Source organism: Rutidosis leptorrhynchoides, chromosome 7 (genome assembly GCF_046630445.1).
Source record: "Rutidosis leptorrhynchoides isolate AG116_Rl617_1_P2 chromosome 7, CSIRO_AGI_Rlap_v1, whole genome shotgun sequence".
In the NCBI taxonomy this organism is placed as follows: Eukaryota; Viridiplantae; Streptophyta; class Magnoliopsida; order Asterales; family Asteraceae; genus Rutidosis; species Rutidosis leptorrhynchoides.
The window spans coordinates 279,607,726-279,679,814 of NC_092339.1; the positions used below are offsets into that span (position 1 = coordinate 279,607,726).

At 33.7% G+C, this 72,089-nt stretch overlaps 1 protein-coding gene and 1 long non-coding RNA gene across 14 annotated transcripts; both read right to left on the minus strand.

Annotated features, from left to right (window-relative positions):
* Positions 1-27,092: 27,092 nt before the first annotated feature.
* LOC139857237 (uncharacterized) lies at positions 27,093-45,097 on the minus strand. 11 transcript variants are annotated; one of them, XR_011762409.1, is made up of 9 exons: positions 44,765-45,091; positions 44,520-44,676; positions 43,809-43,885; positions 43,220-43,481; positions 42,580-42,735; positions 27,968-28,025; positions 27,707-27,778; positions 27,500-27,596; positions 27,093-27,343 (listed from the first exon to the last, which is right to left on the minus strand). XR_011762409.1 is itself a non-coding variant. In XM_071845977.1 (8 exons), exons 4-8 carry the CDS (start codon positions 43,277-43,279, stop codon positions 27,325-27,327), a joined length of 390 nt encoding a protein of 129 aa, XP_071702078.1. In that variant the 5' UTR covers positions 43,280-43,481; positions 43,809-43,885; positions 44,520-44,676; positions 44,765-45,091; the 3' UTR covers positions 27,093-27,324. The 11 variants fall into 11 exon arrangements, 6 of the variants coding, with proteins under 6 accessions (XP_071702078.1, XP_071702075.1, XP_071702074.1 ...); XM_071845977.1 differs by lacking the exon at positions 27,707-27,778; XM_071845974.1 differs by lacking the exons at positions 27,093-27,343; positions 27,707-27,778 and having other exon boundaries at positions 27,350-27,596; positions 44,765-44,965; positions 45,037-45,097.
* Positions 45,098-45,762: 665 nt separating this feature from the next.
* Positions 45,763-47,784, minus strand: LOC139857239 (uncharacterized). Of its 3 annotated transcripts, none has more exons than XR_011762415.1 (5): positions 47,458-47,784; positions 47,253-47,309; positions 46,949-46,993; positions 46,419-46,510; positions 45,763-45,793 (listed from the first exon to the last, which is right to left on the minus strand). It is a non-coding gene; the product is annotated as an uncharacterized lncRNA (long non-coding RNA). The 3 variants fall into 3 exon arrangements; XR_011762416.1 differs by having other exon boundaries at positions 47,422-47,784; XR_011762414.1 differs by having other exon boundaries at positions 47,253-47,784.
* Between the last annotated feature and the right edge of the window lie 24,305 nt (positions 47,785-72,089).

Consider the following 72,089-nt stretch of genomic DNA (forward strand, 5'->3'; position numbering starts at 1 on the left):
TTAATACAAGCAATTTTTACATATATCATAAAGCATAAGAACACTATATTACATATATTACACCACACGAATACAACTATCTTATTCCGACTCGCTCGTTTCTTCTTCTTCGGTTTTGGTTCGTTTTGCCAAGTTTCTAGGGATATATGATGTTCCCCTAATACGAGCCGTCGTTGTCCACATTGGTTTAGAAAAACCTGGTGGTTTAGAGGTTCCCGGGTCATTGTTACAACTTAAGGACTTCGGGGGTTGACGATACATATAAAGTTCATCGGGGTTGGAATTAGATTTCTCTATTTTTATGCCCTTTCCCTTATTATTTTCTTTAGCCTTTTTAAATTCAGTTGGGGTAATTTCTATAACATCATCGGAATTCTCGTCGGAATCCGATTCATCGGAGAATTGGTAATCCTCCCAATATTTTGCTTCCTTGGCGGAAACACCATTGACCATAATTAACTTTGGTCGGTTGGTTGAGGATTTTCTTTTACTTAACCGTTTTATTATTTCCCCCACCGGTTCTATTTCTTCATCCGGTTCCGATTCTTCTTCCGGTTCCGATTCTTCTTCCGGTTCCGACTCTTCTTCCGGTTCCTCTTCGGGAACTTGTGAATCAGTCCACAAATCATTCCAATTTACATTTGACTCTTCATTATTATTAGGTGAGTCAATGGGACTTGTTCTAGAGGTAGACATCTATCACATAATATCAAACACGTTAAGAGATTAATATATCACATAATATTCATATGTTAAAAATATATAATTTCCAACAAAAATGTTAAGCAATCATTTTTAAAGAAAACACGGTCGAAGTCCAGACTCACTAATGCATCCTAACAAACTCGATAAGACACACTAATGCAAATTTTCTGGTTCTCTAAGACCAACGCTCTGATACCAACTGAAATGTCCCGTTCTTATTGATTAAAAACGTTCCATATTAATTGATTTCGTTGCGAGGTTTTGACCTCTATATGAGACGTTTTTCAAAGACTGCATTCATTTTTAAAACAAACCATAACCTTTATTTCATAAATAAAGGTTTAAAAAGCTTTACGTAGATTATCAAATAATGATAATCTAAAATATCCTGTTTACACACGACCATTACATAATGGTTTACAATACAAATATGTTACATCGAAATTAGTTTCTTGAATGCAGTTTTTACACAATATCATACAAACATGGACTCCAAATCTTGTCCTTATTTTAGTATGCAACAGCGGAAGCTCTTAATATTCACCTGAGAATAAACATGCTTTAAACGTCAACAAAAATGTTGGTGAGTTATAGGTTTAACCTATATATATCAAATCGTAACAATAGACCACAAGATTTCATATTTCAATACACATCCCATACATAGAGATAAAAATCATTCATATGGTGAACACCTGGTAACCGACAATAACAAGATGCATATATAAGAATATCCCCATCATTCCGGGACACCCTTCGGATATGATATAAATTTCGAAGTACTAAAGCATCCGGTACTTTGGATGGGGTTTGTTAGGCCCAATAGATCTATCTTTAGGATTCGCGTCAATTAGGGTGTCTGTTCCCTAATTCTTAGATTACCAGACTTAATAAAAAGGGGCATATTCGATTTCGATAATTCAACCATAGAATGTAGTTTCACGTACTTGTGTCTATTTTGTAAATCATTTATAAAACCTGCATGTATTCTCATCCCAAAAATATTAGATTTTAAAAGTGGGACTATAACTCACTTTCACAGATTTTTACTTCGTCGGGAAGTAAGACTTGGCCACTGTTGATTCACGAACCTATAACAATATATACATATATATTAAAGTATGTTCAAAATATATTTACAACACTTTTAATATATTTTGATGTTTTAAGTTTATTAAGTCAGCTGTCCTCGTTAGTAACCTATAACTAGTTGTCAACAGTTAGATGTACAGAAATAAATCGATAAATATTATCTTGAATCAATCCACGACCCAGTGTATACGTATCTCAGTATTGATCACAACTCAAACTATATATATTTTGGAATCAACCTCAACCCTGTATAGCTAACTCCAACATTCACATATAGAGTGTCTATGGTTGTTCCGAAATATATATAGATGTGTCGACATGATAGGTCGAAACATTGTATACGTGTCTATGGTATCTCAAGATTACATAATATACAATACAAGTTGATTAAGTTATGGTTGGAATAGATTTGTTACCAATTTTCACGTAGCTAAAATGAGAAAAATTATCCAATCTTGTTTTACCCATAACTTCTTCATTTTAAATCCGTTTTGAGTGAATCAAATTGCTATGGTTTCATATTGAACTCTATTTTATGAATCTAAACAGAAAAAGTATAGGTTTATAGTCGGAAAAATAAGTTACAAGTCGTTTTTGTAAAGGTAGTCATTTCAGTCGAAAGAACGACGTCTAGATGACCATTTTAGAAAACATACTTCCACTTTGAGTTTAACCATAATTTTTGGATATAGTTTCATGTTCATAATAAAAATCATTTTCTCAGAATAACAACTTTTAAATCAAAGTTTATCATAGTTTTTAATTAACTAACCCAAAACAGCCCGCGGTGTTACTACGACGGCGTAAATCCGGTTTTACGGTGTTTTTCGTGTTTCCAGGTTTTAAATCATTAAGTTAGCATATCATATAGATATAGAACATGTGTTTAGTTGATTTTAAAAGTCAAGTTAGAAGGATTAACTTTTGTTTGCGAACAAGTTTAGAATTAACTAAACTATGTTCTAGTGATTACAAGTTTAAACCTTCGAATAAGATAGCTTTATATGTATGAATCGAATGATGTTATGAACATCATTACTACCTTAATTTCCTTGGATAAACCTACTGGAAAAGAGAAAAATGGATCTAGCTTCAATGGATCCTTGGATGGCTCGAAGTTCTTGAAGCAGAATCATGACACGAAAACAAGTTCAAGTAAGATCATCACTTGAAATAAGATTGTTATAGTTATAGAAATTGAACCAAAGTTTGAATATGATTATTACCTTGTATTAGAATGATAACCTACTGTAAGAAACAAAGATTTCTTGAGGTTGGATGATCACCTTACAAGATTGGAAGTGAGCTAGCAAACTTGAAAGTATTCTTGATTTTATGAAACTAGAACTTTTGGAATTTATGAAGAACACTTAGAACTTGAAGATAGAACTTGAGAGAGATCAATTAGATGAAGAAAATTGAAGAATGAAAGTGTTTGTAGGTGTTTTTGGTCGTTGGTGTATGGATTAGATATAAAGGATATGTAATTTTGTTTTCATGTAAATAAGTCATGAATGATTACTCATATTTTTGTAATTTTATGAGATATTTCATGCTAGTTGCCAAATGATGGTTCCCACATGTGTTAGGTGACTCACATGGGCTGCTAAGAGCTGATCATTGGAGTGTATATACCAATAGTACATACATCTAAAAGCTGTGTATTGTACGAGTACGAATACGGGTGCATACGAGTAGAATTGTTGATGAAACTGAACGAGGATGTAATTGTAAGCATTTTTGTTAAGTAGAAGTATTTTGATAAGTGTATTGAAGTCTTTCAAAAGTGTATAAATACATATTAAAACACTACATGTATATACATTTTAACTGAGTCGTTAAGTCATCGTTAGTCGTTACATGTAAGTGTTGTTTTGAAACCTTTAGGTTAACGATCTTGTTAAATGTTGTTAACCCAATGTTTATAATATCAAATGAGATTTTAAATTATTATATTATCATGATATTATCATGTATGAATATCTCTTAATATGATATATATATACATTAAATGTCTTTACAACGATAATCGTTACATATATGTCTCGTTTAAAAATCATTAAGTTAGTAGTCTTGTTTTTACATATGTAGTTCATTGTTAATATACTTCATGATATGTTTTCTTATCATAGTATCATGTTAACTATATATATATATCCATATATATGTCATCATATAGTTTTTACAAGTTTTAACGTTCGTGAATCACCGATCAACTTGGGTGGTCAATTGTCTATATGAAACATATTTCAATTAATCAAGTCTTAACAAGTTTGATTGCTTAACATGTTGGAAACATTTAATCATGTAAATATCAATCTCAATTAATATATATAAACATGGAAAAGTTCGGGTCACTACAAATGGTACTTGGGGAAGCGCATAAAACGAGATATTCAATACATCCCGGAGCGGGGAAGATGTACAAAATCTCAAGAAATACTTTTGGTGGCCGGGTATGAAAGCCGATATTGCTACATACGTAGGATAATGTTTGACTTGTTCTAAAGTCAAAGCTGAACATCAGAAACTATCAGGTCTACTTCAGCAACCTGAAATCCCGGAATGGAAATAGGAAAACATTACCATGGATTTCATTACTAAATTGCCAAGGACTGCAAGTGGTTATGATACTATTTGGGTAATAGTCGATCGTCTCACCAAATCAGCACACTTTCTGCCAATGAGAGAAGATAATAAAATGGAGAAGTTGGCGCGATTATATTTTAAAGAAGTTGTCTCTAGACATGGAATACCAATCTCTATTATCTCTGATAGAGATGGCAGATTTGTTTTAAGGTTTTGGCAGACATTACAGCAAGCATTGGGAACTCGTCTAGACATGAGTACTGCCTATCATCCACAAACCGATGGGCAGAGTGAAAGGACGATACAGACTCTTGAAGACATGCTACAAGCATGTGTTATTGATTTTGGAAACAGTTGGGATCGACATCTACCATTAGCAGAATTTTCCTACAACAACAGTTACCACTCGAGTATCGAAATGGCACCGTTCGAAGCCCTTTATGGTAGAAAGTGCAGATCTCCAATTTGTTGGAATGAATTGGGGGATAGACAGATTACGGGTCCGGAGATAATCCAAGAAACTACCGAGAAAATCATCCAAATTCAACAACGGTTGAAAACCGCTCAGAGTCGACAAAAGAGCTACGCGGACCTTAAAAGGAAAGATATAGAATTTTAAATTGGAGAGATGGTCATGCTTAAGGTTTCGCCTTGGAAAGGCGTTGTTCGATTTGGTAAACGTGGGAAACTAAATCCAAGATATATTGGACCATTCAAGATTTTAGATCGTGTCGGACCAGTAGCCTACCGACTTGAATTACCTCAACAACTCGCCAATGTACATAATACCTTTCACGTCTCGAATTTGAAGAAGTTCTTAGCTAAAGAAGATCTCACTATTCCTTTAGACGAAATTAAAATCAACGAAAAACTACAGTTCGTTGAAGAACTCGTCGAGATAATGGATCGTGAGGTTAAAAGGCTCAAGCAAAATAAGATACCAATCATCAAGGTTCGATGGAATGCTCGTAGGGGACCCGAGTTCACCTGGGAGCGTGAAGATCAAATGAAGCTGAAATACCCGCACCTATTTCTAGAAGATGCGTCAACACCTCCAACTGCTTAAAAATTTCGGGACGAAATTTATTTAACGGGTAGGTACTGTAGTGACCCGAACTTTTCCATGATTAAATATATTAAATGAAAACTATTCTTTTGCATAATTGAATGTTTCCAACATGTTAAGCAATCAAACTTGTTAAGACTTGATTAATTGAAATAGGTTTCATATAGACAATTGACCACCCAAATTGACCGGCGATTCACGAACGTTACAAATTCGTAAAAACTACATGATGTTATATATATAGACATATATATGGTTAACATGAAATTATGATAAGTAAGTATATCACTAGGTATATTAACAATGAGTGATATACATAAAAATGAGTTTATTGAATTAAGAAACTCGAAACGATATATATAACGATTATCGTTATAACAACGTCTTACTAAATACATATGAATCATATTAAGATATTTATACACTATGTTTAAATATGATAAATGATAAGTAAACATATCATTAAGTGTATTAACAATGACCTACATATGTAAGAACAAGACTACTAACTTAAGGATTTCGAAACGAGACATATATGTAACGATTATCGTTGTAACGACATTTAAATGTATATATATCATATTAAGATATATTAATAGATCATAATATTATGATAATATAATAATTTAACATCTCATTAGATATAATAAACAATGGGTTAACAACATTTAACAAGATCGTTAACTTAAAGGTTTCAAAACAATACTTACATGTAACGACTAACGATGACTTAACGACTCAGTTAAAATGTATATACATGTAGTGTTTTAATATGTATTCATACACTTTTGAAAGACTTCAAGACACTTATCAAAGTACTTCTACTTAACAAAAATGCTTACAATTACATCCTCAATCATTTTCATCAACAATTCTACTCGTATACAACCGTATTCGTACTCGTACAATACACAGCTTCTAAATGTACATACTATTGGTATATACACTCCAATAATCAGCTCTTAGCAACCCTAACACATGTGAGAACCATCATTTGGCAACTAGCATGAAATATCTAACAAAACAACAAACTAATGGTGCCTATATTGACTCCATACATTCACGTGAAAGAGCAACCACAAACACACTTTCATTTTCAATTTTCATGCATCAAACTCATCTCTCTCAAGTGTTCTTCCTTTGTTCTAAGTGTTCTTCATCATATTCAACAAAATCTAGCTCAATATAACTCAATCTAGCTAACCAAGTTCAACTTACAAAACAACTACTCAAGAGCACACCAACAACACTTCCAAGTTTGCTAGTTTACTTTCAATCTTGCAAATTCATTTTAAGTAATCATCCAACCTCAAGAAATCTTTCTTATTTACAGTAAGATATCTCTCTAATTCAAGGTAATACTCATACTCAAACTTTGATTCAATTTCTATAACTATAACAATCTTATTTCGAGTGAAAATCTTACTTGAACTTGTTTTCGTGTCATGATTCTACTTCAAGAACTTTCAAGCCATCCAAGAATCCTTTGAAGCTAGATCAATTTTTGTCACTTCCAGTAGGTTTATCCACAAAACTTGAGGTAGTAATTATGTTCATAACATCATTCGATTCATACATATAAAACTATCTTATTCGAAGATTTAAACTTGTAATCACTAGAACATAGTTTAGTTAATTCTAAACTTGTTCGCAAACAAAGTTAATCCTTCTAACTTGACTTTTAAAATCAACTAAACACATGTTCTATATCTATATTATATGCTAACTTAATGATTTAAAACCTGGAAACACGAAAAACACCGTAAAACCGGACATACGCCGTTGTAGTAACACCGCGGGCTGTTTTGGGTTAGTTAATTAAAAACTATGATAAACTTTGAATTAAAAGTTGTTCTTCTGGGAAAATGATTTTTCTTATGAACATGAAACTATATCCAAAAATCATGGTTAAACTCAAAGTGGAAGTATGTTTTTCAAAATGGTCATCAAGACGTCGTTCTTTCGACTGAAATGACTACCTCTTAGAATATTGACTTGTAACCTGTATTTTCGACTATAAACTTATACTTTTTCTGTTTAGTTTCATAAATTTCAGTTCATTATGAAACCATAGCAACTTAAATCACTTAAAACGGAGAAATTATGGGTAAAACAAGATTGGATAATTTTGCTTGTTGTAGCTACGTGAAATTTGTAACAAATCTATACAAATCATAACTTCACTAACTTATATTGTATTATACCTGTATTCTAACATATATTATGTAATTCTGGGATACCATAGACACGAATACAATGTTTTGACATATCATATCGACCCATCTATATATATATATATATATATATATATATATATATATATATATATATATATATATATATATATATATATATATATATATATTTCGGAACAACCATAGACACTTTATATGTAGTAATGTTTGAGTTAGCTATACATGGTTGAGGTTGATTCCAAAATAATATGTATACTTTGAGTTGTGATCTAGCCTGAGACTTATATACACGGGGTCGTGGATTGATTCGAGATAATATATATTGCTTTATTTTTGTACGTCTAACTGTGGACAACTAGTTGTAGGTTACTAACGAGGACTGCTGACTTAACAAACTCAAATCATTAAAACGTAATAAAAATATTGTAATTATATTTTGATCATACTTTGATATATATGTACATATTTGTTATAGGTACGTGAATCGACCAGTGGCTAAGTCTTACTTCCCGACGAATTAAAAAATCTGTGAAAGTGAGATATAGTCCCAATTTTTAAAAATCTAATATTTTTGGGATGAGAATACATGCAAATTTATAAATGTTTTACAAAATAGACATAAGTACATGAAACTACTTTCTATGGTTGAATGATCGAAGCCGAATATGCCCCTTTTTGCTTGGTAACCTAAGAATTAGTAAACCAGTCTACTAATTGACGCGAATCCTAAAGATAGATCTATTGGGCCCAACAAACCCCATCCGTTGTAGCGGATGCTTTAGTACTTCGAGTTTTTATATCATGTCTGATGGATGTCCCGGAATGATGGTGATATTCTTATATGCAGCTTGTTAATTTCGGTTACCAGGTGTTCACCATATGAATTATTTTTATCTCTATGTATGGGATGATGTTTACGAAAAATGAAAATATGAAATCTTGTGGTCTATTATTACGATTGATAAATATATAGGTTAAACCTATAACTCACTAATATTTTTGTTGACGTTTTAAGCATGTTTATTCTCAGGTAATTGTTAAGAGCTTCCGCTGTTGCATACTAAATTAAGGACAAGATTTGGAGTCCATGCTTGTATAATATTGTTTGAAAACTGCATTCGAAGACATATATTGTTGTGTAATATTATTATAAACTATTATGTAATGGTCATGTGAAAACGCTATATTTTTTATTATCATTATTTGATAATCGTCGTAATATTTTTAAACCTTTATCGATAAAATAAAGGTTATGGTTTGTTTTAAAATCGAATACAGTCTTTGAAAAACGTCTCATATAGAGGTCAAAACCTCACAACGAAATCAATTAATATGAAACGTTTATAATCAATATGAACGGGACATTTCAGTAAAGCCCATTTTTTTACTCTTTTTGCGTGAGAGCTCAAAAAATAAAAAAAATTACCAATTTTCCCTCGCAAGGAGCAAGGTGTCTTGCTCCCTTGCGCCTTGCGTCCTTGGGACCTTGGTTTCACATGGGAGCAAGGAGCAAGCCTTGCTTCCACCTGGAGCAAGGACGCAAGGTGCCTCTTGCTCCCTTGTTTTCACCTGAGAGCAAGGTGCCTTTTGCTCCCTTGCTTCCACCTGAGAGCAACGACGCAAGGTGCTTCTTGCTCCCTTGCTTCCACCTGGGAGCAAGAGGCACATTGCGTCCTTGCTCCCAGGTGGAAGCAAGGGAGCAAGAGGCACCTTGCGTCTTTGCTCCCAGGTGGAAGCAATGGAGCAACATGCACCTTGCGTCCTTGCTTCCACCTGGGAGCAAGGAGCAAGATGTCTTGCTCCTTGCTCCCAAATGGAAGCAAGGACGCAAGGCTCAAGGAAGCAAGGCACCTTGCTCCTTGCGAGGGCAAATTGGTAATATTTATTTTTTTTGGGCTCTCACGCAAGAAAGGTCAAAAAGATGGGCTTTGATGTGGAGCGAGGTGTATATAAAATAGTTATTATTTTACTAGGAAAATACTATTAAATACGATACAATTTTACACAAGATATTTATTTATTTATAGAATGGATATACTTAAACCTTGCTACAACACTTATAGGCAGTGTACCTAATCGTACAGTAGTGTAGTTTTTAGTAAGTCCGGTTCGTTCCACAGGGAAATCTTTAAACAAAGCTCAATGCTATATTAGTTTACTTTTATAAAAATACAAATATATATATAAGTAATATTATTATTATAAGGGGGGGTTTTTACCGTTTAATGACCGGTTTGTCGATTTTAAGACTTTAGTCGCAGTTAAAACCTAATGTAAAATATAAAATAAATACAAGACTTAAATTAAAGCGTAAAGTAAATAACGATAATGAAATTGCGAATAATAAAAGTGCGATAAAATAAACTTGCAATAATTAAAAAGTACGATAATTAAAAGTGCGATAAAATAAAATAACAATTAATAAAATGCGATAATTAGAAGTGCAATTAAATATAAAATAAAGGAAATTAAATATGATATAAAAGAATTATGCTTATTTAAACTTCCGTAATCATGATGTTTGACGTGTTGATTTTAGTTTTATGCCCATGGGTTAATTGTCCTTTGTCCTGGATTATTCAATATGTCCGTCTGGTTTTTGTCCATAACAGTCCATCAGTCATAAATATAAATTGCAAGTGTCCTTGTCAAATTATTATTATACCCGAAGTTAAATATTCCAACTAATTGGGGATTCGAATTGTAACAAGGTTTTAATACTTTGTTTAATGAATACACCAGGTTATCGACTGCGTGTAAACCAAGGTTTTATCACTTTGTTAACAATTACACCAATTACCCTTGAATGTAATTTCACCCCTGTTTTAATTATTCTAGTGGCTATTAATCAATTCCCGTGTCCGGTTAAATGAACGATTATTCGTACATATAAATACCCCGCCCATCGTGTCCGATCGAGTGTATATGGTAATTTATAGGGACGCCCAATTGTAAATCTTTATATTAACATTAACAAACTTTCATTTAGTTAAACAAATATAAAGCCCATTAATAGCCCATAGTCTAGTTTCCACAAGTGTCGTTCTTTTGTTCAAACCCCAATTATGGTACAAAGCCCAATTACCCAATTTTAGTAATTAGCCCAACATCATGATTACTTCGTTTTAAATAAGCATAATAATAACTTAGCTACGAGACATTAATATAAAAAGGTTGAACATAACTTACAATGATTAAAAATAGCGTAGCGTTACACGGACAGAATTTCGACTTACACCCTTACAACATTCGCTAACATACCCTTATTATTAGAATTATAATTAAAATTAAAATATAAATTATAAATATAAATATATTTACGTATGAAGAGGAAGAGAAAAAAGATGATATGAAATTTGATCAGAATTCGGTTTGCTTTATAGCCAGACTTGATTTTTGGGGCTCCGCGACTCGCGGCAAAATGCCCTTAAAACTCCGCGAGTCGCGGAGAGGTATTTACAGCTCACACCCTTGGAGTTTCTTGCTGCCGACGGTTTTTATTATATATATATAATATATATATAATTAATATAATTAATTATATATTATATTATATTTATATACATAGTTAACTTGTAATTTTTAGTCCGTTGCGTTGAGCGTTAAGAGTTAACTCTGGTCCCGGTTCCGGATTTTCGAACGTCCTTGCGTACAATTTTATATTTTGTACTTTGCGTTTTGAATCTTGTACTTCTGTAATTTCGAGACGTTTCTTATCAATAATTGGAACCTTTTTGATTGTCTTTTGTTCTTTTGAGCTTTTTGGTCGTTTGCGTCTTCAATTCGTCGAATCTGTCTTTTGTCTTCACCTTTTATTATTTAAACGAATATCACTTGTAAATAGAACAATTGCAACTAAAAGCTTGTCTTTCTTGAGGAATAATGCTATGAAATATATGTTCGTTTTTAGCATTATCAAATATTCCCACACTTGAGCGTTGCTTGTCCTCAAGCAATATTGTCTTGAAATACTAGAATCACTTCTTTATTCTTCACACTTTGTACATCAGTGATTTCTATACGGCGGTATAAACAATGGTAGTAACGATATGGTTTACAGTCCCACATGACTATAAAAATTTAGATCCATTAAGGAAATTGGATCTTTATGAAAACATTTGATCTTTTGAAAATTAAATCTAGTTTTTACCCTAGATAAGTTTTCCGGAATAACCCTTTACCGGTGTTTGCAAAATATTTTTGTGGGTTTGGTGGGTTTCAGATTTGAAAATTTTAGCTCAAAACTTGCGGTTTTGTGTCACCCACTTGCTAACCTTGTATTTGGAAAGCAACACGTCCAGTTTACTTGTTCCGTATATTACCTTTCGGCAAACTACCGTCCGGTTGTAAAGGAAAGCGTTGAACAAGCAACTGTTAAGGCAATGTCCCGTGACATGCTTTTGATTATGGTCTATAACGTGTCGGACGCAATTACTATCCTTGGTAGGAGCAATAGTAAAGCTCACCCTTATAATTTGTCGGTCTGGCACAAGGTCCTGTCTTTGACCATGCTATGCAACCACCGTTCTTACGGTTGACACCCGATTTAGTTCAGGTGACCTAATGAATTCCAGGTGAATTCCTAGGATTTTACGTTCAATCGTAATGAACGTATTGAAAATAGGGTTTTCAGAAAACAAATCAGTTTGTAATTTTGATCAAAATATTTTCTCGTTTAAGCTCGAGTTTAGATATCATTGAATTCCATGAGTTTGTAATTCTCAATCTTTAAGGTCAATCTCTAGGATTGAGTAATATCAGTCTTAAAAGCTGATTTTTAATCTTTAAGGAGATTATCCTTTCTGGGGATCTGATTCATTAGTCTTATCAAGCTAATTTGCACGGTGCCCCCCCATTGTACGAGATAAATCCTTCTCATGGTTAGGATAAATCTGACCACTTGGCGACCCTGTTTAATGCTGAGGTCCGTGGATTTCCTGCTGATTTTAGTGATGACTTTTCTAGATTTTTCGTCAACCTACAGCTGGTCTGAACGACAACTTCATGACCTAAATCAAGAAGCGCGTGTCTTTTTCGGAAGACTTTACTTCCTTTTAATGATGGAATTGATTCATCGTGTAGATCCATCTCTTCTTTTCTTTCATCGGGTAAAACAGTTTAGTTTAGTCCAAAGCAAAAGTATTTTCAGTTATTTGTTACAGATATATGTGACATATGTTTAAAATAATTTGGTAAATTTTCCCACACTTGGCTTTTATTTTCCTTTTTATCGTCCTCTATTCCATTTTAAATGAATTTTAACATTTTAGTTTGTTTCTCAATTTATGTCCTTTCCGAGGTAACAATAATTTCGGTGTTAAAACCTAGTTTTATCGTTCATAAATATGTATAAACATGATTTGAATTCATTTAATTGAAAATTTTTACTAGAATTGGGTAGTCAGTATATAAGACTAGGGCTGTTCTTTTTTATCAGAGAGCACTAGATTCTAATACAACTACTGCTTTACTAGTATTTTTAATGGTAACCAAGTGTTTAATATAAAAATTTTAAAATCCGAAAGAATTTAACCCCTTCCCACACTTAAGATCTTGCAATGCCCTCATTTGCAAGAAATCAGTAACAATTTAAATTATTGAGGGTGATTTGTGTGAAAATGATTAAATTTTTACCAAAGTTTCCAAATATATTGGCGTTTGTTTGCTGAATGATAAATGGTGCACATCATTTGTTCATTCCGTCTTGTTGTTATTTCACATATATTTTGCATCTTGTCGTCAAAATTAATTGCTTTTGCTGAACTTAATGCCAGTCTTTGAAAATGCGTTGTTTTACCCTGTTGTGTACATAAGATAAACTGCAAACATATATACATATTTTTGAAGTTTGGTTTATTACCCCACATTCAAAAATTATTAAAATCTAAGAATAAAAGTTAGATAATTATAAAAATGATTACAATATTAACAAAAATATTAAATGCATCAATAATTACAATTTACAAAATAATAAAAAAAAATATAAAGTAAACTAAGGATGATATTGGTACCAATAGGGGTTCCACGCATAACCATAAGTGCTATAGAATGCTTCGGCAGGGTCATACGTAGGATATGGTGGCTGCATCTCTATCGACCAAGGAGGGAAGACGGGTTTCGGTGTAGGAATATAGTTTCTACCTATATGTTGGCAATGCGCTATGATCTGGTTCTGATGAACTTGCCAATCTTCAAATGCTCTCTGTCTAGCATTTTCGTATTCCTGAGAAGCTATAAGCCTATGCATTTCTTGCATCTCATTCCCCCCTCCTACATTACCTTGTTCCTGGTTTCTCTCTACCTGTGGATGTCTACCATTGTATCGTACTGCGGCGTTATTTCGCCGCTTCAAAACTTTCGCACCATGGTATACATTTAAACCTATAGTGTCGCGGGGTTCCGGCTCTTCTACTAATAATCCCCCCCGACTTATATCCACACCGAGATATTCACCAATCAAAGTAATAAAAATACCACCTCCTATTATGCTATGTGGACGCATCCCCCGAACCATAGCTGATAAATAATAACCCACACAATATGGTATACTTACAGCGCTGTGTGGGTCTCGAATACACATATGGTAAAACAAATCTTGTTCATTTACCTTTTCTTTGTTTTTACCCCTTTGTGTAATCGAATTAGCTAAAAACCTATGTATTACTCTTAATTCGGCTCTATCTATATCCAAATAAGAGTAGTTTCCCCCTTTGAAACGGTGATGGCTTGTCATTTGACTCCACACACCGTGTGTATCAAAATTCTCATCTATCTTTCTACCGTTTAGTATCAATCCTCTACAATCGGCAGACGCTAACTCCTCAGGCGTATATATACGTAAAGCCTGAGCCATGTCCAGTAAAGACATGTGGCGCATCGAACCGCCTAACAAAAATCTAATAAAAGAACGATCGGTTAAACTAGCTACCCGATCATTCAACTCTATACTACATAACAACTCTTCACACCATACTTTATATACAGGTCTGCGTATGGTGAATAAACATATCCAGTCATTAAAAGAAGAATTACCATACCTCTGTACCAGTAATTCCCTAATTGGCCCGGCCAATTCTACAGCTTCCAAGGGTCCCCATTCTATGACCCTCGGTACCTCAACAACCTTGGAATGAAGAGTATGCAAACCCCGTTGATATTTTGGATAATCTATCCAAAGTCTGTCAAATCGCAGGTTCGGGTGCAACTGTTCCAAGTGCATATCTGAAAAGGTCATGACTGGATGAGGTACATCCTGCTTGTAGTAGTTATCTACCTCCTGTTGTTCCAAGTTCTCAGCAGGAGCATGGCGGGCTTGGGATGAAGATTCACCCCTTTCATTCTGCAAAACACATCAAACACAAATTTTGTGCATCCAAATATGCATTAGTGTCAGCAAAATCATCAATCAAAATAATTACAATGACATTATCAATTTATATCAAACTTAAGCTTATTTTCACATTTTTATCAAATCTACACTTTTTCAAATAAGCATATACGAAAATTTTCGCCAAGTTCATAAGCATTCAACTCAAATAACATGTCAAAATAATCATTACTAGCAAATAAACAAGTCTCAAATGGCATTATCTTTCAAAAATCAAGTTCATGAATTTTGGACTTGAAAAAGTCCACTTTAATTCTCAAAATCATGTTTAGGCTCAAAGTTTGGATCATTTAACTACCTAGACATGTTATACTACTCAATTTAGCAACAATTCATGACAAAAATCGGCCATAACCTGTTTATATCAAAAAGCCCCAAATTGCTCAAGAACACAAACCCTAGATTATTCAAAATTTGAAGTTTACGGCTTCTAATCATGTTAAACAGCATCAATCTAGGTTATACAAGCATAATACATAAACAATTTAAGTCTAATTACACTAAAAAGCATCAAAATCAAATTGGGGAAAAAAATAGCTCAAGAACACTAAAATTCGAATTAAATGGTGTTTAGGTGTAGAAATTTACCGTTTTTCTTGAGTAGTTCTTAGATATCATCCTTCTCAACATGATTTTAGCAAAAAATTTGGTGATTAACGGTTAAAAATTGAGATTTTTGGGGGTGATTTTCGGTGGTTTTCGTGGGTTTTTCGCAGTATTTTTCGGGTTGTTTTTGTGTTGTTGAGTGTACTGATCGAGCAGCTCTTTTATTTTTTTTTCCTGGGTTTTGGACCCTCCGCGAGTCGCGGAGGTTTTGCACTGCAAACTCCGCGAGTCGCGGAGTTTACTCTCTTTTTTTTTTTTTTTTTTTTTTTATAATCTTTAACTTATAAAACAATTAAGAAATTAATTTTAAAATTTTGTTTCCCTTGTTATTTAGGACGAGGTCGTTTCGGATCGATGTCCTAGTCCGTCCTTCGACAAAATTTTAAAATTTGTCTTTTTGTAGCGATTGTTTTAAAAGCTAAGATTTTTGGGTTTTTTAATGTTTTTGGCATACTTTAAATCAATAAGATTAAAAATAATGATAATAAAAGTTCTCGTCCCTCCCTCGGGTAAAGCAATTTCGGTTCAAAGACCTAGTCTTCAACTTACGACGAATTTTAAAAATCATATTCTTAACTTAATGAGATAAAGTAAATTTTTGTTTTTAAATTCACACAACTTAAATATAAAATTCAAAATTAATAAAAAAAAAAAAAAAAAAAAAATAATCACACCAAACTTAAAATTTGAAATGCATAAAGTTAAAATTTCATATTTTAAAAATTAAAAATTCACACCAAACTTAATTTAAAAATTCATAAATTCATATCAAACTTATATTAATTTTTCAAATATTTATAATTTTAAATATATTGTTTTTACAAAGTTTACAATATTAATTTAAGATTTAAATATTAATTTTAAAAACATGGTAAAAAAAATTAAAAATCTTTTTGTCTTTTTATCCCACTTTAATCAATCAAATATTATCAAAAATATGCGCCCCTCTTTTCGGTAAAGTAATTTCGGTTCCAAGACCTAATTTAACTCATGACGAATTTTTGAAATATTTTGGGTTGATTGATTAAAGATATTTATACCTTAAGAATAAACGTTAAATTTCGCAGTGATGTAATAAATTTTTGAACGATATCAATAATTTCGGTCGCCAAACCTAATTTTATTTAATACCAATTTAATACTTTTTAGCGAACAAATTAGCGTTTATTATCAAAAGGTTAAAAATAAAAATAAAAATAAAAACTGTACAGACATACCTGTGAAATAGATTTCTTAGTTATATGATCTATTATATTCATAAGATAGTCGGTTTAATTGGTTTTCCATGGCTGCATAGGCGTAACCTCGAGCATTCATTGTCTTTTCTTCTAAACATATGAACGGTCCGTCTCTGCATAAAGTAACAAATTCGGTATTTGAATAGGTTTGATTATTTGAACATTTACCTCCATGTGACCATTTTCCGCATTTGTGACATCGTTCTAGGTGTCGTGCTCTTCTTTTCGCTGCGGATTTTGATTTTCCTTTACCAAATTGTAACTTATTATCTTCGCATCTGGATCCTTTTCTAACTCCGTCCATTCTTTCTCTGATTACTGATACTAATTCACTCGGTAGTATGTCATTATTACGTTTAGTGATCAAAGCGTGTAGCATTAGACCATGGTTTAATTCACAGGCAGTCTTCATTTCGTAAAAACCTAAAAAAAATAAAAATTCAGAATGGGGGGAGAAGACTAGTTCTTTAGGGTCTGCTAGGGAAAGACCATTCGGGTTCCATTTTCGAAAACTACACGAAAACAGACAATCTAACTCTAACAGAAATACATATTATCCTTTAAAGACTTGATTCTCCCCACACTTAGTTAGCTGTGGTATCGAAATTGTGATTAACTTCGTTGTCGACTTCCATCGGACCATGTATGTAATGTTTAACTCTGTGACCATTAACTTTAAATTCAATCCCATTTGAATTTATTAATTCTATCGTTCCGTATGGGAAAACTCTTTTGACTATGAATGGTCCAGACCATCTTGATTTCAATTTTCCAGGAAATAGCTTGAATCGTGAATTGAAAAGAAGAACTCTGTCTCCTTCTTTAAATTCTTTTAAACTTCTGATTCTTTTATCATGCCATTTCTTCGTTCTTTCTTTATAGATTAACGAATTATCGTATGCTTCATGTCTTAATTCTTCTAATTCGTTTAGTTGACTTAATCGTAGACGTCCGGCTTCATGTAAATCAAGATTACATGTCTTCAAAGCCCAAAATGCTTTGTGTTCAATTTCTACTGGAAGATGACATGCTTTTCCATAAACAAGTCTAAAAGGTGTGGTTCCAATTGGAGTTTTGTAGGCTGTTCTAAAAGCCCAGAGTGCATCCTCCAATTTAATGGACCATTCCTTCGGATTTGATCCTACGGTTTTCTCTAGAATACGTTTTAAAGCTCGGTTGGTATTTTCAACTTGTCCACTTGTTTGTGGATGATATGCGGTGGAGATTTTATGAGTTACTCCATATCTTTTAAGAACTTTCTCAAGTTGATTATTACAGAAATGAGTACCCCGATCACTTATTAAAGCTTTCGGTGTTCCAAACCTTGCAAAAAGACGTTTTAAAAAGTTGACTACAACTCGTGCATCGTTAGTTGGGAGAGCTTGTGCTTCCGCCCATTTAGATACATAATCAATGGCTACGAGTATATATAGATTATTATGAGATTTTGGAAATGGACCCATAAAGTCAATACCCCAAATGTCAAATACTTCACATACTTGGATGACATTTTGTGGCATTTCATCACGTTGACTTATTTTTCCGGCACTTTGACATGCATCACAGGATTTGCAAAGAAGGTGTGCGTCTTTGTAAATTGTAGGCCAATAGAATCCAGCTTCATAAACTTTTCTTGCTGTTAGTTGAGGCCCATAATGCCCTCCTGTTGGTCCTGTGTGACAATGGTTTAAAATTTTACTAGCTTCATCTCCAAATACGCATCGGCGTATTATTCCATCGGGACAACTTTTAAACAGATGTGGATCTTCCCAGAAATAGTGTTTTATATCACTGAAGAATTTCTTTCGTCTTTGGTACGATAATCCTTTTTCAAGGAATCCACAAACTAAGTAGTTTGCATAGTCTGCAAACCATGGGATTTCTTTATAATCTATCTTCAATAGATATTCATCAGGAAAGTTGTCTTTTATGGCCGATTCATTCAGAACTTCTAATTCGGGATTTTCAAGACGAGAAAGATGATCAGCGGCGAGATTTTCTGCTCCTCTTTTATCTCGGATTTCAATATCAAACTCTTGTAAGAGTAAGATCCAACGGATTAATCTTGGTTTAGCATCTTGTTTTGAAAATAGGTATCTAAGAGCAGAATGGTCGGTATAGACCACCGTTTTTGCTAGAACTAGATATGATCGAAATTTGTCAAAAGCAAAGACAATAGCAAGGAGTTCTTTTTCAGTAGTTGTATAGTTCGTTTGTGCTCCTTGTAACGTCTTACTAGCATAATATATAGGTTGAAATCGTTTTTCAATCCTTTGTCCTAAAACGGCTCCCATTGCAAAATCACTTGCATCGCACATTAGTTCAAATGGTAGATTCCAATTTGGTGTTATCATGATTGGTGCATTAGTGAGTTTTTCTTTAAGAATATTAAAAGATTTGATACACTCATCTGAAAAGATGAATGGCGCATCCTTTTCTAGGAGTTTATTCATAGGAGTGGCAATTTTAGAAAAATCTTTTATGAAACGTCGGTAAAAACCGGCATGCCCTAGAAAACTCCTAACTCCTCTAACATTGGTGGGATGTGGAAGTTTAGCAATTACATCTACTTTAGCTCTATCCACTTCAATTCCTTCTTTTGAAATTTTATGTCCAAGAACGATGCCTTCTTTAACCATGAAATGGCATTTCTCCCAATTAAGTACTAGATTTGATTTTTCGCATCTAATTAGCATTCGTTCCAGATTAACTAGACATGATTTAAATGTATCACCGAAGACTGAAAAGTCATCCATGAATACTTCCATGCATTCTTCTATCATGTCGTGAAAAATCGCCATCATACACCTTTGAAAGGTTGCAGGGGCGTTACAAAGTCCAAATGGCATGCGTTTGTAAGCAAAAGTACCATAAGGGCACGTGAATGTGGTTTTCTCTTGATCTTCGGGTGCTATTGGAATTTGAAAATATCCGGAAAATCCATCTAGAAAACAATAGTAACTATTTCCGGCTAATCTTTCCAACATTTGATCTATGAAAGGTAAGGGAAAGTGATCTTTTCTGGTGGCGTCATTTAATTTTCTATAATCAATACATACACGCCATCCTGTTACAGTCCTAGTAGGAATAAGCTCATTTTTCTCATTTGTAATGACAGTCATGCCACCCTTCTTAGGCACGCATTGAACTGGGCTTACCCATGGACTATCAGAGATTGGATATATTAAACCTGCATCTAGCAGTTTAATAATCTCTTTCTTAACTACATCTTGCATATTAGGATTTAGTCTTCGTTGACGTTGCACATACGTTTTATGACCTTCTTCCATAAGGATTTTATGTGTGCAATACGAAGGACTTATTCCTTTAATATCATGAATCTTCCATGCAATGGCTGGTTTATGAGCTTTCAACACAGAAATGAGTTGTGATTTCTCATTTTCAGTAAGAGAAGATGATATTATTACAGGTAATTCAGATTCACCATGTAAATAAGCGTATTCCAGATGGTTTGGAAGTGGCTTTAATTCTAATTTCGGAGGTTCTTCTATCGATGATTTATATCGATATCTGTCTTCTTCTTTTAGCATTTGAATTTCTTCTGTTGTTGGTTCATATCCATTAGCTATAAGTGTAGCTAACATTTCAGCTTCATCAATTGGTTCATTACCTTCTCCTAAAGAACATTCTCCTGTTCCTTGTAATTCTGGAAATTCTTCTAATAATTCTGCATGTGCATCTATAGTTTGAATATAATAACATGTATCATCTGCAGATTGTGGTTGTTGCATTGCTCTATCAACTGAAAAGGTAACACTCTCATCCTCTATACTTAGGGTCAGTTTCTTACCGAACACGTCTATCATTGCTTTAGCCGTGTTTAAGAATGGTCTTCCTAATATGAGAGGAACTTGAGAATCTTCTTCCATGTCCAAAACAACAAAATCTACTGGAAATACTAAAGTACCAACTTTAACTAGCATGTTCTCCATTATCCCTCTAGGATATTTTATTGATCTATCGGCTAGTTGTATGCTTATTCTGGTTGGTTTTAATTCTCCAAGGTCTAGTTTAGCGTATAGTGAATACGGCATTAGATTTATACTAGCACCTAAGTCTGCCAATGCTTCTATTGAACTAAGACTACCCAGAAAACATGGAATTGTGAAACTTCCTGGATCAGATAGTTTTTCTGGTATCTTATTCAACAGCACTGCTGAACAATTAGCATTCATAGTAACAGCCGAGAGTTCTTCCATTTTCTTTCTATTCGTGATTAGATCTTTCAAGAATTTAGCATATCTTGGCATTCCTGAAATTACATCAATGAAAGGAAGATTTACATTTATCTGTTTAAACATATCCAAGAATTTGGATTGCTCGGCTTCAAGTTTTTCTTTCTTCATTTTACTCGGATAAGGAAGTGGTGGTTGGTATGGTTTAACATAAGGTTTATCCTTAACTGTGTTATCTTCATTAACCTTTTCAACTACCGGTTCTTTTTCCTTATCTTGATCAGGTTGTGGTTCTTGTGGAGTAGGAATAATTTCATCAGAAGTTACAGGTATTTCAGGTGGTTTAAGTGTTGTACCACTTCTTGTGGTAATAGCTTTAGCTGTTTCATTCCGGGGGTTAGCATTTGTATCACTAGGTAAACTTCCCGGTTTTCTTTCACCTATTAACCTTGCTAGGTTACTTACTTCTTGTTCCAGATTTTGAATAGAAGCTTGTTGATTTCTAAATGCTTGAGCATTTTGTTCATTTGTTTGTTTTTGAGATGTGAAAAACTGCGTTTGAGTTTCAACTAGCTTCGTCATCATATCTTCTAAATTCGGCTTTTTATCATCGGTTTGTTGTGGTGGTTTGTTTTGAAAATTAGGTCTTTGCTGATTGTAAGTATTATTGGATACTTGTTGATTGCTAGGACCTTGTTGGTTATTGTATGGAATATTTCGGTTATAATTCTGGTTTTGATTGTAAATCGGTCTTGGCGGTTGATAATTATTCTGATAATTATTTCCAGGCCTTTGGTTTATGTATGAAATATTCTCTCTTTGTTCCATTGTTAATTCAATACTGAGACAATCTTTTGTCAAATGTGGTCCTCCACACTGCTCACAACTAATTCGTATAGCATGAATATCTTTAGTCATCTTTTCCATTCGTCTCTCGAAAGCATCTATCTTTGCGGAAATGGAATCTAAGTCATGGCTAGAATCGGCTCTAGCTGCTTTAGATGATCTAATGATGTCTTTTTCTTGGTGCCACTCATGTGAGTGGGAAGCAGTATTATCAATAATTTTGTAAGCATCAGTTTCGGTTTTCTTCATAATAGAACCACCAGCTGCTATATCTATATCTTTCCTTGTAGTGATGTCGCATCCTTGGTAGAATATTTGTACTATTTGACAGGTGTCTAAACCATGTTGCGGACATCCTCTTAACAACTTTCCATATCTTGTCCACGCCTCATATAGAGTTTCATTTGGCTTCTGTGTGAACGTAACAATTTCTGCTTGAAGTCTTACGGCTTTAGATGCAGGAAAGAATTGTTTAAGAAATTTGTCAATTAAAACGTCCCATGTATCAATCGCCCCTTCAGGTAACGATTCCAACCAATCTTTGGCTTCTCCCTTTAAAGTCCAGGGAAATAACATGAGATATATCTGTTCATCCTCCACTTCTCGTATTTTAAATAGTGTGCAGATCCTATTAAAGGTACGTAGATGTTCATTTGGATCTTCCTTCGGCGCACCACTAAATTGGCATTGATTAGTCACCATGTGTAAAATTTGTCCTTTGATTTCATAATCTGGCGCATTAATGTCTGGATGAGTAATTGCGTGACCTTGGCCAGTGCGTTTAGCTCTCATTCGGTCTTCCATACTTAAAGGTTCCAGATTCTCCATAATTGAATTTGTTGAATCGGTATCAATAGATGATTCTGATTTAATAGTTCGTTCCTCAACAATCTCTGTTTGAATGATTGGTGGTTCCGGAGGAAAGTTTAATGGTTCAGGATCTATGAACCGTTCCTGAATATTCTCTGGATTCTCAATTGTGAGGTTGGGTTCAAAAAATGGATTATCGGAAATTTGAACTGAAGTACTTGGTCGACTGGATGACGATTCTAAAGAAAAATCAACGGCGGTTATATTTGTTAAACGATGTCTTGATCGAGTTACAGGTGGTGAACGTACAAAAGGTGATGAACGTCTTGCTCGGTGCATTCACAGAATATCCTATTAGTTTTTAAAAGGAAAGAAAAATTATAATAAGTTATCCAATCAATAGACTTTTCTGATTTTGCCCACGTTTCGAATAGCCAAAAGATGCAGCAGAGGGGCAGGATTCGTTTGGTCTCAATATAATTGAGGACTGTTTGGCTCCAATAACCCGGTCCACGTACAAATCCAACTATTACTACGAACCAGAAAATTTTGATGTCTATTAATTTAACCACTCAAAATAAATTTTCGTAATTTTAAGAAATTTAGATAAGAAGTAGAATAAAAATCTATGTCCTAAAAACTAGAATGGCGAGAAATAAGAAAGACAAAGAGTTCGTCGCAAAAGGTCGAAAAAGAAAAATGGTTGAAAAATAAAAGGTGACGGAAAAATAAAAGAAACTTATAAAAACTTAAAAATACTTAACTAATTTAACCTTATTACTACAACTAACTTAAAATTATAATCGCAAATTGAAATTACTAATTGGAATGATAATTGGTACATAGTAAAAGGTGTCTAAAAATATTAAAGCTTACAGGAAAAACTAAATCCCAAATGGAAATAACTTAAAAAGAAACTAAAACTTAAAAAGGCGTCGCAAAATTTTAAAGCACCTAAATCTTAGTCTAAAGAAAAAGCACTTAAGGAATTCTACGGCAAAGCCTAAAAATCTAGGAGTAAAAATAACTATAGCTAAAACTAAGTTTAAAATTAAATATGAGCTAAAAAATACAAATTTTATGCTACAACGATTAAAAAGGTACAAAATATAAAAATATACAAAAAGTTGTAAAAAGTACAATTTTTATAAAAATATTATTTTTATATTATTTATTTAATAAAACTATTAATTTTATAATTTAATAAAACTAATTTAACTAAAATATATAAATAAAAAGTAAAAGTAAAATTAAAACTAATAATAATAATAATAATAATTAGGTTTAATTAATAATTAATATTAATAATATCCCGTAATTAATGCTCGATTAGGGCTTCCTTGTCGCCTGTCAGAAACCCTCCGCGAGTCGCGGCAATTAAAGAAGCAAACCCCGCGAGTCGCGGGGTTCAGGAATTCAGTTGACAGCTTTGTGTTTTTACGCGTTTTCTTTAATTTTTTTTTTTTTTTTTTTATTTTATGTTTTCTGTTTTTTTTTTTTTAAATAAAAGATATTAAAATAAAACTTATATTTTTAAAAATAGAAATAAAGAAACTTATAAAACTTAAATATTTAACAAAATCCTAAAAATACTTATATTTTTGTTTTTTTTTTTTTTTTTATATTTTTGAATAATTAAAACGTATTTTTACAAAAGCGAATTTTAATAAAAGTAAACTAAAAAAAATCTTTTTTTTTTTATATTAGCGTTGCGCTTCCGGCTTTTAAGATAGTTCCCCGGCAGCGGCGCCAAAAATAACTTGATGTGGAGCGAGGTGTATATAAAATAGTTATTATTTTACTAGGAAAATACTATTAAATACGATACAATTTTACACAAGATATTTATTTATTTATAGAATGGATATACTTAAACCTTGCTACAACACTTATAGGCAGTGTACCTAATCGTACAGTAGTGTAGTTTTTAGTAAGTCCGGTTCGTTCCACAGGGAAATCTTTAAACAAAGCTCAATGCTATATTAGTTTACTTTTATAAAAATACAAATATATATATAAGTAATATTATTATTATAAGGGGGGGGTTTTTACCGTTTAATGACCGGTTTGTCGATTTTAAGACTTTAGTCGCAGTTAAAACCTAATGTAAAATATAAAATAAATACAAGACTTAAATTAAAGCGTAAAGTAAATAACGATAATGAAATTGCGAATAATAAAAGTGCGATAAAATAAACTTGCGATAATTAAAAAGTACGATAATTAAAAGTGCGATAAAATAAAATAACAATTAATAAAATGCGATAATTAGAAGTGCAATTAAATATAAAATAAAGGAAATTAAATATGATATAAAAGAATTATGCTTATTTAAACTTCCGTAATCATGATGTTTGACGTGTTGATTTTAGTTTTATGCCCATGGGTTAATTGTCCTTTGTCCTGGATTATTCAATATGTCCGTCTGGTTTTTGTCCATAACAGTCCATCAGTCATAAATATAAATTGCAAGTGTCCTTGTCAAATTATTATTATACCCGAAGTTAAATATTCCAACTAATTGGGGATTCGAATTGTAACAAGGTTTTAATACTTTGTTTAATGAATACACCAGGTTATCGACTGCGTGTAAACCAAGGTTTTATCACTTTGTTAACAATTACACCAATTACCCTTGAATGTAATTTCACCCCTGTTTTAATTATTCTAGTGGCTATTAATCAATTCCCGTGTCCGGTTAAATGAACGATTATTCGTACATATAAATACCCCGCCCATCGTGTCCGATCGAGTGTATATGGTAATTTATAGGGACGCCCAATTGTAAATCTTTATATTAACATTAACAAACTTTCATTTAGTTAAACAAATATAAAGCCCATTAATAGCCCATAGTCTAGTTTCCACAAGTGTCGTTCTTTTGTCCAAACCCCAATTATGGTACAAAGCCCAATTACCCAATTTTAGTAATTAGCCCAACATCATGATTACTTCGTTTTAAATAAGCATAATAATAACTTAGCTACGAGACATTAATATAAAAAGGTTGAACATAACTTACAATGATTAAAAATAGCGTAGCGTTACACGGACAGAATTTCGACTTACACCCTTACAACATTCGCTAACATACCCTTATTATTAGAATTATAATTAAAATTAAAATATAAATTATAAATATAAATATATTTACGTATGAAGAGGAAGAGAAAAAAGATGATATGAAATTTGATCAGAATTCGGTTTGCTTTATAGCCAGACTTGATTTTTGGGGCTCCGCGACTCGCGGCAAAATGCCCTTAAAACTCCGCGAGTCGCGGAGAGGTATTTACAGCTCACACCCTTGGAGTTTCTTGCTGCCGACGGTTTTTATTATATATATATAATATATATATAATTAATATAATTAATTATATATTATATTATATTTATATACATAGTTAACTTGTAATTTTTAGTCCGTTGCGTCGAGCGTTAAGAGTTGACTCTGGTCCCGGTTCCGGATTTTCGAACGTCCTTGCGTACAATTTTATATTTTGTACTTTGCGTTTTGAATCTTGTACTTCTGTAATTTCGAGACGTTTCTTATCAATAATTGGAACCTTTTTGATTGTCTTTTGTTCTTTTGAGCTTTTTGGTCGTTTGCGTCTTCAATTCGTCGAATCTGTCTTTTGTCTTCACCTTTTATTATTTAAACGAATATCACTTGTAAATAGAACAATTGCAACTAAAAGCTTGTCTTTCTTGAGGAATAATGCTATGAAATATATGTTCGTTTTTAGCATTATCAGGCTTTTTGGTGATAATCCCTTTACATTATTATATTCTTAAATGAAAGGGAATGTCCTAAAATGGTAACATAAGTTATTAAAATTACAAATAAAGATAACGTGACATTTACGCATACTCAAATTTAACGTGTTATCCAATTTTTGGCCAAAAAGGATATATTTTTGAAAATGTGTGAAATTGGGGTGATATCTTCTAGCTAAGGACGTCACGTCATCATCTTTTTGACAACTATAATAATTACATTATATTTATTAGTCAAATCGTATTTTATGTTACCTTTTTGCCTTTTAAACCATTAAACTCCATACATTTATGAATTATTATAATATTAGATTTAAGAGCATACAATAGCATTAAAAGACGTTAATACTGAGACTGATTAGCAGTATGATACATCTATAATGAAAAAACCTTTCAATATTGATAACATTTGTATTGAAAGCAAATGTGTATTGAAACGATTAGTATTGTAAACATTTTAAATGATTACAATTACAATATAACAATCAATTGTTCACAGTAATGTCACTAAGTTTTATGTACTTTCTCCATGAAGTTAAAAATGAATATAATTGAAATAAAGCAGCTACATGTGAAAGTTTATGGAAATAGTAATAAGACAACTTGAACAAAGATAAAATTACATCACCAAAAGATACAGTAACTATCTAAAACAATAATATACGATGTAATATCCATTATGAGTTGAATTTGAACCTGCTTCAATAAGATTAGAATATACATATCTTTTATGTTAAGACTCACCAACATTAGCATGTTATTCAGAGCTAAAGTTAAACTTCCATACTATGTCATTTACTTTGGTATCGCAGACATATATCTATGTGTTCTTTATGTAACTGCAAAAACCACATACGTTTATAACGGTGAGTACACCTTTAAGAAATAATTATAATCAAAGTAGGTATTAATTTGACCAAACACTTCGTATAGGATGGTATGACATGCTAAGGTTTAAGGTTAGTTAATAAAATAAGAGAAGCCATAATACTTGCCTCATTCGATGTATAATTACAATCAAAGTAAGTATCAATTTGTCCCAACGTCTTGTTCTTATGTCAAAATGGGTCGGGTCAGTTGATACTCGAACACCTGTCACCAATGTCTCAATAAGTCCACAGTATGAATTTGATTACAAAACAACTTTGTTATGAATTAGGTAAATCTATAAAATAAAGGACTCATAAAAAGCACAAACATACATGGTACAACTCCATTAGATTTTGACCCACTTGAGATGTCATATTAGGCAATCAAAACCTAAATCAACTCATCTACAACAGATTTTGTGAAGGTAATTAAAGAAAATAATTTTTTTAAATAAAATAATACCATCATCATAAATGAATAGCCCGAATCTACTAACTATTTTGTCATTGTCAAAATTTCAAGTTCTAGTTATATAACAAACATATTTGATCGAATGTAAAAGAGGTTCGTGTTTTGGATGTCGAATTACTTACCATTAAACATAGATAATGGTTTGACAGCACATGCCCTGAAAAAGATCAACACTTTTTTCTGCACATACAGCATAAGAAAATGGACTTCGATCAAAATTTATCAAGGACAAAGTGATCAACACGCTTGTTATTGCAAAAATAGGCAGATTACAACTTAGCAAATTTAAACTAAACTATAAAATAAAGGACAATTCCACCAAGACTTAAATTTAAACTTTTTTAATAAAACGTATCATGTGGGAGCAAGAAATTAATTATAATCTTTTGGTATGACATTCTTGTAATTTCATCACATTGCCCAAAGTGCTCCGTGATTGTATTTCTAAGCTGCAACAGACATTGTAATAGGATATTGGGTGATTCTAAGAATAAAAGAAAAATGCATAAATTAATTCACGATTTTAGTGGAACATGCATTGTGAAAATCATCATTGACAGAAAGTCCTATTACAATTATATAATTATACACAAATATAATGATAACCTAAAATATGAAAATTGGTATGACATGAGAAGTATATACAGTATTATGTGTAGAAAGGACCCGGGCGCCAAGAGGACCCGCAGGACTTGGGAATAGGACATTTCCAGAACAACAATTTCTGTAGGAGAATCAGTCAGGAAGAAGTAAGATCGGCACTACGAAAGATGGGTAGAAACAAAGCTGTTGGACCAAACCAGATCCCAATAGAGGCGTGGCGGTGCCTAGGCGAGGATGGTGTCAGGTGGTTGACGTGTCTTTACAATAAGACGCTTAGAAGTTATAAAATGCCTACGGAATGGAGACTCAGCGAGATTATCCCCATTTACAAAAATAAAGGGGATGCCCAAATCTGTGGTAATTATAGAGGCATAAAATTACTTAGTCATACTATGAAGCTTTGGGAGAGAGTGATTGAGACTAGACTCCGACGCGAAACTACGGTTTCCGAAAACCAATTTGGTTTCATGCCAGGGCGCTCTTCGATGGAGGCAATTCATATTTTAAGAAGCGTTATGGAGAAGTATAGGGAGAAACAAAAGGGTCTAGAGATGGTCTTCTTAGACTTGGAAAAGGCCTATGATTGCGTACCGCGAAAGTTGATTTGGAAGACCCTTAACGTTAGGGGTATCCCAAGTAGATATATTAGAGCTATTATGGATATGTACGATGGGGCGAAGGCCTGCGTTCGGACGCCTGTGGGAAACACAGAGTATTTCCCGATAGAAGTAGGGTTGCACCAGGGATCGGCCCTTAGTCCTTTCCTTTTTGCTTTGATCCTCGACGAGCTGTATCGAGGAATACAAGTGTAACGACCCGCACTTTTTCGATCGTTCTATACTTATAAGATTGATATTTACATAAATTAAACCTTACCAACATGATAAGTAATCCAAATTGTTGAGACTTATATTTCCGAAAAGAGTTTTATACAACGTTTGACCGTCTAGTTTGACCGATGATATCACGAACTATACAATATATGATAATTATACGTCTGTGTATATATATGTATATATACATATTTAACATAATTAAAGAAGGATTTAATACCTCATTTTATATTAATAACAACAAGTTATATGTGTATTTTGAAACTACTAACTTAAGTTTTCAAAACGATAACAATACGTAACGTTATTTGACATATATACTTAAGACTTATAATGTTATACATATATTGTATAAGTAATGTATTTAATTACTTTTAAAGAACTTAAATACATAAAACCATATAAGTATATTCACAAAAGATAGCTATATTTGAATCCTCATTCCATTTTTCACAAAATTTCTATACGTATATTTAGAGTATTTGTACTCGTATCATACCTAGCTCCTATACGTATTTACTAATAGTAAATACACATCAAAATCACCACCTAACCAGCCATTATTCATGCCCTTAGAGCTAGGTAATTACTTTTGAATCATTGCAAGACTAATTACAAAAATACAAACTAGAATTTTGTCATGTTATCCTTAAAGATCACATTTTTAGGAGTATATATGTATCATCATTTTTGATTCATTTTTACTTCAATCTCTTAACTAAAAACACACACTCTTTCTTACTCTCTAAACTCCATAACAACCCAGCAAAATTCCATAAAGATCTAGCTTCAAAAACCATACTAAAACACCATAAGAAAACCATACAAAAACATTTCAAGAAAACCCTCCAAGAACACCAACTTACTTCCAATCTTTCATCCACTTCAATCACCCTTTTGATTCTAGCTTCTTACTCCTCTTTTACAGCAAACTTATCCAAGGAACTTGAGGTAGTAACTATGTTCATAACCTTATTCGATTCATATATATATAGCTATCTTATTTTGTGGTACAAAAGTTTAACAACAAGAACATAGTTTGAATGTTTTCAAACTTGTTTGCAAACTAAATAGATCCTTCTAACTTAACTTTTAAAATACTTCAAGACCTGTAATATAACTTATGTATATACTAATTTAACAAGGTAAAACTTGGTTTTTCAAAGTATAAGTATTTTTAGAAAAATGGTCATTAAATGATTTTGTTGTAACAAAAATGTTTAACTTCATATGTTTCACTAATGTTTCACTTATGCCGTATGATTTTGAATACAAACCAAGGTATTTACAGTTCATAGTCTTAAAGAAGAACTCGATCCAAGAAGATGGCAATTTGAATCAACGAAAACGGACTTGTAACGAAGAAACTATGACCGAAACAAAATTGGTTATCCTAGATCATTTCAACTACGGGATCAATTGGAAAAAAATGATATAAATCACATATTTCTAAGATAACATGATATTTTATATATATGTACTTATAATTCAATTTTATATGGTTCAGGATCACCCGTAAACAACACGAGAAGATTAATCATAAGATCCCATGATTGTACGCAACACGTCATTTGACAACACCGGTACTTTATGTACGCAACACGTCATTTGACAACACCGGTACCATGGGTCAAGATTAATCTCGACCAACACATATACGATGGGGTTTTATTGATTTCGTTGGGGGTTTTATTTATTTCATTGCGGGTATATTAAACATCTAAAAATGAACCATTAAAATTGAATTACTAACATCGGACTGCTAACTACGGACTAAGGAATTATTCAAAGTATTAAAAGTATAACAAGTATATATTTATAACGTTTGTTTAAAAATGAAAACATATTGATATATTATATATGGATAGGTTCGTGATATCAACCGGAAGACCGAGTCAAAATATATATATCATCAAGACAAGAGTGAGTATATAGTCCCACTTTTAAACTCTAAATATTTCGGGATGAGAATACATGTATTTTATGTTTTACGTTATGGACACAAGTAACTGAAAAATATATTCTACGTTGAGTTGTACCACTGGCATACTTCCCTGTAGCTTGGTAACTAATATTTACAGCGGTATTGTAAACGCGAATCCTGTTGATAGATCTATCGGGCCTGACAACCCCAACCGGACTGGACGACCAGTATTCAACGGTTGCACAGTACTTCGTTTTGTGACTACACTTGGTACGGTGTAGTAAGATTTCATATTAAAGGGAATATGCGACGTGAAAATGTTAAGTATGGTTACCAAGTGCTCAACCACTTAGAATACTTTTATTAAACTGTTTATATACGAAATCTTGTGGTCTATATATATATATTGCTGCGCACTAAACCTATATCTCACCAACTTTATGTTGACGTTTTTAAACATGTTTATTCTCAGGTGATAATTAAAGCTTCCGCTGCATTATGTTGAATCTAAGCAGGATCATGCGTACTCATATTTGTGTCAAAAATAAAACTGCATATCCGAGGACGTGTGTTGTAAAATATGCTAGAAATCGTGTTGTTATTATCATTTGTAAAGTTTGTAAGTCGAAGATTATCGTTAAACGATAATCATCTTTTTATTGTCTAAAGCTTGTAACAAAAATAATGGTATGGTTTGTAATGTATAATATATGCAGTTTTCCTTTTTAAAAAAAAATGTCGCATATAGAGGTCAATACCTCGCAATGAAATCATACGTTATCTAACACGTTCTTATGGTTAAGGACGGGTTATGACATGTGGTATCAGAGCGTTGGTCTTAGCGAACCAGGTCTGCATTAGTGTGTCTAACCGAGAAGCTGTTAGGATACATTAGTAAGTCTGGACTTTGACCGGGTCTGATTTAAAAAAAAAAAAAAAAAACCATTGCTTATCACTGTTGGTTAAAATTTATATGTAAATATTATATAAGTACTAATGGGTTAGTTGTTGTGTGATAGATGTCGAGCTCAAAAATTGTTATCACAATCAACGACTCCGAATCAGAATCTTCAGATGGCGTTCCAGTCATTAACCTGTCCGATGACGAAAATGATATCCTTGGGGAAGACTCACAAATTCCGGATGAACCAACTATAGAGAACCCGGAAAGTGAACCCGAGGAGGAAAGTGAACCCGAGGAGGAAAGTGAACCCGAGGAGGAAAGTGAACCCGAGGAGGAAAGTGAACCCGAGGAAGAAATACTAGAAATTACGAAAGAAAAATTCGATCAAGGAAAGAAACGAAAAGCGAATGAATTAGAAAATTCAAATCCCGAACTTAGTGAGAATGACGTGGCACCAATTCCACTCAACACTACCACCCCTATTCCCGCTATTCCTATTAGTGCTATCCCCGCATCTAGTTCTTCGGCTCCTCAGCCAAAACGTAGGCAGACAGCTAGGATAAGCGTTAGGCCATTCATTGGAACTAAACGCCCTAGAAAATAGACCGAACGATGCACTGCCGTATTAAGCCATGGAATCATATAATGTTTTGTATAATATTATTAGTGTGGTTTGCTTAAAGTTTGATGTAAGATAAGCATATGTAAAATAGCGAAGTATGAAATGCAATAATTTTCCATGGTTAAGTATTATTTAGATTGTAGTAATTGGTTCTGTACTAAGCTATTAAGTATGAACATTAACGGGTAGGTACTACCCAAGATATAATTATAAAACGCTAATAAGAAGAAAAGGCTTTTATAATAATACCTAGTTCATATTATTAATAAGCTATAATGTACTATAAATACACACTACATCTATAATATTCCATGTGAATAATTATTTTCTTTCATTAGGAAATGGCGCGATTGAATCGAATGACGGAACAAGAACTCGAGGAACTCATCAACCAGCGAGTGAACGACAGAATGTTATGGGTTGAGGCTGCAAGAGCTGCTGCAGTTAATCCAAATCCTCGTGTAGGATGCTCCTACAAGACGTTTCAAGCTTGCAAACCTTCATCATTCAGTGGAACGGAAGGACCTATCGGTTTAACCCGATGGATAGAAAAGATGGAGACGGTGTTCAAAATCAGCGGTTGTGATGAAAAAGACATGACCAAGTTTGCATCGTGCACTTTACAAGATAGTGCACTCACATGGTGGAAGAATTATGTGAAGGCGGTAGGAGGAGATGTAGCTTATGATACTCCATGGGAAGAATTCAAAGCAATGATAATCACCGAGTATTGTCCAAGGAATGAGGTTATTAAGTTAGAAGATGAGTTACGAAGTTTGAAGGTGGTTGGTACTGAAATCACCAACTACAATCAGCGATTCATGGAATTGGTTTTACTATGTCCTGAATTGGTTCCAACCGAAGCACGGAAGATTGAAATGTACAAAGGTGGTTTGCCCAAAAAGGTCAAGGCAAACGTTACGGCGTCGAAACCTAAGACAATTCATGAAGCTATAACCATGGTGAACGAGTTAATGGATCAGGTCATTATGGATAAGAAAGCATTCACTACTGAGGTGAAGGTATCGAGTAACAAAAGGAAGTGGAACGGAAATTATGATCGAGATTACCAACAGCAATCTTTTAAGAAACCAGAAACCCCGAAAGGTGCGGGTAGCGGTTCAGGCTTTGGTTACAAAGGACAAAGTCCTTTATGCAACCGTTGTCACAAACATCACTTTGGTTACTGTAGTGTGTTGTGCACCAAATGCAACCGACAAGGACATCTTGCTGAAGATTGTAAGGCTCTCGTTACAAATGCAAATGGTAACAAGACTCCTGCCACCAACGCAAATAGAACTGCTTTGGCTAACATTACTTGTTTTGGGTGTGGAAAACAAGGTCATTATAAGAGCCAGTGCCCGAATCAGAATGGCGGACCTGCACGTGGAAGAGCGTTTGTTATTAATGCTAGAGAGGCACGAGAAGACCCGGAGCTTGTTACGGGTACGTTTACCATTAATAACTTATCAGCATCTATTTTATTTGATACTGGCGCCGATAGAAGTTACGTGTGTATAAATTTTTACACTAAATTGAATTGTCCATCATTACCTCTGGATGCTAAGTACTTGATTGAGTTAGCTAATGGTAAACTAATTAAAGCCGATAAAATTTGTCGTGATTGTGAAATAAATCTAGCCGGAGAAACGTTTAAAATCGACTTAATACCCGTAGAATTAGGAGGTTTTGATGTAATAGTCGGCATGGACTGGATGTCCAAAATAGGAGCGGAAGTTGTTTGTGCCAAGAAGGCAATTCGTATTCCTGGTAAGGATAAAATGCCGGTGATGATTTACGGAGAGAAGGGTGATTCAAAGCTAAAACTCATTAGCTGTTTGAAAGCCAAGAAGTGTTTAGAAAAGGGATGTTACGCTATTTTAGCACATGTTAATAAAGTCGAAAAGAAAGAAAAGTGCATCAACGACGTGCCTGTGGCAAGAGATTTTCCTGAAGTTTTTCCGGAAGAATTGCCGGGATTACCTCCATTTAGATCGGTAGAATTTCAAATAGATTTAGTACCAGGAGCTGCACCAGTGGCTCGTGCTCCATATAGACTTGCACCGTCCGAGTTAAAAGAACTTCAAAGTCAGTTAAAAGAATTACTGGACCGTGGATTCATACGACCGAGTACTTCACCGTGGGGAGCTCCAATTTTGTTTGTTAAGAAGAAAGATGGATCTTTTAGGATGTGTATAGACTATCGTGAATTAAATAAGTTAACTATCAAGAATCGGTATCCATTACCGAGAATTGATGACTTATTTGATCAATTGCAAGGATCATGTATTTATTCAAAAATCGACTTAAGATCGGGCTATCATCAACTACGCGTCAAAGAAGAGGACATTCCGAAAACTGCTTTTCGGACACGTTATGGTCATTACGAATTTTTGGTTATGCCGTTTGGATTGACGAATGCGCCAGCTGTATTCATGGACCTCATGAATCGAGTTTGTAGTCCGTACTTAGATAAGTTTGTTATCGTTTTCATTGATGATATTCTTATCTATTCCAAGAGTGAGCAAGAGCATGAAGAGCATTTAAGATTGATATTGGAGTTGTTAAGAAAAGAACAGCTATATGCTAAATTTTCTAAGTGTGCTTTTTGGTTGAAAGAAGTGCAATTTCTTGGTCACGTTGTTAATAGCGAAGGAATTCAGGTTGATCCAGCAAAAACTGAAGCTATTGAAAAATGGGAGACTCCTAAGACACCAACGCAGATACGTCAATTTTTGGGTTTAGCCGGTTATTATAGAAGGTTTATTCAAGATTTTTCCCGAATAGCTAAGCCGTTGACAGCATTAACGCAAAAAGGGAAGAAATACGAATGGACCTCGGAGCAGGAGAACGCATTTCAAATACTGAAGAAGAAGTTAACTACGGCGCCTATATTATCGTTACCAGAAGGGAACGATGATTTTGAAATATATTGTGACGCTTCGCGACAAGGTTTTGGTTGTGTTCTTATGCAACGGAAGAAAGTTATTGCATTTGCATCCCGACAATTGAAGATTCACGAGCGAAATTATACGACGCATGATCTAGAATTGGGAGCAGTCGTGTTTGCATTGAAGATGTGGAGACACTACTTGTATGGGGTTAAATTCACTGTGTTTACTGATCATAAAAGCCTTCAACATATTTTTGATCAGAAACAATTGAACATGAGGCAACGTAGGTGGGTCGAGTTAATAAACGACTATGATTGTGAAATTCGTTATCATCCCGGAAAGGCGAACGTGGTGGCCGATGCTTTAAGCAGAAAGGAACGAGAACCAATTCGAGTTCGAGCAATGAACATAAAAATTCGTATGAATCTCAACTCACAAATCAAAGAAGTTCAACGAGAAGCACTCAATGAAGAAAACATAAAGAATGAAATAATGAAAAAGTACGAGAAACAACTTGTTGTACGGGAAGATGGAATTCGGTATTTTGCAAATCGTATTTGGGTACCGAAGTTGGGTGGATTAAGGAAGTTGATATTGAACGAGGCACATAAGACAAGATACTCGATACATCCTGGAGTTGGAAAGATGTATCAAGATCTTAAGACACATTATTGGTGGCCTAACTTAAAGACAGACGTTGCAACATATGTTGGGGAGTGTTTAACTTGTTCTAAGGTCAAAGCAGAACACCAGAAGCCGTCAGGGTTACTTCAACAACCAGAAATCCCAGAATGGAAATGGGATGGTATTACCATGGATTTCATCACAAAGTTACCAAAGACTGCCTGGGGATACGACACCATTTGGGTGATTGTTGATCGTCTCACCAAGTCTGCACATTTCTTGCCTATAAAGGAAACGGATAGAATGGAGAAACTATTACGATTGTATATAAAAGAAGTTGTTTCAAGGCATGGAATACCTATTTCCATTATATCCGATCGTGATAGTAGATTTACCTCAAAATTCTGGCAATCACTACAGGAGGCACTAGGAACTCGGTTGGATATGAGTACCGCATATCATCCACAAACCGATGGACAGAGTGAAAGAACGATTCAGACTCTCGAAGACATGCTCAGGGCATGTGTGATCGATTTTGGAAACGGATGGGATAAATATCTACCGTTAGCAGAATTCTCGTATAATAATAGTTATCATGCGAGCATTGGAGCTGCGCCATTCGAAGCATTGTATGGAAGGAAGTGTAGATCTCCTATCTGTTGGAATGAAGTAGGAGATCGACAATTAACTGGTCCCGAGATCATACATGAAACGACTGAGAAGATAGTGCAAATCAAGGAGAGATTGAAAACAGCCCGTAGTCGCCAAAAGAGCTACGCCGATGTCCGAAGGAAACCATTAGAGTTTCAGGTCGGGGACATGGTTATGCTAAAGGTGTCACCTTGGAAAGGTGTAATACGTTTCGGCAAAAGGGGTAAACTGAACCCAAGATACGTAGGCCCGTTTAAGATCATCGAACGCATTGGACCGGTAGCTTATCGACTCGAGTTACCGCAACAACTCGCTGGAGTACATAATACCTTTCACGTCTCAAACCTGAAGAAGTGTCTTGCAAAGGAAGACCTCACCATTCCTCTTGAAGAAATCCATGTCAACGAGAAACTACAATTCGTCGAAGAACCAATCGAAATCATGGACCGTGAAGTTAAACAGCTCAAACAGAGTAATATACCGATTGTTAAGGTTCGTTGGAATGCTAGAAGAGGTCCCGAGTTTACTTGGGAACGCGAGGATCAGATGAAACGAAAGTATCCGCACTTGTTTCTCGATAACGCAAAATAGGTACAATTTTAAAATTTCGGGACGAAATTTATTTAACGGGGAGGTAATGTAACGACCCGCACTTTTTCGATCGTTCTATACTTATAAGATTGATATTTACATAAATTAAACCTTACCAACATGATAAGTAATCCAAATTGTTGAGACTTATATTTCCGAAAAGAGTTTTATACAACGTTTGACCGTCTAGTTTGACCGATGATATCACGAACTATACAATATATGATAATTATACGTCTGTGTATATATATGTATATATACATATTTAACATAATTAAAGAAGGATTTAATACCTCATTTTATATTAATAACAACAAGTTATATGTGTATTTTGAAACTACTAACTTAAGTTTTCAAAACGATAACAATACGTAACGTTATTTGACATATATACTTAAGACTTATAATGTTATACATATATTGTATAAGTAATGTATTTAATTACTTTTAAAGAACTTAAATACATAAAACCATATAAGTATATTCACAAAAGATAGCTATATTTGAATCCTCATTCCATTTTTCACAAAATTTCTATACGTATATTTAGAGTATTTGTACTCGTATCATACCTAGCTCCTATACGTATTTACTAATAGTAAATACACATCAAAATCACCACCTAACCAGCCATTATTCATGCCCTTAGAGCTAGGTAATTACTTTTGAATCATTGCAAGACTAATTACAAAAATACAAACTAGAATTTTGTCATGTTATCCTTAAAGATCACATTTTTAGGAGTATATATGTATCATCATTTTTGATTCATTTTTACTTCAATCTCTTAACTAAAAACACACACTCTTTCTTACTCTCTAAACTCCATAACAACCCAGCAAAATTCCATAAAGATCTAGCTTCAAAAACCATACTAAAACACCATAAGAAAACCATACAAAAACATTTCAAGAAAACCCTCCAAGAACACCAACTTACTTCCAATCTTTCATCCACTTCAATCACCCTTTTGATTCTAGCTTCTTACTCCTCTTTTACAGCAAACTTATCCAAGGAACTTGAGGTAGTAACTATGTTCATAACCTTATTCGATTCATATATATATAGCTATCTTATTTTGTGGTACAAAAGTTTAACAACAAGAACATAGTTTGAATGTTTTCAAACTTGTTTGCAAACTAAATAGATCCTTCTAACTTAACTTTTAAAATACTTCAAGACCTGTAATATAACTTATGTATATACTAATTTAACAAGGTAAAACTTGGTTTTTCAAAGTATAAGTATTTTTAGAAAAATGGTCATTAAATGATTTTGTTGTAACAAAAATGTTTAACTTCATATGTTTCACTAATGTTTCACTTATGCCGTATGATTTTGAATACAAACCAAGGTATTTACAGTTCATAGTCTTAAAGAAGAACTCGATCCAAGAAGATGGCAATTTGAATCAACGAAAACGGACTTGTAACGAAGAAACTATGACCGAAACAAAATTGGTTATCCTAGATCATTTCAACTACGGGATCAATTGGAAAAAAATGATATAAATCACATATTTCTAAGATAACATGATATTTTATATATATGTACTTATAATTCAATTTTATATGGTTCAGGATCACCCGTAAACAACACGAGAAGATTAATCATAAGATCCCATGATTGTACGCAACACGTCATTTGACAACACCGGTACTTTATGTACGCAACACGTCATTTGACAACACCGGTACCATGGGTCAAGATTAATCTCGACCAACACATATACGATGGGGTTTTATTGATTTCGTTGGGGGTTTTATTTATTTCATTGCGGGTATATTAAACATCTAAAAATGAACCATTAAAATTGAATTACTAACATCGGACTGCTAACTACGGACTAAGGAATTATTCAAAGTATTAAAAGTATAACAAGTATATATTTATAACGTTTGTTTAAAAATGAAAACATATTGATATATTATATATGGATAGGTTCGTGATATCAACCGGAAGACCGAGTCAAAATATATATATCATCAAGACAAGAGTGAGTATATAGTCCCACTTTTAAACTCTAAATATTTCGGGATGAGAATACATGTATTTTATGTTTTACGTTATGGACACAAGTAACTGAAAAATATATTCTACGTTGAGTTGTACCACTGGCATACTTCCCTGTAGCTTGGTAACTAATATTTACAGCGGTATTGTAAACGCGAATCCTGTTGATAGATCTATCGGGCCTGACAACCCCAACCGGACTGGACGACCAGTATTCAACGGTTGCACAGTACTTCGTTTTGTGACTACACTTGGTACGGTGTAGTAAGATTTCATATTAAAGGGAATATGCGACGTGAAAATGTTAAGTATGGTTACCAAGTGCTCAACCACTTAGAATACTTTTATTAAACTGTTTATATACGAAATCTTGTGGTCTATATATATATATTGCTGCGCACTAAACCTATATCTCACCAACTTTATGTTGACGTTTTTAAACATGTTTATTCTCAGGTGATAATTAAAGCTTCCGCTGCATTATGTTGAATCTAAGCAGGATCATGCGTACTCATATTTGTGTCAAAAATAAAACTGCATATCCGAGGACGTGTGTTGTAAAATATGCTAGAAATCGTGTTGTTATTATCATTTGTAAAGTTTGTAAGTCGAAGATTATCGTTAAACGATAATCATCTTTTTATTGTCTAAAGCTTGTAACAAAAATAATGGTATGGTTTGTAATGTATAATATATGCAGTTTTCCTTTTTAAAAAAAAATGTCGCATATAGAGGTCAATACCTCGCAATGAAATCATACGTTATCTAACACGTTCTTATGGTTAAGGACGGGTTATGACAACAAGAGAACATCCCTTGGTGTCTGATTTTTGCCGATGATATCGTGCTTGTATCGGAAACAAAGGATGAGCTTAATAGAAGGCTAGAACAATGGAGGGAAGCCCTAGAACAAAATGGGCTACGGATCAGTAGACAAAAGACGGAATATCTTAGTTGCGAATTCGGTAGGACTGATGATGAACTTAATGTTGGAGGGAACATCAGCATTGGGGACCAGATCTTGCACCCACAAGAGTCGTTTAGATATCTAGGCTCGGTCCTTCACAAATCAGGGAGGATAGATGAGGACGTGACTCATCGTATTAAGGTAGGTTGGTTGAAGTGGAGAGCAGCGAAAGGGGTTTTGTGCGACAAGCAGATACCACTCAAATTGAAAGGAAAATTCCTCAAGGTGGCAATCAGACCTGCCATGTTGTACGGATCAGAATGTTGGCCAATGACGAAGGCCCAAGAGAGAAGGATGGAGGTGGCAGAAATGAGGATGCTTAGGTGGACGTGTGGTAAAACCATGCTAGATATGATACCAAATGGTGTGTTTAGGGAAAAACTTGGAGTCAGTAGCATCATTGACAAGCTAAGAGAAGAACGACTTCGTTGGTTTGGGCATGTGATGAGACGACCACGTATTGCCCCGGTTAGGAGAGTTGAGGCACTCACGGTAGATGGTGTAAGGAGAAGGGGTAGACCTACTCGTAGGTGGATGGATAGACTAAGACTCGACATGAGGGAGCTTTCGTTGACCGAGGACATGACTTCTGATAGGGATGCGTGGAGGGCTAGAATAAGAATAGTTGAGTAGGGCTACTTTTATTATTATTATTGTTATTGTTATTGTTATTACTGTTATTACTGCTATTACTGCTATTACTGTTATTATTCTTACTATTACAATTATTAGTATTGTTATTGTTATTATTATTATTTTTTGTATCACTATTATTAATTATTAGTGTATTAGTATTTGTATTACAAATATTTATTACTATTAATATTTATATGAACTATTATTATTACTATTATTTGTATTACTATTACTATCGTTTTTATTAGTTTTATGTATTGTTACTAATAGTATTAAATGAGTATGTTTTTGGTATCTTTGGTTTTGGATGTATGCATGCTTGCTTGGTTGTTTGTACGTATGCACGTAGGTTCTTGTATGTTTGTATGTACGTATGCATGCATGTAGGTTTTGTAATGAAGGTGTGATGCAGTTACACACGTTTTTATATGTGAGTTTGTTTTTTATGTATGTATATTTGTAGGTAGGTATGTATGTATGCTTGTTTTTTACTTGTCTGCAGGTGTGGTATATTCACTCATGTATGTATGTTTTGCTAATAGGTTTATGTAGGAATGGGTGTTTATGCTATGTATGTATGGTTGTATGTGTGGCTTTATGCATGTATGTATGTACGTAGGTATGTTTCATACTTGTACGTAGGTATGTCTCATGTATTTACGTAGGTATGTCTGGTGTGTATGTAGGTTTAGGTATGTGTGTATGTATGTACGTATGTATGCATGTATGTATGATCAAGTGATTCGCATCGCTCGGTGCATCTTGGGACCATTATAGCTGAGGACGACTTCCCTTGCTCTAGAACTTGGTTGGTTCCTCTTAGTTGGGTGGTTTCGGGGGTGTCTACCGTAAAGGTGCATGAGTGATTTTTGGTTTGCTAAGGGTGGTTGGCTCTTTGCTTGCGCAACAACTTCCACCCGGCATGCCCTCGAGTTGCTGTCCACAAGGTCTTTTGGCTCTATTTATTGAGGCAACGACAAGCGTCGTTTTAGTGGCGTCTTGACTGCCGCTCAGAGCCTAAATTGATTCTTAGGCATGCTTTAAACCCCATGAAAATCTGATTCTACTATTTTCATGGCGTCCCCCCTATATTTTATTATTATTATTATTATTATTATTATTATTATTATTATTATTATTATTATTTTTATTATTATTTTTTATTTATCTTTGTATGTTTTAATTTATTTTTTAATTTCTATTTTCTAGTTTAAAAAAAAAAAAAAAAAAAAAAAAGTCCTTTTTTTAGCCGGAGGTCCTCACGGAAGCAATCTCTCTACCCTGGAGTAGAGAGGGGGATGAATTTCCTTTACCGTGGGTGGAGAATTCTCTCGACTCGTGGTAACAGAAACGAATTCTCTTCTAGTTTAGGGTAGAGGAAGGATTGTCTACACCTTACCTCCCCCATACCTCGCAGGCGCGGGATTGAGTATTGTTGTTGTTGTTGTTGTATGTGTAGAAAGGTTTTGTACCTGAAGTTTCGTAGAATTTGGCTGAAAAGACTTTTTACTACGGAGTATAATGTTAGTATAATCCCGAGAAAATGAAATAACAATAAGGAAAATATAAATGTGTAGTATTCCACATGCGAAGCAATTCCGCATGTCTTGAACGAATTCATTCATAAGCTCGACAATAACCAAAGTCAAATGGTAGTATTTAGCCATTATGTAATTGAGATCAGTTTACCATTATAAAACAGACAAACTTCACTGAAGTAAAAAAACCTTAAAAGCCCAATAAAACCTTTTCTACTACGAAGTATCATACATCTCTTACCTGTGAAAACACACAAGAACAATATCAAGTTAGAAATGAATTTTAACTACGGAGCAATTAGCCCATCCACCAAGATATGTGAACAATTTAGTAATTTTTATTGTTTAATATATAACCAAACCAAATTATTTAGGAATACTATATGAAACCCAAGAATAAAATAAAAATGTACCTAACCCGCTAACCTTTGACCCGACCAAATGGAACCAAATTGGACAACCACCTGACATCATTTAAATGGCTTAATTTGGTTTGCAATTAACAACAATAAAACCTGATTTTTATCAGTTCAGTTAAAAAAAGAAAAAAATAAATTAAATCAAAGAAACTCACCTTAATCAAGAGAAGATCGCTAAATCTCCGTTCTTCACCATCATTGCTGGACCGTTCCATTATCGAACCCTAGAATTATTTATCATTTCTTCATCATCATGCCACTGCCGCCTGGATTCGATTACATATCTCTTAATCGTCTCGTAATCGATTGAGGATATGATGAAGATGATGATGATGATGATTCTGATTAAGATGACGATGATTCTGATTAAGATGATGAAGGGAGAATCTGGATTTGTGCAGCGGTTTTTGTGTTTTTCTAAAATAAAGATGCGAGCGTATATATATATTAGTTATTCTAATTAGTGTTAATTGAGATTAACCTTAGGATTAACACGTAGCAAAAGAGATTAAGGGGTGTTTATGGATTGACACGTCAGATTTAATTTCACGATTTATATTATGTAATAAAACTAGCCTTTAAGAGCCCGTGCGTTGCTCAGAGACTCTTAATCAAACAAACTGTAAAGGTAAAATGTTATATAAACTAACGGTATGTTCAACGAACGATTTATAATAAATCTAAGATGTCATATATGATTTCAGCTTGTAATATAACGTATTAATAATGAATGTGAATACTTACAAATTTTAGTCAATCTTCAAAATACACAAATAAAAGCATGATGTATGTTGTCTTCAATCTCCCACCGATTAGGCCGCCTATATGCCACTAATAGAAATAAGAATGTATAAAAAATACATCTATTATAGTGCATATTAGTCAAATTGACACTAAAAGCTTTAAATCAAGTAAACTCACTTATACTCATCATACTTCTTTTATAAATAAACCAAATATATTTGTGAACACCCAATTGCACCCATATATGCTGCAATTACTGTAAGTATGTTCACGAATATAATTCATAAGAACTCTTGTTAAAAACCTCTATAATTTAAAATGGTGAGTATGTACTGATTTTCTACAGATGAGCTGAAAGCATAGAGTGAGTAAGAATTAAATACACTTAAGCTTTTGGGTATCATGACAATCAAAACAAACAGCCACATGGGTATCGATAAATCATCTTTTATATATATAGACAAAAAAATGCATGATCCACCTGCAAACCGACATGCCAAACTAATTAACATTATGAATGTTGACTATATCAGTCTAAGCAATCTTTGACTTTGACAGATTATTCTGTAGTTTGAAGGCACTTAACTGGAATATGTATGTAGTTGAAAAGATACATAACATAACTTTCACGAAACATAGACTGTGTAACCTTAAAGTAGGTTTGGCAAATTAAGTAAAAAAATATAAACCTAGGAATTGATACTAATATACCTTAGTAGAAGTTGAAAGTTGTGATGATAAAGGTTCTTTGTCATTGTTGACACTATTCGAAACTCCAGCCTGATTCAGTGACTTGTCAACGTGACTCTCAAAAAGTGTCAACGATTTTCGCTCTGTGATATTCTCGGAACACTCAGACACTTTGAACCTACATATGAATGGTTAAATATATGCATTATAGTAATAAATGCGTTAAACAAAAGTACCAACTAATTATCCATATTTGAATGTGTTACCTCAGTCAAACTTTTGGATCCCTGCCGCATTTCATCAATGTTGAGTGTCAAGTCAACACTTTGATAACAATAGGTGCCTTTGTAAAGCACTTTTTGCACGCAATATAGAAACATAGTTCATCGGGCAAAACACCAATGATTGTTGCGTGGATCGCAAAAAAGACTGAATTGACCCATTTATAATTAAATGGTTCGAAAAAACTGCATACAATATTTACCTTTAACATAAATTCATTAAGAACTTTTCTTTTTTGTGCATTGAATCGACAAACCTCGTCATGGAAGGTGCCAACTGTACCTCATACCAGTAGAGAAAATGACAACTTTTCAATCTCAAATAGTATTTGGGATGGCAAAATGACCCGTACCCGATGGAGAAACCCGAAACCCGTTATAATTGGGTCGGGTCTGACCCGAGCCCATCGGGTCATGGGCCGGGTATGGGGACGGTTACAAAAAAAATTCCGGGTTCGGGTTCGGGTATGGTTTTCGATACAAGCCCATTTACCCGACCCGTATACCCGACCGCATACCCGTATACCCGGCCCGAGGAATTTAATAATAATTTTTATGTAAAATTTTAGTATTAATATTATATTGTTAATGTATGAAAGAGTTTTCTTATTTGTTTTGAAAACGAGTATAATTTTATTCAATATAATCCTATACAACAAGTTTTCGAGATGTAATATTTTATATACTTTGTGTATTTGAGTATTTAAAAAAAATTTCAATCAACTTTTTGTATGTGATATTTTATAATACTTTAAACATGAAGTAGTTAAGTTATTTTTTGATATTTTGATTTGGTAACTTATTGAAAAATAAATACAGAATGACTAATCGGGTATACCCGTTTACCCGTGGGGAAACCCGAAACCCGATAGTATGTAAGTAAATGGGGACCCGACGGGTTTCGGGCCGGGTTTGGGGCGGGGTTTCTTAATCGGGTTCGGGTCCGGGATTACCTAAATCCGACCCAAACCCGACCCGATGCCATCCCTAATCCCAAATGATGCTTTGCAAAAACTGAAAATGTCAAGGAATAATGTTAAAATTGCAATTGCACATAACTAAATGTGAGAGGGGGTAGATGGTCATGTGCTTACCATAAATGCATATTAACCGACACATATCAACCGAATTATGGTTGTTCTTTCGTTAATAAAAACAAAGAACGATGTACAGAGGGAAAAACTGTGAAAATATAAAACTTCTTACCAATTTTCAATAGAACTTTGCAACTTAAGCATGTGATTAAATTATTTTACTGTATGTGTTAATCAAATGTCTTTGTAGGAAGGTCCCAAACTTCTTTCACTTAATCAATTGCACTCCTATTGAGTATGAATCATACAAAACATTGAGCACAACAAAGAACCCATATATATGCAGTAGTTCAGCTAAAATGGTGAGCAACCTCTCCAAGAACAAATGTAACATAAAATTTCATAAACTTAGGAATTTGCAGTGCGAACAAGATGAATGCAATTGGAGCCGTCGATAATCTAAAAATATGATTCGTTTGAGGGAAAATTTAGGTGATTAATACCATAAGAGTAAAATTCATTATATGGAATCAAAATTACAGTAAAATCATTTACATGATTACCATTAAGAACCAATATTTATAAAAATAATTAATAAAAGTTACCTAGTCAAGTGGCAATGTTTGCTAAGGTCGTGACACCAAACTTTGCTCACTTCTCCTATCTTGGCTGATCATTTCATTATCAATTATGCCAACTGCAGTCAAATGCGATAACAAAAAGATAAGCATAAAAGAACAAAAAGAAATCTTATATTCCAATCCTTGAGTCTTTGACATGATATCCATATCATTGTTTAGAGTTGGAAAATAGAGGAAGTAAGACGAATGATCAAAACGGTAAGCTTTTGTCCGGTCAAAATATCTCAACTTGTAAAATGTACATTATGTCAGAATATGATTACATAATTTTATTTTAGTTCAATAATAATCTATAGTTTCGAATGAAGAAGGATTACAATGTTTAAACATTCATAATACACTTTAGGCGACTTGGGACTCATTTGATTTGTCTGAGTCATGAAGAATATACCCATCAATACTAATAAATGGGTCAAAATTACCACCTCTGATTGTTATCTTTTTCGGTTCACAAATGGAAAATGTATACCCAATATGGAGTTAGAACTTAGAACCTTTGCAACCAATGATTAGTTGTAAACTGAGTCATCTTCTGTTTCCTGCAATAACATGGTAGATTTAGGTAATTAATTAGTTGTCGATTAACATTTTATCATTGTAAAAATTTTCTTTACAAATCAATCTTTTGAGTCAAAATTATATATTTGGTCTATCAATGCCTTATGTTCATTAGTCAACCTCAACTTGAATACAGCTCTGTTCACGCGTAATGACTTACATCAAACAACCAAAACATAAACAAAAAAATATTTTACAGATATACAATTATTTAAATATGCAAGGGAGAAAGAATTGTACATTTTCATCAGGAACCATATGTTTGCTATCACACTTAGGCCTGGATCTGAAAGTATACTGAACAAAGTAATAACTAAATCAAAATTAAGTATAAAAAACAAACAAAACATGTACACAAATCAATTCAATTGAGCCGGCTAAAAGTGAATCTTCAGAACGGTATTCATACTTGAATTATGAGATTCAGAAAAAGAAGAAAATATACAAAATAGCTGCAAACCCTATATCCTTTTTGTAATTTTCGTCTTCATCACTCCGAATTTAACGCCGAAGAATCTTCCGGCGGTTTCACAGAATCATGGCGGCTGACAGATTCGATGACGGAGATTCCGGCTGTAGTGAAGTCACCGGATTCGATGGCGGCTGTCAGATTCGAACCAAATCTGAGATTTTATACAAAATTCATATATTCAGATTCGAAATCATGTAACGGATAAATTGGTTGGTACTCAGAGGTTGTTTATGGCTGTCGCCGGCACTAATCGCCGGAAAAGAAGATGTGGGTGTGGGAAGTTGGAGATGATAAGCTCTGACAGTTGGTGACAGTTGGAGGAGATCAGTTTATTTTTTTTATGCGTAATTATAAAGGTTGACGAATAGGATTGAGGCACTTGTCAATTTGTAGTAATTATAAAATAAAAAAAATCAACTAATCATAGATTAACAGGTGGATTATTGTTAATGACGGATTAGAAGGTGGTGACACGTGGTAGTATGCCACATGCTTTGTAAGGGTAGAGAGAGAAGATAATAATAATAATAATAATAATAATAATAATAATAATAGAAATAGATTTATTTGAATTCCCTTATTGAATTTGTATTTAATATTTAAAGTTAGTGAATACGAATCTGATTTAAATATGAATTACTAGTCTGATTGTGAAGTACTATTTCAATATAAGTAATTGCAAGAAAATAAAAAATTTGATTTTGGTAATCTATATTCACAATCGAAATCTTAACTCACACTTAACTGATTTTGTATTTCACTTTAAGTTTCAATTTAATTTCAATAACGGAATGTCAATCAAAATTATAAATCTACCAATATATAATGATTTAAGACCCCAAAATAATACGTAACATAAAATATGAAATTACCAATAAAGGTAATATAATTTTTATAAATTATCAAAATTAAAAAGGATTATAACGTGGTATTTACGTGGCATCTATACAGTGATTTCGTGGCTGCCCGGTCAATAGTAAATCAATTTCAGACACTAGAATCATAATCTTTTTTGGGACAAAAATGAAATATATATACTTTTGTGGATATATGAAAAAGTCATATTTTTCTTTATTGACAATTTAAGTCATTTGCTCTAAATTAAAATACAGAGTTTAAGAAGGAAAAAATAAACAAACATGTCTTTAGTCTAACCTATATTTATCAACAAAACAGTACCATGAGGAGAGTTTTCTATTTGAGTTTGATAGTAAGAATAGATTCGTAGACTAAGTCTGACTGATCCATTTTCAATTTTGACAATGTTTGTGTTGAGTTCTGTAATTTTTATGGGTCAGTTTGGATTTGAAATTGATCATGTAAATCAATATATATCCACTGATTGAATATGGTGCTGAAACGAAATTCTTACTTTAGAGTGATTATTAGAATTACGATGCATTAATCAACAATTAGTTTGTAGTTCACAAGATTGTTTCCACGAGAAGCCTTTACCATGATTCTTTAAAACCGGTGTGATTCTTTCCAAAAAGAACACATCTAAGGTGTTGTTCCTTGTTTAATACGAATCGCAGAGTTTGATATTTTTTGTCAATTGAGTTATGAAGTGGATTATTGGTTCACATTGTGAATACATAATTATGTATAAAAACTCGTTAGTAAACTGTCTTGATTTTATTCACAAAAATGATGTAAATATGAACTAAACATTATAAAAAACAAATGAACAGAATGCCAATTGATCTAGGATACATTTCATTACTTAACCTTTTAATATTATTCTTTTATAGAAATAATATATGATTTTTTTGTTACATATTTCTTCTTTTACGTGAAGTTTGAAAAGAGCTCACCAGCAATGGCATTTGATGTTAACAGATACAGTGGGGCCCTGTAGCACATCAGCAACAATTATAATAGCAAACCATGCCAAAATCAAATCCCAAAAAACACATTCAAATCTACATGTGTTTTCTTTTATGTTAATCTTCAAATTCAATTCCATAAATCAAATCTCATCTTTTTTTTTATAATCTAGAAAAATAAGTAACTGGCAACAGCTATGGCACCTGTCGCCACGGAACATTTCAAGCCGGCTCCGGACGATGGTGCATCAGCTGGTGCCGCATAATCTGAAGTGGGACCCGCATAGCTCGATGATGGAGCTGGTGGGGAGGATCCCTTGTCCGATGGTGAGGATGACGATAATGGTGCGTGTGCAGATTTTGAAGATTTTGGTGTAGCGGCTGGTGCTTTTGACGATTTTGTTGGTGGTGCAGCTTTCGGGGCCGCTTTTGGAGCTGCTTTTGGGGCGGCTTTAGGAGCTGCTTTCGGGGCGACTTTTGGAGCGGCTTTCGGGGCGGCTTTTGGGGCGGCTTTTGGTGCGCTATTAGGAGAATGGTGCTTGGATGATTTAGGTGAGGGGGCAGGGGAAGTATGAGGGGCGGCGGCAGAAGCAATACCGATGAGGGCGATGGTGATTAGTGAAAGAACAACAATTTGGCGTGACATTTTGTTGTTACAAAAAAAAATGTGAAGAACAAATCGTTTTATTATAAAAGTTGATGTATTTAATAGATGTGCAGTAGTATGATTTTAAGTGTTATGAAAGGTGGTGCGGAAATGTGTTTAAATAGTTGTTGTTTATACCTGAGAAGTTGGAGATTGGTGGAAGAGCTACTTTCTATCACTAGTAACAGAAAACAAATGATATGTGAGAATTAGATGTAAAGTAGCCATAAATTCAGCAAGCCTAGGTGGTTTTTTCGGTTTTGAATTGTTTGACCCATTACATTCTTTTCTTCTCTCTATTATATTTATGTAACATATCATTTTAATAGATAACTAGCTATACAACGGATCCCGCGCATTGTTACGGTTTCATTAAGTGAGCATTTGGTACTGAATTGTGAGGTGGAGATAGTTGTTATTGTTTGCGTAGTTATAGTTACGGTCTGTTTACTTTTTACTTAATGATATATTTTTTTACATCTCTTAATTAAGTAAGTAAATGTTGTTTGTCACTTATTTTGAAAACTGATCTTTTTCTAGGAGACATGCGATTAGATACTCCCAAACAGATGCATACGAAACAGAACTTATACAGAAATAATTATGCTACTCCTTATCCACATATGTAAAATGGCAACAACAGTTGTTTGGTTTTTACAGACCTAAGATTAGTTTATTACAGATACAACCGTTGTTTACACTTAAAGATCGTTAACTTCTAGTCCTTTTTTTCTTGGATTTTTGGTCTTCATTTTCAATGAAAAGTCCTCTTTTGGTTGATGGGTTGGCTGCTTTTCTTTCATGCTTGTTTGAAATATGTGGCGTTGGAGTTTTTGTAGCTAATGTATGTGTCTCTCTATCTTGAGTAGCTGCAAGTACTATAATATAAAACACATACAAAACTAATTCAGGTAATAGGTTGAAAAGGATATATTTCGTTTGCGACAATATTTTTTATTATATGTATAAAATATTATTTTCATAGTTTACAATTATAATACGCATATTTATAACGATTGTCATGAAAATATATATATTTCTAATTAGACAATTTTATTTGTAGTGAACCTAACTAAAAATAATTATATCCGATTCGAATGAGATTGTCATGGTGCAAAAGCAGATATATATTATATATTATCTGATATATAACATGAAGAATAAAAACTTTAATTGGATTCGTTTTTGAGATGCACATAATTAATTATTATAAATAGTTAGCACATATAGTAACTCGTAACAAAAAATGTTAGTGAAAAAACATATTATGTAATCAAATTTAAAAGAGAAAAAAAAAATAAAGGTTAAATGCAAGAAAGCAAATTAAAGTCACTTGACTTCACTATTTCTAAAAAAGGAAGATATTATTAAATGGTCTTATGGTGATAGTGGTTTCCAAATTGTCGTTTAGTATTGTTAAACGGCCATAATCTTGGTGTTTATTTTACTGTTATAGGGATAATGATTCCAACTAAATGAGCTTTTCTAAACGGAACACATTTATAATTATATATATGTACTAGCTTATAAGCCGCAATTTCGCGGGATTACAACAAAAAACTTTTAAAATAAGACTAAAATATGTCATGCAAGGGCTTATAGCCTAGTGTTGCATTGATAATGCCAAATAGAATATACACATAAAGTAACATTCAAAACTTAGGAATGATTAATCAAGATAGCTTTAGACACAAATGAATCAACCTACATGGTCATGATGAACTACCATATATCATTTACAAGTTCCTTATTTATTCTACAATGAAGGATATCAAATACGCACACAAGTGACACTTACTAATTTTCACACAATAATTATAATACCTAATTTTCACATAGTAGTTCTATAGCCTTTTCTTCTCGTATATAAGTGGGGCAACTTTAGCTTCAGCTTCAAGTGTAGCTTGAATCGTAAATCAATGGAGTCTTGGGATCAGTGTCTTTATTAACTAACTAAAAAAATGCGCTTTTAGATATGTTAAAATTAAGTGCGATAAGAAATACACTTACAACAACGAAGTGTGGCTTTAAAGTTGGCGTTTATGGTGATCATGCTTTTATCGAATTTATTACGAATAATTATTATTGGAAACTATCTGTGAAAAATTTAAGCCAGGAAAAGTAAATAAATTGTGTCAATAGCTTCAACAACCACATTTGAAATAAGGCCATAAGTTTAGAAAGTAGAAAATTTGCAAAGAATTTCATTATAGGAGCAAAAATGTACAACTTAAAAGATAGCTACACATGTTTAAGCAACTTACTGAACCGGTTAAGTATTCTGGACGGGTTGAGTATTCTTTCAGTGTTTCCCATAAATCTTTATTGTTCGGTAAATGATAAACAATTGTACTGGGTCGACATTTGGTTCTAGCATTGCGCCAATACTCGACATATACATTCAAACTGGTTTCAAAAGCACCTGTTTTATCCTTGTAACGCGAACCGCCTATTTTCCCATCCTCCAAAGCAATAAGTTAAAAGGGAGTGAAAGTCTAATGTTAAAAGGGATACTTCCATTACTCATTGTTACCAGCATAATAATTAAAGAACATTGTAAGCATTTGCGATTTTGATTCTAGAACACTATAGATTTAAAAGAGTTCAACGATCAATTCAACTTAACATGTGCTTTTAAACCCTATCGTTATCAAACTATAGAACATAATATAACAACTCACACATGGATCGTTTTTAGAGTAACAAAGTGAATTACTTTGAAGAGGACTCTGAATGTTTAGATGTGTAGAACAAAGTCTCCCATCATACGATTTAAAGTGAACGCATTATGGTACCGGAATCGACACTTGTGCATAATATGTTACTCTGTTGAATAAAGAACATAGATGTGTGAAACCCTAATTACTGCCTCTTTGTATTAAACTCGTCAATGCATTCTCTTCTATGAGAAGACTATCGAGTTATACAACCTGTCATAAACAATGAATAAATTTCAGTGATGATATGACCACCACAATTGGGGCATTATCACTTATCCAAATAGGAGAATCATCTTCTTTGTTTGATGTTTGTAAATAATGTTTAAATTTTGATTTTTTAAAACGCCTAGTGTCACGACCAGGAAATTTCTGACCAAATTTAAAGTTGATCTTTATATGTTTCGACACGATAAGCAAAGTCTGTTAAACTGAATTTCAAAAAATTTGAACTGTGTTCATGTATACATTTGATCTTCGACCATTACCGACGATTCACGAACAAATTATTGTAAATAAATATGTATATATATATAAAATGTATAAATATTTAATATTTAATATACGTTATCATATAATTATAATATTAACGTAATAAACGTAACCACAAGTTAAAAAATATAATTGTTATACTAATATTATTATTTTCAGTGTTGCTATTAATATTAATATTAATATCAGTATGAGTTATATTATTATTTTCAATAAATATATATAGATATGAAATTTAGTACATTTAATTTGATATCTTTACTAATATTGTTATTATTACTTTCATTATTATTATTAAAGTAAATATTAAATATTAACCTAAGTGTTATTTGTTAGGACCTCGAAGTTGTATAGTGTTAATGTGAATTAAGCTTAAATGAAGGTTCCTTAGAAAAGGGCTATATAAGGAACCTATGTAGTCCTAATTAGATAGCCATTGTATTGTAACCGAGTTCTAGAAGCTGTGAAATTTAATTTGTACCGATTCTCTCTAGTACCGAGTCTCCTTCTTACATACCGAATCTCATTCTATCTTATCATTTCTCTCAATCTCAACATGATCTGACCTATCATTTGGTATCAGAGCTACCAGGAAGTAATTCTACATCACTATATCGATCCAGAGATTGTAGTTTACAGAATCTGAACACTCTCGGTATATTGAATCAGATTCGGTATTATCGAATTTGATAATCTGACGTTCAGATTCTTGTGATAAGTTCAGCGAAGGTGTATTAGGTCTATTAGAAAGAGTTTCGATCATCATTACAGCTTTTTAACTTCAATTATGGAGAATCAAGTTGATTTTTAGAGTTTGTGGCTAAAACTCTCGGTATTGCTTAATTCAAGCTTGATTCTGGTGTTTTGTGAAGATTTAAAGATTCAGTTGTGTTCGAGAGGTGTTAAATCACATTTCTGTCGGTTCAATTTCTGCAATTCTTCAAGTTTTGAAGATTTGATCAACATTCGGTATCGTAACTATCATACCAAATCGGCTTCATTACTGGAAATTCATCTTAAGTGTTGCAGATTGTGGTGTGTTTGTGATTCTATCACATTCGGTTTGATCATACGCAGCTAATTGGTGTGGTTTGAGAAAGGATTCTGTTATATTTCTAAGTTTTAGACTTAGACTCGGTATTGTCAACTGCTACAGTTGACATTCGGTATTCTATACATTCGGTATCTTTGATATTTTGTGTGATACTAACTTGTTTCCTTGTGCAGCAAGGTTACAGAATCTAATTCAAAGGGATTGAATTGAGTTTGAACTTCAAATTCATACAGAATCTGACTACCGAGTCAGATACAGAATCTGATTTTCTGTATCACTTAATCCATTGGTTTTAAGTATTCTGAGGCTTCAAGTTGTGTGGTTACCGAATCCATACCGAATTTGGGTGTGTTACTTGTGATTCTTATCAGTTTCTGATACAGAATCTGGTATACCGAATTGTTACCGAATCTGCTACAGTACCGAACCACTTACCAAATCTGCTACTGTACCGAATTTTTACCGAATCTGACATTCTTGTTAGATTTTATACTGAACCCTGATCATAGATTGTGTTTAATACCGAATCTATACCGAATCTACCTCAATTTAAGATGTCTACTCAATATACTCTTATCATTGGATCAGATTCCCGACCTCCAGTGTTGTTTGATGGCAAGTACACTCAGTGGCTTCATCGTATTACTCAGTACATAGACTATAAGGGTGAGAAAGCTAAACATATTTGGGCTTCTCTGAGAGATGGTCCAGTTGTTGATTTTTATCCGGATACTGGTATGCCAATTCCAGTCTATGAACTTTCTGGTGATAAACCTGAAAGAGCTCAGGGTGACATAGAGGCTAAGAATATTGTCATGCAAGCTATCCCATATGAGCTATTTGAAAATGTTGATAGCAATACTACTGCAAAAGATATATGGGATGAGATCAAATGACAACAAGAAGGTTATGACATGTCAGAAGTTACTAAATTGAATAAGGCTCTGGGATTGTATGAAGATTTCAAGCAGGAACCAGAAGAGCTACTCAAGGATACCTACTGTCGTTTCAATGGTGTTCTCAATGAATTGAAAAGGTGTAAGATTGTAAAAGTACATGCTAAAGTCAACATGAAATTCCTCAAAAAGCTCAATGCTGATTGGCTTCCTTATGGAACCATTATTCGATCTACCAAAGAGATTGACAAGTTGACTATTCATGAGCTTGTTGGAATTCTTATACATTACCAACCTGAGGTGTCTAAACTTCAAGAAGGAAGGAAAGAGTCATCTCCAAGTGATCCTCTTGCTCTAATTGCCAAAAAGAAGAGCAAATCATTTTCCAAAAGCTTGTCCAAGAAAGTGCTTGTTGAAGAATCAACTGATTCTGAAGAGTTGAATCTTTCTGATGTTGATGATTCACACCTTGAATTAGTCAAGATGGCAGCCATGTTCACAAACGCCTTGAACAAACACAAGTTTAAAGGCAAATCAAGCAATCAACGCAAACACTCATCATCTTCCTCGTACTACAAGAAAGCTGATCAATCCAAACAACAACGTGCTGATGATTCCAAGAAGCAAGATTCAATCTGTTTCAATTGTGGCAAAGTTGGTCATTACTCTCGTGAGTGCAAAATGCCTAAGAAGAAGGACACAGCTTACTACAAGAAGAAAATGTTGATGGCTAAGATTGTGGAAACTGGGGGAGAGCTGAAACCGGTTGATGATACTTGGTTTAACTGGACTGATGATTCAGACTCAGAGGTGGAAGATGCAAATGTTTGCAAGGTGACCAAGCTCATCAAAGCTAAGGAAGCATTGGAGAATTCTAACTCAACATCTGACGATGATGAGGTACAATCAACTGAAATCTCACCTGATTTTATAAAAATGCAAAATGACTTGATGAAGAATCTGGTCTCAATGTCAAAAGAAGTCAAAGGCTTAAAATCTGAAAACAAGGTTTTAAAAGACAAAATCAAACTTTCTAAGACCAAACCATCTTCATCCAAATTACAATCGGAATTGCAAAAGTTGACCGTCTAACTCAGCTCCTCGGAATCTGAGTTGGAAAATCTTAAAAAGACAATTCATCCGATTAAAGTTGAACGAACTGATTATCGTTTAAAATCTGAACGACTTGCAGAAAAAGTTCAATTCTTAGAAAAAGATCTTTCTGATTTAAAAAACCAACATGAACACACACTTTCAAAGCTAAACAAGAAAATTATTCATTTGGAAAACGCAATAATTGAAAAAGACACTGAAATCTCTTCATTGTCAAAAGAGTCTGTTCTAATGAAAGCTCAACTTGCTCGATATGAGAAAAAACTCTATCGAACAGAGCAATCCAAAGCTATCATGGATATGGAACTTTCAAAACAAACGATTTTCATGAATAGACCAAAAATGATTCATGGTGAAAAGTGGGGGATGGGTTTTGAAGATCCTAAGATCTTAGATGGAGCTTCCAAAAAGATTCCAGGATTATATCATTCTGATTACTTTCAAGCTGGTTTACCACCGCATTTTGTGCATTCTTCTGATGCTGATTTTGATGATATTATTGTTAATCGCAAATCTAAAAAATACCATTAAATTAGCTTAATGTATGAGAAAATTAATGCAAAAATAGGTAAATCAAATCCTGCTTTCTTGAAGGAACTTGTTGAAAATGAAAAGAATATGCAATGTGCTAATTATGTGCCGACACGTAGATTGGTTTACATTCCTACACTCATGCTAGAGAAATACATTTTAATGCTTGAGAATGACGTGTTTAACAAACCTAGTTCTAGCATTGTTAACATAGATGAGGTGTTTGATGAACCAACTTTTGATGTGAAACCAGTTCTTCCTGCTTTACCTGCATGTTCTAATAATGTTTTCCGTGAAGACCTAGCAAATGAACTAACTGTTTTCTTTGAGACAGAATCTCTAGGTCAAAATTCTTTAGATGAAAAAGTAGAACCTCATACTGAACCGATCATTGAACCTTTGATAGATTTTGAAAGTCAACTTGATCCTTTGCACGATTATTATTTGCATTTACCTGCTGTACGGAATTTGAATCGTATAGTAGCTCAACTAGAAAAGGAGAATATTGACTTGCAACTTAAGTGCCAATCATTAGAACAAATGCTTGCCCTGTGTGATAAATTGCCTTCACTGCCTAAGAAAGAATGTTCCTATGCTTTTAAGGAGGGTGAAGTGATAGTTTCTGCTGAAGAATTATGTCTTGAGATTAAAAGCTTAAAATAAAAGATAATTCAACTGAAACAGGCTAACACACTTAAGCAATCGTCTAATATTGAAACCTATGTGCTTGAATGTATTGGTGGGATTACTAAGAAGGGAAAGGGAATGTCAACATCTAAGGATGTAAAATCCATTACTATTCTTAAAAATCCTCTCCGTTCTCAATTTGACAATCGTGGTTCAAAAGTTGTTTCTACAACTCAATTTGTTGTCAAAAAGGTTCATTCTCCTCATGGTTCTGTGTCAACTGAAACGATTCCTATGATTCTAATGACAAAAACTTCAAAAGCGAGTCTTTTAACAACATCAGTTAAGTCCACACAACACATAAGTCCTAAACCTGATTTAAGTGAGTATGATGCAAAAGAACGTAAAATCAAATTGGAAATTTTGCAAAATCAATCATCTCATGTGTCAACTGAAGAGTTTGGACATCTAACTAACAAAGGTGTTTCTCGTGTCACAGGTCATAATCCAAACTTGAATTACAAATCTGTATGGGTTCCTAAGTCCACGACTAAGAAAGTAGCAACCAAACCAACGCAATCTGCTAGTCGGCCTAGGAAATCATCTCATGTTTTTCAATTTTCGTCTGTGAACAAAAATCTACTTGGAATAAGTTGTGTGTTAAGACTTCTGATAACGATGTAAAACTTGATATTGCGTATGATGCTTCATGTAATGTGTTTTTAAATGACGATTTATTGTCTAAACTGCATGATGCTTTACGTGATTATCTTGTCGTTGATCCAAAGTTTATTGTTGGTACTAACCGTAGAGGACCCAAGAAACTTTGGGTACCTAAACTCTAGGAAATTCACATTTACAGGGTTTCGACATCTGTGTTTGGTATATCGATTCCGGTTGTTCTCGAAACATGACGGGAAATAAATCCTTGCTTGTCAACTTCATTGACAAATTCCTAGAAACGGTTACTTTTGGAAATGATGAAATTGCAGCGATAACGGGTTACGGAGATTTTGTGCAAAATGGCATAACAATCAAACGGGTTTCATATGTTGAAGGTTTGGGGTGCATTTTTTTTAGTGTAAGTCAATTCTGCGATGGAGATCTTAAAGTTTTGTTTGAACGTCGACAATGCTCGGTGCAATCCACCGAAGGAAATGATCTTCTTGTTGGTAAACGTTGTGCTTCACTATACACTATTGACCTCAATGATGCACCTTCACATACAACCATGTGTTTGGCCACTTGTTCTACCAAAGAAAATTCATGGTTATGGCATCATCGGATGTCACACATGAATTACAAGGGTATCAATCGACTAGTCTCCAAAGACTTAGTTGATGGTATTCCTACCTTTCACTATGATAAGCATCATGTGTGTTCCTCATGTGCGATGGGTAAGCTGAAACGGACTAATCATCCGCTTAAGCAAAACCCCAGTACTTCATTGTCTTTGCAACTATTGTATATGGACTTATGTGGACCCATGCGTATTTCAAACCTCGGTGGCAAGAAACATGTGCTTGTCATTGTCGATGACTATACTCGTTTTACATGGATTTTTCTTCTTCGAACTAAGTCAGAAACCCCCGCCATTATCATTGAGTTCATTAAAAAGACTCAACGCTCTTTTAACAAACATGTTAAGCGCATTCGAACTGATAATGGGATAGAATTTAAGAATGACCTGCTTGATAGTTATTTGAAAGACCAAGGCATTGAACATCAGTTCTCTGCTGCTCGGACACCCCAACAAAATGGAGTAGTCGAACGACGTAATCGTACGTTATGCGAAGCAGCTCGAACGATGCTTGCTTACTCCAAACTACCTCTAAAAATGTGGGGGGAGGCCATTTCAACTGCATGCTATACCCAAAATCGTTGTATTGTTAATAAATGTTTTGATAAAACTCTATATGAGTTATTATATGGTAGACGCCCAAATGTCAAATATTTCCGTGTCTTTGGTTGTATATGCTATGTGCTTAACGATTTTGACAGCCTCGGAAAGTTTGATCCAAATGGAGATCAAGCCATATTTCTCGGTTATTCTTCGAACAAAGTTGCTTATCGGGTTTATCACAAACGAACAAAAATGATTAAAGAGAGCATCAATGTCAAGTTCGATGAATTTTTGGGAATGGCTTTTGAACAACTCATTTCAAAACCCGATCCTAACCTAGCTACTTCTTCTTCCGCGCAAAACTCAATTTTCTCGACGAAGGGTGTTCCTACGATTACATCAGAGGAACTGGATATCTTGTTTGATAGTCTTCATGCTCCTCAACGGATTTCAAATGTTCAAACCGTACCGGTTACACCATCACAGTCAACTGATGTGGAGACTCAACAAAGTCTTTTTGATGAAGATACAACACCAACTGATTCACCTGTTTCTTCTTCATCCTCCCTACCACCTCCTGTTACTGATAATCTTGAACTAATTCAAGATTCATCAGTTGATACAACTCCAGCTGTTTCTCCAGATACTCAATTGAATCCATTAGATAACGTTACATCAGATCAAGCGGATCAAGGTACAACGTCAACAACGGTTGATGTTTCAATGGATACCACTGATGTACAACCTCTTCCACACAATCGATGGACTAAAAGGCATCCAATAGATCTTATTATTGGTAATGCATCTGCTCTAGTCTCAACTCGAAGGGCTACTTGGAATATGTGTCTATACACTGCCTTTCTTAGTAAGATTGAACCAACAACGGTTGCTCAAGCTTTACTAGATCCGAACTGGGTGGTTGCAATGCAAGAAGAGATCAATCAATTTGAACGGTTGAAAGTATGGCGATTGGTTCCAAGACCAACTGGTCAACGACCAATAGGGGTTAAGTGGATTTTTAAGAACAAGAAGGATTCTGATGGAATTGTGGTTCGGAATAAGGCACGTATTGTGGCCAAGGGATATCAACAACAAGAGGGTATTGATTATGACGAAATGTTTGCTCCGGTTGCTAGGATTGAGGCTATTCGTCTTTTCCTTGCATTTGCTTCTCATATGAAGTTCACGGTGTTTCAAATGGACGTCAAAACTGCTTTTCTGAACGGTCATCTTCAAGAGGAAGTCTATGTCGATCAACCAGAAGGCTTTGTCGATCTTATTCATCCAAATCACGTCTACTACTTGGAGAAAGCTTTATACGGTCTGAAGCAAGCACCGCGTGCATGGTACGAGACCTTAACAAAGTACTTGCTGGACAACGGCTTCTCTCGTGGAACGATTGATACAACGCTATTCATCCGTAAAAACCACGGTCACATTCTCTTGGTTCAAATTTACCTTGATGACATTATTTTTGGTTCCACGTCCCCGGCCTTATGCAAAGAATTTGGTGATCTTATGGCCAACAAATTCGAAATGAGCATGCTTGACCAGTTAAATTTCTTTTTGGGGTTACAAGTAAAACAATTACCAAACGGGATTTTTCTCAGTCAAACAAAGTATATCAATGATATGCTAAAATGTTTTAAAATGACTGCTTTAAAACCAATGACAACCCCAATGAGGACTTTACTGGATGCTGATGCTAATGGGGAACCCTTTGATGTTACACTTTATCGAAGCATGGTTGGTTCTTTAATGTATCTGACTGCAAGTCTACCCGACATTACACTTGCTGTAACTGTCTGTGCCCGCTTTCAGTCAAACCCTAAGAAATCTCATTCCAAAGCGGTTGTTTGGATTTTTTAGTACCTTAAAGGTACACCTAACCTTGGGATCTGGTATCCTCATGGATCAGATTTCAATCTCACTGCTTACACTGATGCGGATCATGGTGGTTGCCATGTTGATAGAAAAAGCACATCTGGATCAATTCAGATGTTGGGGAATAGGCTAGTTGGTTGGTCATCCAAAAAGCAGAACTGTGTGTCTTTATCAACAGCTGAGTCTGAGTGCATTGCTGCAGCTCATTGTTGTTCACAAGTTTTGTGGATGCAAACTCAACTTTTAGACTATGGCTTTAAGATTTCTAAGACCCCAGTTTATTGTGATTCATAAAGTGCTATTGCAATTACAAGCAACCCGGTCCAGCATTCTAAGACTAAACACATAGATATTCGCTATCATTTCATTAAAGACCATGTAGAGAAAGGGGATGTAGAGTTATACTTTGTGCCTACCAAAGTGCAATTAGCTGACATGTTCACTAAGCCTTTAGATGAACTTAGGCTAAAATTCTTGATCAAAGAGATTGGCATGGTAGAGTATAGTGCTTGATATTCCTTAGATCTGTTGGGACTTATTCTTGAGATCTTGTGTTAAGGGGGAGTAGATACTTTCTAGGGGGAGCAACTACTTTCATATGCTTTGGGTATCATCTTTTAAGGGGGAGCCTTTAGATTTATGATAACTTCCTGGATATAATTGTTCGATGGTTACGTAAGGGGGAGGTAACTCATTGATATCATATTTCAAGGGGGAGTTAATTCATTTTCTAGGGTAATTTATCAAAATGCTGATTTACGTTCTTGTATATCACATTTTGAGGGGGAGAAAAAGGAAGAAAATGAGAAAATTACTCAAAAATATTGTTTTTCAAAAGTGAATTCATAAATTCTTTGTTTTATATCTGAAATAATTCACTAAGGCTTGTATACATCTCAGCATGCAACCCGTTTTAACAATTGGTATCACTGAAGATTTGTACTTTGTTCACAAAATTCAAAGTTCTTTTAAGTACAAATCTTATTTTGGAAAATTCATAAAAATTGGAAAAGATAAAATCCAAAAATATTTGTTTTTTATTGGATAAAATGCTATTTTTAGCATTATACCGAATCTGACATCCAACAGTACAGATTCGGTAAGTTCAAAGTTTTCAAAATTGTCTCAGAAATATTTTTCATAAAAAGATTGAAATGAATATTGAGAGAAAAAGTCAATTTGTCAAGATTTGAAGTTAAATTGATAAAGTTTTGAAAATTGGACTGAATTCGGTATAATAGGCCCATTCTGTAAAGCCCATTCAGTATTTTACCTTCGGTATCTATAAAAGGAGGGTCAAAGTCAAACTTACTCATTTACGGTTGTTAATTACCTATCGAGTCTGCTTGATTATACCGAATCTACCTAATCTACCGAGTCCGTCTCTCTGTATCTTCAAATTCTTGGATAAATGTTCATTTTAATTAACATACTTATAGATCTGAGATAATTATGTGTATATCAACCAGAAAAGATCAAAATAACTGGATTTTAACTCTCAATTTTGAAATTCTGTTGATTTTACCAAGTCTGAGTCGTATTCTATTAATCTTTGATTAAACTCAATTGATTTGGTTAATTAACATGAATTCTTGTCTAATCTGAGTTATATTGGTTGATCTATCATTTGACCAAGCTGGATTACATGTTTAATTGATTGTTTGATGGATTCTGTATCTACCGAAAATGTTCTATCTACTGTACCGAGTATGTTCATACAATTAACATGTTGCTATGCTTTAATTGATTGGTTAATTGATTATGGTTGTGATTTTACATGATAGAATATGAATGTTTGAGTGTCTTTATGTTAATTTTGGAGATACCGAATCTGTTCTTCTCTTGATACCGAATCTGACTTTTGGTACCTTGAAAATTTCTGATTTTTATCTTCAAACACTTGAAAATTGCTGCAGCTCATTGTTGTTCACAAGTTTTGTGGATGCAAACTCAACTTTTAGACTATGGCTTTAAGATTTCTAAGACCCCGGTTTATTGTGATTCATAAAGTGCTATTGCAATTACAAGCAACCCGGTCCAGCATTCTAAGACTAAACACATAGATATTCGCTATCATTTCATTAAAGACCATGTAGAGAAAGGGGATGTAGAGTTATACTTTGTGCCTACCAAAGTGCAATTAGCTGACATGTTCACTAAGCCTTTAGATGAACTTAGGCTAAAATTCTTGATCAAAGAGATTGGCATGGTAGAGTATAGTGCTTGATATTCCTTAGATCTGTTGGGACTTATTCTTGAGATCTTGTGTTAAGGGGGAGTAGATACTTTCTAGGGGGAGCAACTACTTTCATATGCTTTGGGTATCATCTTTTAAGGGGGAGCCTTTAGATTTATGATAACTTTCTGGATATAATTGTTCGATGGTTACGTAAGGGGGAGGTAACTCATTGATATCATATTTCAAGGGGGAGTTAATTCATTTTCTAGGGTAATTTATCAAAATGCTGATTTACGTTCTTGTATATCACATTTTGAGGGGGAGAAAAAGGAAGAAAATGAGAAAATTACTCAAAAATATTGTTTTTCAAAAGTGAATTCATAAATTCTTTGTTTTATATCTGAAATAATTCACTAAGGCTTGTATACATCTCAGCATGCAACCCGTTTTAACAATTGGTATCACTGAAGATTTGTACTTTGTTCACAAAATTCAAAGTTCTTTTAAGTACAAATCTTATTTTGGAAAATTCATAAAAATTGGAAAAGATAAAATCCAAAAATATTTGTTTTTTATTGGATAAAATGCTATTTTTAGCATTATACCGAATCTGACATCCAACAGTACAGATTCGGTAAGTTCAAAGTTTTCAAAATTGTCTCAGAAATATTTTTCATAAAAAGATTGAAATGAATATTGAGAGAAAAAGTCAATTTGTCAAGATTTGAAGTTAAATTGATAAAGTTTTGAAAATTGGACTGAATTCGGTATAATAGGCCCATTCTGTAAAGCCCATTCAGTATTTTACCTTCGGTATCTATAAAAGGAGGGTCAAAGTCAAACTTACTCATTTACGGTTGTTAATTACCTATCGAGTCTGCTTGATTATACCGAATCTACCTAATCTACCGAGTCCGTCTCTCTGTATCTTCAAATTCTTGGATAAATGTTCATTTTAATTAACATACTTATAGATCTGAGATAATTATGTGTATATCAACCAGAAAAGATCAAAATAACTGGATTTTAACTCTCAATTTTGAAATTCTGTTGATTTTACCGAGTCTGAGTCGTATTCTATTAATCTTTGATTAAACTCAATTGATTTGGTTAATTAACATGAATTCTTGTCTAATCTGAGTTATATTGGTTGATCTATCATTTGACCAAGCTGGATTACATGTTTAATTGATTGTTTGATGGATTCTGTATCTACCGAAAATGTTCTATCTACTGTACCGAGTATGTTCATACAATTAACATGTTGCTATGCTTTAATTGATTGGTTAATTGATTATGGTTGTGATTTTACATGATAGAATATGAATGTTTGAGTGTCTTTATGTTAATTTTGGAGATACCGAATCTGTTCTTCTCTTGATACCGAATCTGACTTTTGGTACCTTGAAAATTTCTGATTTTTATCTTCAAACACTTGAAAATTGCTGCAGCTCATTGTTGTTCACAAGTTTTGTGGATGCAAACTCAACTTTTAGACTATGGCTTTAAGATTTCTAAGACCCCGGTTTATTGTGATTCATAAAGTGCTATTGCAATTACAAGCAACTCGGTCCAGCATTCTAAGACTAAACACATAGATATTCGCTATCATTTCATTAAAGACCATGTAGAGAAAGGGGATGTAGAGTTATACTTTGTGCCTACCAAAGTGCAATTAGCTGACATGTTCACTAAGCCTTTAGATGAACTTAGGCTAAAATTCTTGATCAAAGAGATTGGCATGGTAGAGTATAGTGCTTGATATTCCTTAGATCTGTTGGGACTTATTCTTGAGATCTTGTGTTAAGGGGGAGTAGATACTTTCTAGGGGGAGCAACTACTTTCATATGCTTTGGGTATCATCTTTTAAGGGGGAGCCTTTAGATTTATGATAACTTCCTGGATATAATTGTTCGATGGTTACGTAAGGGGGAGGTAACTCATTGATATCACATTTCAAGGGGGAGTTAATTCATTTTCTAGGGTAATTTATCAAAATGCTGATTTACGTTCTTGTATATCACATTTTGAGGGGGAGAAAAAGGGAGAAAATGAGAAAATTACTCAAAAATATTGTTTTTCAAAAGTGAATTCATAAATTCTTTGTTTTATATCTGAAATAATTCACTAAGGCTTGTATACATCTCAGCATGCAACCCGTTTTAACAATTGGTATCACTGAAGATTTGTACTTTGTTCACAAAATTCAAAGTTCTTTTAAGTACAAATCTTATTTTGGAAAATTCATAAAAATTGGAAAAGATAAAATCCAAAAATATTTGTTTTTTATTGGATAAAATGCTATTTTTAGCATTATACCGAATCTGACATCCAACAGTACAGATTCGGTAAGTTCAAAGTTTTCAAAATTGTCTCAGAAATATTTTTCATAAAAAGATTGAAATGAATATTGAGAGAAAAAGTCAATTTGTCAAGATTTGAAGTTAAATTGATAAAGTTTTGAAAATTGGACTGAATTCGGTATAATAGGCCCATTCTGTAAAGCCCATTCAGTATTTTACCTTCGGTATCTATAAAAGGAGGGTCAAAGTCAAACTTACTCATTTACGGTTGTTAATTACCTATCGAGTCTGCTTGATTATACCGAATCTGCCTAATCTACCGAGTCCGTCTCTCTGTATCTTCAAATTCTTGGATAAATGTTCATTTTAATTAACATACTTATAGATCTGAGATAATTATGTGTATATCAACCAGAAAAGATCAAAATAACTGGATTTTAACTCTCAATTTTGAAATTCTGTTGATTTTACCGAGTCTGAGTCGTATTCTATTAATCTTTGATTAAACTCAATTGATTTGGTTAATTAACATGAATTCTTGTCTAATCTGAGTTATATTGGTTGATCTATCATTTGACCAAGCTGGATTACATGTTTAATTGATTGTTTGATGGATTCTGTATCTACCGAAAATGTTCTATCTACTGTACCGAGTATGTTCATACAATTAACATGTTGCTATGCTTTAATTGATTGGTTAATTGATTATGGTTGTGATTTTACATGATAGAATATGCATGTTTGAGTGTCTTTATGTTAATTTTGGAGATACCGAATCTGTTCTTCTCTTGATACCGAATCTGACTTTTGGTACCTTGAAAATTTCTGATTTTTATCTTCAAACACATAACTTGTTTATTCTATATCTTTCTGATCTGAAAACTCAAGCTTATTTGGTTACAGAATCTCAAGTTTTCATGACTACCGAATCTGCTTGAAATGTGTTTAAAAATTGACTAAGTGTTGTTCTGATTCTTTGTGTAGTATAATTGACTTTGCATGATAAATTTGTATTGTGATGAATATCATATGAATGTCATGATTGTCAATTATTTGATCATATTTGAGAATAAAAGATTTTTATATTTTTGAAAAACCATAAAAATCTTAAAATAGAAAAGATAAAACATATACAAAGGATTTCAAAGACAAATAAGAATACAGATATATGCTTTTTGAATATCTTGTGGTCTTCTATTTCTTATTTGTACAGCTAAATGGCGAACAATCACTTCATCAACTCTGAAACCAGTATTCCCTGCAACTACTGGACAGCAATGAAATGTCCCGTTCTTATTGATTAAAAACGTTCCATATTAATTGATTTCGTTACGAGGTTTTGACCTCTATATGAGACGTTTTTCAAAGACTGCATTTATTTTTAAAACAAACCATAACCTTTATTTCATAAATAAAGGTTTAAAAATCTTTACGTAGATTATCAAATAATGATAATCTAAAATATCCTGTTTACACACGACCATTACATAATGGTTTACAATACAAATATGTTACATCGAAATCAGTTTCTTGAATGCAGTTTTTACAAAATATCATACAAACATGGACTCCAAATCTTGTCCTTATTTTAGTATGCAACAGCGGAAGCTCTTAGTATTCACCTGAGAATAAACATGCTTTAAACGTCAACAAAAATGTTGGTGAGTTATAGGTTTAACCTATATATATCAAATCGTAACAATAGACCACATCCCATACATAGAGATAAAAATCATTCATATGGTGAACACCTGGTAACCGACATTAACAAGATGCATATTTAAGAATATCCCCATCATTCCGGGACACCCTTCGGATATGATATAAATTTCGAAGTACTAAAGCATCCGGTACTTTGGATGGGGTTTGTTAGGCCCAATAGATCTATCTTTAGGATTCGCGTCAATTAGGGTGTCTGTTCCCTAATTCTTAGATTACTAGACTTAATAAAAAGGGGCATATTCGATTTCGATAATTCAACCATAGAATGTAGTTTCACGTACTTGTGTCTATTTTGAAAATCATTTATAAAACCTGCATGTATTCTCATCCCAAAAATATTAGATTTTAAAAGTGGGACTATAACTCACTTTCACAGATTTTTACTTCGTCGAGAAGTAAGACTTAGCCACTGGTTGATTCACGAACCTATAACAATATATACATATATATCAAAGTATGTTTAAAATATATTTACAACACTTTTAATATATTTTGATGTTTTAAGTTTATTAAGTCAGCTGTCCTCGTTAGTAACCTACAACTAGTTGTCCACAGTTAGATGTACAGAAATAAATCGATAAATATTATCTTGAATCAATCCACGACCCAGTGTATACGAATCTCAGTATTGATCACAACTCAAACTATATATATTTTGGAATCAACCTCAACCCTGTATAGCTAACTCCAATATTCACATATAGAGTGTCTATGGTTGTTCCGAAATATATATAGATGTGTCGACATGATAGGTCGAAACATTGTATACGTGTCTATGGTATCTCAAGATTACATAATATACAATACAAGTTGATTAAGTTATGGTTGGAATAGATTTGTTACCAATTTTCACGTAGCTAAAATGAGAAAAATTATCCAATCTTGTTTTACCCATAACTTCTTCATTTTAAATCCGTTTTGAGTGAATAAAATTGCTATGGTTTCATATTGAACTCTATTTTATGAATCTAAACAGAAAAGTATAGGTTTATAGTTGAAAAAATAAGTTACAAGTCATTTTTGTAAAGGTAGTCATTTCAGTCGAAAGAACGACGTCTAGATGACCATTTTAGAAAACATACTTCCACTTTGAGTTTAACCATAATTTTTGGATATAGTTTCATGTTCATAATAAAAATCATTTTCTCAGAATAACAACTTTTAAATCAATGTTTATCATAGTTTTTAATTAACTAACCCAAAACAGCCCGCGGTGTTACTACGACGGCGTAAATCCGGTTTTACGGTGTTTTTCGTGTTTCCAGGTTTTAAATCATTAAGTTAGCATATCATATAGATATAGAACATGTGTGTAGTTAATTTTAAAAGTCAACTTAGAAGGATTAACTTTTGTTTGCGAACAAGTTTAGAATTAACTAAACTATGTTCTAGTGATTACGAGTTTAAACCTTCGAATAAGATAGTTTTATATATATGAATCGAATGATGTTATGAACATCATTACTACCTCAAGTTTAGTAGGTAAACCTACTGGAAGTGACAAGAAATGATCTAGCTTCAAAGGATCTTGGATGGCTTGAAAGTTCTTGAAGTAGGATCATGACACAAAAACAAGTTCAAGTAAGATTTTTTTACTCGAATTAAGATAGTTTATAGTTATAGAAATTGAATCAAAGTTTGAATATGAATATTACCTTGAATAAGAAAGATAACCTACTGTATATAACAAAGGTTTCTTGATCTTAGATGATTACTTGGAATGGATTAGAAAGCTTGGAAGTAAATTAGTAAACTTGAAGAGATTTTTAAAGTGTTCTTGAAGTGTTCTTCCTATGATGATTATAGCTTGATTCTTGAAGTGATTTTTGATGAAGATGATGATTAACTACTGGAAAAATACATTCATAATAGTGTGTGTGTGTTGAGAGAGAATTAGAAAGAGAATTGGAAGTGAAATGGAGTGAATGATGAGTGGTAATTGGTGAGTGGTGAGTGGGGTTAAAAGGAGTTCTAGTTAGTTGACTAGCTCATGGTAGAAGTTAAAATTGATTAGTCATACATGACATAATCAAGAGTGGAATCCCATGCTAGTTCCTATTGGTATATACTCATAGTAAGTACGTTTTGAAGCTGTGTATAATACGGGTAAGAATACGACTAGAATTCTTGATGAAAGAAAAGAATGGAAAAGTAACTGTAACCATTTTCGTTAAGTATGAGTGTTTTGATATATGTCTTGAAGTCTTCCAAAAGTATTTTAATACATCTAAATACACTACATGTATATACATTTTAACTGAGTCGTTAAGTCATCGTTAGTCGTTACTTGTAAGTGTTGTTTTGAAACCTTTAAGTTAACGATCTCAATTAATGTTGTTAACCCATTGTTTATTATATCTAATGAGATGTTAAATTATTATATTATCATGATATTATGATATATTAATATATCTTAATATGATATATATACATTTAAATGTCGTTACAACGATAATCGTTACATATATGTCTCGTTTCGAAATCCTTAAGTTAGTAGTCTTGTTTATATGTATATAACTCATTGTTAATATACTTATGGAGATACTTACTTATCATAATCTCATGTTAACCATATGTATATCTATATATATATCGTCATGTCGTTTTTACAAGTTTTAACGTTCGTGAATCGCCGGTCAACTTGGGTGGTCAATTGTCTATATGAAACATATTTCAATTAATCAAGTCTTAACAAGTTTGATTGGTTAACATGTTGGAAACATTTAATCATGTAAATATCAATCTCAATTAATATATATAAACATGGAAAAGTTTGGGTCACTACAGTACCTACCCGTTAAATAAATTTCGTCCCGAAATTTTAAGCTGTTGAAGGTGTTGACGAATCTTCTGGAAATAGATGCGGGTATTTCTTCTTCATCTGATCTTCACGCTCCCAGGTGAACTCGGGTCCTCTACGAGCATTCCATCGAACCTTAACAATTGGTATCTTGTTTTGTTTAAGTCTTTTAACCTCACGATCCATTATTTCGACGGGTTCTTCGATGAATTGGAGTTTTTCGTTGATTTGGATTTCATCTAACGGAATAGTGAGATCTTCTTTAGCAAAACATTTCTTCAAATTCGAGACGTGGAAAGTGTTATGTACAGCCGCGAGTTGTTGAGGTAACTCAAGTCGGTAAGCTACTGGTCCGACACGATCAATAATCTTGAATGGTCCAATATACCTTGGATTTAATTTCCCTCGTTTACCAAATCGAACAACGCCTTTCCAAGGTGCAACTTTAAGAATGACCATCTCTCCAATTTCAAATTCTATATCTTTTCTTTTAATGTCAAGCTAGCTCTTTTGTCGACTTTGGGCGGTTTTCAACCGTTGTTGAATTTGGATGATCTTCTCGGTAGTTTCTTGTATAATCTCTGGACCCGTAATCTGTCTATCTCCCAGTTCACTCCAAAAAATCGGAGACCTGCACTTTCTACCATAAAGTGCTTCAAACGGCGCCATCTCAATGCTTGAATGGTAGCTGTTGTTGTAGGAAAATTCTGCTAATGGTAGATGTCGATCCCAACTGTTTCCGAAATCAATAACACATGCTCGTAGCATGTCTTCAAGCGTTTGTATCGTCCTTTCGCTCTGCCCATCAGTTTGTGGATGATAGGAAGTACTCATGTCTAGACGAGTTCCTAATGCTTGCAGTAATGTCTTCCAGAATCTTGAAATAAATCTGCCATCCCTATCAGAGATAATAGAGATTGGTATTCCATGTCTGGAGACGACTTCCTTCAAATACAGTCGTGCTAACTTCTCCATCTTGTCATCTTCTCTTATTGGCAGGAAATGTGCTGATTTGGTGAGACGATCAACTATTACCCAAATAGTATCAAAACCACTTGCAGTCCTTGGCAATTTAGTGATGAAATCCATGGTAATGTTTTCCCATTTCCATTCCGGGATTTTGGGTTGTTGAAGTAGACCTGATGGTTTCTGATGCTCAGCTTTGACCTTAGAACACGTCAAACATTCTCCTACGTATTTAGCAACATCGGCTTTCATACCCGGCCACCAAAAATATTTCCTGAGATCCTTGTACATCTTCCCCGTTCCAGGATGTATTGAGTATCTAGTTTTATGAGCTTCTCTAAGTACCATTTCTCTCATATCTCCAAATTTTGGTACCCAAATCCTTTCAGCCCTATACCGGGTTCCGTCTTCCCGAATATTAAGATGTTTCTCCGATCCTTTGGGTATTTCATCCTTTAAATTTCCCTCTTTTAAAACTCCTTGTTGCGCCTCCTTTATTTGAGTAGTAAGGTTATTATGAATCATTATATTCATAGATTTTACTCGAATGGGTTCTCTATCCTTCCTGCTCAAGGCATCGGCTACCACATTTGCCTTCCCCGGGTGGTAACGAATCTCAAAGTCGTAATCATTCAATAATTCAATCCACCTACGCTGCCTCATATTCAGTTGTTTCTGATTAAATATGTGTTGAAGATTTTTGTGGTCGGTATATATAATACTTTTGACCCCATATAAGTAGTGCCTCCAAGTCTTTAATGCAAAAACAACCTCGCCTAATTCCAAATCATGCGTCGTATAATTTTGTTTGTGAATCTTCAATTGTCTAGACGCATAAGCAATCACCTTCGTTCGTTGCATTAATACACAACCGAGACCTTGCTTTGATGCGTCACAATAAATCACAAAATCATCATTCCCTTCAGGCAATGACAATATAGGTGTCGTAGTTAGCTTTTTCTTCAATAACTGAAACGCTTTCTCTTGTTCATCATTCCATTCAAAT

Coding starts and splice junctions, on each gene's coding strand:
- LOC139857237 (XM_071845974.1), bottom strand. CDS start 43,279: ATGGAACGGTCCAGCAATGATGGTGAAGAACGGAGATTTAGCGATCTT. Junction 28,026..42,579: donor CAAATTCTACGAAACTTCAG/GTACAAAACCTT, acceptor CTGTATGTGCAG/AAAAAAGTGTTGATCTTTTT. Junction 27,597..27,967: donor ACCATTATCTATGTTTAATG/GTAAGTAATTCG, acceptor CATTGGTGACAG/GTGTTCGAGTATCAACTGAC.